The 72,089-nt window shown below is 39.2% G+C and overlaps 3 protein-coding genes across 3 annotated transcripts; all 3 read right to left on the bottom strand.

Moving 5' to 3' along the window:
- Window positions 1–10,553: 10,553 nt before the first annotated feature.
- Window positions 10,554–14,051, bottom strand: LOC119894807. The gene is made up of 6 exons (XM_038707480.1): window positions 14,001–14,051; window positions 13,624–13,682; window positions 12,883–13,200; window positions 11,928–12,251; window positions 11,513–11,644; window positions 10,554–11,129 (listed from the first exon to the last, which is right to left on the bottom strand). The coding sequence occupies exons 2-6, from the start codon at window positions 13,676–13,678 to the stop codon at window positions 11,035–11,037; spliced, it is 924 nt and encodes a 307-aa protein (XP_038563408.1). The 5' UTR covers window positions 13,679–13,682; window positions 14,001–14,051; the 3' UTR covers window positions 10,554–11,034.
- Window positions 14,052–41,192: 27,141 nt separating this feature from the next.
- Window positions 41,193–43,707, bottom strand: LOC119895849 (T-cell surface antigen CD2-like). The gene is made up of 6 exons (XM_038709218.1): window positions 43,624–43,707; window positions 43,286–43,346; window positions 42,705–43,028; window positions 42,069–42,383; window positions 41,677–41,799; window positions 41,193–41,429 (listed from the first exon to the last, which is right to left on the bottom strand). Exons 2-6 carry the CDS (start codon window positions 43,338–43,340, stop codon window positions 41,338–41,340), a joined length of 909 nt encoding a protein of 302 aa, XP_038565146.1. The 5' UTR covers window positions 43,341–43,346; window positions 43,624–43,707; the 3' UTR covers window positions 41,193–41,337.
- A 17,334-nt stretch (window positions 43,708–61,041) lies between these two features.
- On the bottom strand, window positions 61,042–65,375 carry LOC119894916. The gene is made up of 6 exons (XM_038707628.1): window positions 65,299–65,375; window positions 64,961–65,021; window positions 64,466–64,789; window positions 63,788–64,102; window positions 63,465–63,575; window positions 61,042–63,265 (listed from the first exon to the last, which is right to left on the bottom strand). The coding sequence occupies exons 2-6, from the start codon at window positions 65,013–65,015 to the stop codon at window positions 63,186–63,188; spliced, it is 885 nt and encodes a 294-aa protein (XP_038563556.1). The 5' UTR covers window positions 65,016–65,021; window positions 65,299–65,375; the 3' UTR covers window positions 61,042–63,185.
- Window positions 65,376–72,089: the final 6,714 nt, after the last annotated feature.

The raw sequence follows: 72,089 nt of genomic DNA, 5'->3' as shown, positions 1-72,089 counted from the left end.
CTCAACTCTGTTTAAATAAAAGTGGATGCAAAAACCAAACAGATGGCTCATATATTAGAGGTATGAGGGATGAGGTGCATTGAACTGAAAGTGATGACAGATTGATTTTGATAGAAAGTCAATACCAAATTAAACGAAAACAGGCACATTAAATAGGTAAAGCTGATAAGTCCACTTTGATGAAAAAACATTCTGTAACAACATTTAAAAGGAGATTATGGTACAAGGACTCAATACTCTCAGAGGAGTCAACACTGTTTCTAAGCATGGAGGTGATGGACAAAAACACATTGACAATATTCACCTGCTCAGTTGTTTGCTTGCTGCTGCTCTTTCTCAACACCCATTTGTCTTGATGATTTCACAACAGATATTGAAGATTGTCAAACTGCAGGTATACTGGGGATTGGAACCTTCGACAATGCCTCAAATTAAATTATGAATTAGGTTGACCTCTGCATCCCTCCAGTAAGTCAGAGACACTTACAAGAAACACAATCCTTGTCGGTGCACTTAATTTGCGACATTTAGGCAAAGTTAGAGAGATAGGGACTGGAAACAGGAAAGACCAATTAAACTGAACCGATCACAACAAGCCAACAAAAACAGTAGAATGTAAACAGATGTTGCAACTCCGCATCTGTCTTTCTCTTTTCTCTGACCTACTGGACATTCTCTGTGCTTCTCTTCATTTCTTCCTGTCTGTACTTTTTAAACACTCTTTTTAGTGACACAAGGGAAGCACACACATTCCCACACAGTTTTCTTTACATGAACTCTCTACCTCTCTACCCTTACAATACCCGAACAAGAAGTAGCTACGTGTTTCAGCAGATACCATAGTGACTGTCTGAAAACTTCCACAGTGGTTGGCACTATAGGACAAGCACTATTAGATACAAGTGCCAGCTCTCTCTCCCTTTCTCTTTATTCCTCTTTCTCCCTGCCTTTGTGTCCTCCACCCTTCCCAGACATCTTTAACTGAGTGAAAAAGGCCTTTATTTCCCTAAACAACTCATTCTGGACTTGAAGGAGACGGACTGGAGATACAATCGTCTGAGGGTCTAAGTATAGAGCAAGAATAGCCATAATTCTATCAGAGAGACAGAGAGAGTTGGGTCCAGCCTGTCTGCTGGAGTTATTTCTATTGCTGGCTTTAGCTCTACACTATGAATCACATAAACACTGACAGCCAGGACAGTATTCATCTCTTAACTTGAACAGCTGAAACTAAATAAATAGTACAACTCCTGCTTAAATGTTGTGTTGTTTAGGACACTTTTTTATGTTTTGACCAATTCCACTGCCATCTTACAGTGTCATTTTATTTCTCTTCACATCCCTCTGAGACATAAACAGCTTTCAGCGATCAAAATCAGGACAGCTAGAAGCCTGAGACCATTTGATTATGGATGTGTGTCTCCAACTAACATGCCACCCAAAATCAAACCAGGTTTTTGACTTTGACCAAATAAAACACAGTCATCTCATGAAAATATAAATATTCGTGCCAAATATAACTGAAATGTATCATAATGTACTTTGGTCCTTTTTGTTCTGCACTCCTTTCTACATCTTATGGATTCAGTAAAGCAGGAATTAAAGTTCAGGGGATATTAGCCCAGCTGGAAAGCTGATCCTGATAACTCATATATTAATCTGGACCAACATTTTATTTAGGTTTTAATTTGGTTCACTCTTACCGCTCTCATAGCGTCATTTTCAGCTGCAGGGGGCAGCTGTTTTCAGTGAAAAAGCTTTAAAACCTCAATGTACGTAACCTGCTCAGCACCAAAAGCCACTAGCTGGTGAACATATTGGGGCCTTTAGCAGCTAAAGAGCCAGATACTTCCCTCTGAAGTTGGTAGAGACCAAAAACAGAGCTAAAAGAAAGTGAGTATTGGACACATTTGCAGGTGGCCAGAAGCACAACTTCAAATGATTGATAATGTGGCTCTGTAACACCATTTCAACTAAAACAGTGATATCAATGTTGTGTTCACAACTTTTTATGGGTGTGTACGGGAGAAGGCTGGATCCAAAAGCACGACAGAGCCAAGCACCGATTACTAGTCATGGGAGTTTATTGAGACAGTCAACAATCAGTGGGGTGGAGAGTGATCCGAGCCCAGAATTAAGAATCCAGGCAAGACGGTGATTTGGGGCGGTGTAGGCGAAGCAGGTGGGCAGGCAGGTTCTGTGAAGGAGAGCACACAAGTGATAGGAATAGCAAGGGAATATTCTCGACAAACTAACACACAACTAGAGCTGGCCAAGGCTTGTACCACAGAAGATACACAGACAATCTGGTGAATACTGCCGTGCTAGACTGGGGTAGATAACTGGTGGCTGATTGCGAACGAGGTGCAGGTGTTTGAGAGCACAGAGCAGGAGCCAGGAAGACCACACCCACCTGCAGACAGAAAGACTCACAGGGAAAAACAGACAGACAGGGACAATAGGATGGGGAAACAACAGAGAACAAAAGGTAAACAGAGGAGGGGGACCGCTGGATACACAACTTGTGGCCAAAAAACGATTTATTGCAGGTTTTTAAACATTATGAATTACACAGTACATAAAAATATATCAGGTTTAATTGATTTAATTTCTACAGGATGGGTTTACACCAGTAAACCAGTAAAGTTGTGCAAAAGAAGTCCATAAAACCTGATAAAAAATGTGGTTTTTAAAGTCACAAACCACAATGTGAACAGTTCATAAAAAGAAGTACTCTGAGAACACCAAAACCATCCGCTCACACACACTGAGTTTACAGTAATCCACCCATGTGTAAATGACAGGGATTGTGTAATTATAGTTGTGTTAATATGACATAATGTTTGATCCATATACAGATGTGCGGGGGTTTTCTACAGACCGCCCAGATGAAACCACGCAGCTACACCGTGTCCCTAGCAAAACATGAGCTCATCTCCACATTCAGACTTATGACTCAAACTTGGAGCTTAAAAGCTGCTTCGTGTGCATTCTAGGGTGAAGATTTCATGTTCTTCTTCCAGTTCACCACATTAAATTGAGATTTGCAGCTGGGAAACGCCATTAGCCTACTTGGAGTAAAACGTAGGTCATGCTCACTGCACCATGAAGGCCCGGATTGTGTCACATAGGATGTCAAACATGAAGAAGTGTCCCAGATTAACTTAAGTGCTCTCTCATCATCTTATAATCTAAAACAAATACAAAGAGTGATTTGCAAATGGTTTTTCACTCATGTGTGCTACCTTTGGGTAAAGAGCCACAGGTTTTTTGAGTGAAACGATAAAGCTCACCTATTGGGTGAATGATCATTTGAGTTGCCATTGTTGGCCCTGCTCTGAGGAGATGGCAGCCACCCAGCCAACATAATTCCATTTATATTGATTAGTTTGAGGGCAGAGGTTTTATGTTACCTCATCTAAATGTTATTTCAGAGGCCATCCCACCCTAGCACAGCACTTGAAATTTGATTTTAATGTTGTCTCTTGCTTCTGTGGTGAAATTGCTCAAAGGTATGTGTGGGCTCAATGGTGAAATCTGGGTGAAAAGGAGATTCATAATGATGAGAATCGAATTCAAATGTCAAACTGTGGGTCTTGTAACAACTTAGATGAAGGATCACATAAAGAGCAGTATAACAGGTTAGGCCTCATGCAAGGACAATGACTGTAAAAGATGTTTATTGTCAAAAACAAAACATAAAATAGATACAAGATTGCATGTTTAGTGCATTGGACATATAATAACAATTTACATGATAATATTTCCATATTCACACAGTATAACACAGTATGCACAACACTGTGGTGTAAACTTTCACTTTCAGACAGTTAGTCAGATCCTTGGCAATACATGTAAATGAATGGGAGCAGGATCTGTAGTCCAGATGCACTGACTCACTGGGCTGCTGATTGATGCCCAGGAGAAGAAGAACAGAAAGTGTCAGTGTGTACCTGTCTTTCTGCCTTAAGTCATATTCACTTCAAAAGGTGATTTATCGGTAACCCCCACCCAGCACTTTACAATACCAATAGCATATGCTTGGGAGCTATTGTATTCATTTATCAGTTGAATAAAGTACTGTACTATCCATTAAAGTAAGCAGATGTGAAAAATTTGAGAAGTGGATGACAATTCATAGCAAAACAGTAATATAACCGTAGTTCATCCCTCTCTCTCTACATTCTCTAACACACACTCATGTAGTTACACACATGCAAATACTTCCAGTGCCACAGAAACTTTCCATGCATTTTTACATGCATGGACATAAACTGATTCAAGATTGGTGTTGGACCCGAAAGAGGCCTCCAGTCACCTGCTGGTGCAGGTGTTCAACTCTCTCTCAGTGGAGCTATTGATGGCTCAGGTTTATAAATTCTGCTTTTTGTCAGCACACTTCTCTACCACAAAGACATACTATCTCTTAACAATCTACATATTTCTCAGGACTGAGCCATATGCTGATGTGACTGTGACCTGTGTATTCCTGAAAGTAGCACTGGAAATGAATTTTCACAATATTTTCCCTTTAAACACTGAAACAAAGACCATGTGGCTTCTGCAGTGGCTTTTACAAACAAAGAAACAACAAAATAAATTTTGATCATCTACATGGACATCTTCAAAGCAGCTTCTGTAATGATATTCCAGGAGCCATAAAGTTCAGATCCCAAATTCTGGAGAGGTAAAATATAGAAGGTTTTTGTCTTACAGCTTTATCTGGCTCACCACAGAGAGCAAGCACCTCAATAAACCTATGCTTATAGAATTTAAATTCAGACGTATTCTGTAAAAGTGCAGAAAGTAAAAAGGTGTGAACTTTTATTGGTTGCTTTCAAATCAAGCCACTTAGAAGTTTCCATATGTAGCAGAGAGTCATCAAATAGAGAGAAGCACCAAAAGTATGAAGTCAAGACCATCTGAGACATCATTCAGTTTAGCCACTGACATTGGTACAATTACTGAAAATTAGAGTGCAATTGTTATACAATTACATTTTTCATCCTCAATCATCAAGTCAAGCTGCCTCAACTATGAGAACATAAGTCAAACAAGAAGATAAATATGGTCTTCTGTGTTGGTTTGGCTTTTGAAAGGCAGAGCATTTTCCACAGCTAAAACCAAACAATCAGAACAACAACTTAAGGCCCATAATGGGGCAGAAAAATGCTTCAAATAGTCCAAAACTTGATGCTACGATTGCTCAGCACAAGCCAAGTATCTTGGTGTGTGGTTTTATATAGTATCTGAGCATTGTTAGTTAAAATTAGACAACACAACATGAAGATAGCTCTATTAAAACCAGTTGGTGTTGGAAGCAACACAGTGGTGTGTGGAGTTACGTGAGAGATCAAATCCATCTAAAACAGAAATGTTGCTTTCCTCTAACACTAAGCCCAGCATTCCCATGTATCATCATTAGCAAGCATTTATAATGATTTTCTAGGAAAATGACGATGTTAAAAATATTATATTAAATAATATAATAATAATAATACATTTTATTTGTAATGCACTTACATTTAAGACAAATCTCAAAGTGCTACAGGTAAGATCATAAAAGCAAGATAAAAACATCAGTGTAAAATACAAATAAATAGTGCAACGACATTACTGTGCAATATATATTTGATATGTATTTATCGTCTGATCATGACCAAAATACTAAACTGCTTACACTGCTCAGCTCAAATGAAAGTACACATTTGTATCATATCCAAACACATACTGCTGGCACTTTAACTTGTGTGGCATTCACCTTCAAGTAAATCTAGGGCAAATATATCCATGTCAATTACCTCACCACCCTTACTTTTGTTCAGTGGTTGAGTCAGGCCTGTGTGTCCCCTCATAAGCCTGATGCAGAAACTTGGTACAGTAGCTCGCATAAACGGAAGCCAGCGAGCTGTCTGCCAAATGAGACCACTTGTTTGCTTGGCATTTCCATGGTTTCCATGGCCAGGGGTTTAAAAGAGGCGTGTGCGTATGGTTGTGTGTGCTGGTGAGAGAGAGTGATTGCATATAAGAGAACCTGCTTTTCCTCAAAACTCTGAGCATGCACATGTATCTGTTTCCTGAACATGTCACATATTTGGGCATGTGCACGTGTGTTTGTACCTTCTGTTGTCCAGTCTATGGCTTGTACATGCTTGTTTGTGTGTGCCTTGAACTTTCATATGCCAGTGGGCTTGTCTAAATGACTATCCCATTTGGCCTACCGAGTTGCATGATGTCTAATTCCTCTTGTGCCCCATGAGACCATTCGGGACATGAATTCATTCACTGGCTCGTTACTCTGAAATCCCAATGACGCAATACTTTCCGGCAGGTTCAGTTTGTGCATGAAAGTGGTTCCCTTTCTGGACAGACACTACACTGGACCCATTGTGTTCTACACTGACATGAATGCTTACTTGACCATTTTATTCATTTGCGATTCAGGCTGGGTAATGACCATGAACAGTTATAATGGGTGGCAAAGCTCTGAGGCTGGTGGTAGAAACATTCAAGATTCAAGAACAGTGTTTTTGACATACTGAATCAATGTTTTGTTTCGGAATTAATTTCTAAATCAAAGGGCAGTGGTGACTGTTTTTATCATTCATTTTTTATTAGTACTTTACCTTTTAAGTGCCTCTTAACTGGGCGTGTCAAGGCGTTCACCTACTTCACTGACCAAGGAGCCTTTGTTGGAAGATAAGAGCCTTCATTGTCTGAGTGACCCTGAGAATTTGACTTAGACCAAGCAGTGAATAACGCCACATTGATTACAACGTTCACAGACCTTGACCCTGCTTTATCTTATTTCCAGCTGAGAAGAAACTAACAGATACTGTGTTCCAAGTAGAGGGTTGGGAGAGGTTTAACCTGTTTTGATTGGTGGAGACGTTTCCGATAAAGAAGATACATGGCATGAGGAAGCTTTTTGCCACAACCTTTGCAAGTAGACATTGTTGGACGAGAGGTGTGCAGAAAGACTCCAATGGCAAATTCCTGCTCCTTGAACTCTGATGTCATTAACAGGAAAGGATTGTTGAGAGGTTGCTATGAAAACAAAACAACAAGGCTGACCCTGAGAAGTATCAACCTCTTTGCTATCATAGCACTGAAGGAAGGTTAACGAGTGCATCCCCTATTGTTTCAGCAGCAGCCTGAAAATATGTTGTTGGTGAACATTTCTCCCTCTATGATCTGGGCACTATGAGTTCAGTATAACAGATTTCATCTTTCCAGGATCATCATACTAGAAATATTATCACGTCATGTCTGAACAAGTGACAGGATGTGAATTATTTTATAATCCAGTTCATCAGGTTTCAGTGCAGAGCCACAGCTCAGATGCAGTTCACCTTGATCCTTTCTTCTTCAAATCGCTCCACCATCTCATTTAAATGAAGTGTTCATTACCACTTCTGGTCTTTTTAAAGATTTTAGGGGGGTTCCCTTTATTTATGCTTAAGCTTAAGACAGACAGGAAAAGCTAACTGTCACCCCCCAGCGCTAGACTCTCATCTAGTCTGGGTACCTCATCTAATAATGTTAAACGTGTTAAACCAGGTGTACATATTGACCCAGAATGGTCTTTGAATGCTCAAGTGACTAAAGTGATGCAGTCCTACTTTAAAACTGAGACATTTAACCAAAATTAAATTATTCCATTCATCTGCAGATCTAGAAAATGTCATGCATTTATCTTATCTAGACTCGACTATTGCAATGCGATTTATTCTCGTATCAGCAGGTGAAAAATCCAAAGACTACACAATACGCTGCTGCCAGGCTTTTAACCTAGCCTACATTAGGCTACTAAGAAAAGCAACCGTATTACACCAATGGAAGTGATTTTAAGATTTAACTCCTTGGTTTTTAAAGCCTTGAACGGTCAGGCTCCTTCCTACAATCGTGATCTGCTAACTCCCTATTCTGTGGCAGGGCCTTGCTAATAGCTCCAACATTTGTCACTAAAGGTGACCAGACCTCTGCTGCCTGTTCCTCAAAGAAGAAGCCTATAATAAGATCTAGCCTTGCTTCCAATTTTGCCCAGCGGCCACTTGTGGAAAAATTCCCCTGTTGCGGCCCAAAGCGATGTTGTGATGTCGGTCCTCTCACCTATCTCCAGGTAAGACATGTTTAAGTAACTGACCATTACTGGCATTAGTAACTGTAATGTGACTTCTGATTTTGATATTGTAATGCTATATACTTGTTGCTGCAAAAACGAATTATATGTTGCCAACCAAAGTAGCATGCAAACATTAGCTAGCCTACCTAACCTAATTTTTGAGTGTGGTGTTCATGCTGAAAAACTTTACTTTTAAATGGCCACATGTATACTAAAATGGCCAGAGTGTTGATGGATATTTTTGACACATTAATAAAGTCTTCTAGCCATTAAGGTAACGTTAGAGCCACGTGTCATGCGTTGTTCACTGGTTGCTGATTGCCATATCTGTGCGTTAAAAAGCTTTTAAAAGCAGTTTTGCCCCACAATGAAATGCACAAAATACACACTGAAAATTATTATTATTAGCTGAGAAAAGGAGTTTAAGGTTAGACTGTTGTGCTACAGCTGAGGAAAGTTTTCAGATTTCAAATGGTGTTCTAGAGTTGCAGCATGACTGATCAACATCACTGTACTTTCAAGTAATTCATCTTAGACAAGGTTGTTTTTACATTGCCCAAGGAGTTAACTGTTATTCCCATTAAAATCCACCAGTGCATTTTGTGCTCCCATATAAACACAATATACACAGTTAACAATATATACACACACACTGGCAATGTGTTACCACACATCAGCACTATCTTTCTTGTTAAAGTATTGGAGTTGTGGCACTGTGTTGTTTATATTATGGAATTGAGACACAGAATATGCCCAATGACAAAGTAAACACAATTTCAGTCTCCTCATAGTTAAAGGATAAAAGTTTTAAAAAATTCTAGATTTATCCTTGACATAGCCTAAATATTTAAACTGAGGAGTATCCTGCTATAAGAAAGGGACCAAAGTATTTTCTCATATTACCCACTGAATGTGGGTTAGTATATTAATGCTCGGATTGTGGTCCACTCCCTCATCTGGCTGGTCTGCAAGACCTATACAGTAAAATTCTGAGCCTGAATAGAGGATATAAGCTGCAGCTGTGGAAGCAGCAGGCTGTCAAACAAAAGTAAATGGAGTCATTCTCAAAATCAAGGCCAACTCATTGGACTGCTACAGTTGTAACCCAATTTTTCCCAGGCCACATGTTCTCAATGCAGGGCGTAACACAGAGGGGGAGAGGGGGAGAGAGGGAGGGTGACAGGGAGAGAAAGTTGGAAAAGTGTTATTCCACATGACCTAAGTGTAAAGTCAGTTTTAAATGTTGTGACTGTGGGTGAGGGTTGGCATGTATTGTAGGATGGTTCTTATGGAAGATTGTAGTGTGAAGTGGGAATCCCCCTTTGGAACCACGCAGCACGAAACCACAGGGAGCAAACCTTTTGAGAGATGGAGAGAAGGATGATGGGGTGTAAGGTAGCAAGAAAGATAATGGTCCAAGTTTACGGGTTTATGTTTTATTTTAGTATATTTTATTCCATGTAAGAATATAAATACTGTTACAAGAATTTCAGAACATTAGTTTTGAACACAGTTTTCTTTAAAGGTACAATGTGTAAGAATTGATAATACACTCCACCTGTCAAAATCATACTCAAACCCAAAAAGTAGCAGGGCAGCATATCACACGTCAGGCCATAATTGCAGCTAACTAGTGTTAGCAGTTAATTTAATTTTACTCAGGCATACTTTGTGTAAAAAGATGTTATCTGATAGCTATACTGACAGTTTACCATTTTCATCTTGGCCACAGTCCATATTTGAGCTTGTGTAATGGTCTTAGCTAAAAGTTTGCATAAGTTATCCAAATGTATTAATGACCATGCAACCCTTCCACTAAAGGTACCACATTCAAATCAGAAAAACTGGATTTTCAAGGTCTGCATGCAGATAACAGCAGTGTTTAGTTGCATGTTGCTGCCACCCTGTGGTCAAAATAGGGAATGTTTTTGGATTACTAGTGCATGCTTATTATGACATGAAATTGGAAAAATATATTTCTTAAAAAACATTCTTTACCATGATTTGACAGTTGGGGTGGAAACTATGCTCTGCCAGACTGAAATGAACAAGAAGTGATCAAAGATAGACTGATTATTGTGTTCTCCTTTCTTGACCAATATATGGTTAGGGCCTTTGGCTCCATCCTGTGGTCAATGATGGTCACTACATTACTTGCATGTCAAACTTGAGTAACTGAAAACACAGTCCCTTACCGAGATTCCAGATGTCATCCATGAGCTATGCTTTTCCATTACTAAATCACTGACCAACTTTTTAATTACAACCCAGTGTAGAGCAAAACCCTCAAATTCTCTTTCCCATTTACCTAAAACCAGTGTTTATATTTATTTATTTATTTATATTATATTTATATCTTTAAATTTGACCATGGTTTGATGGTTTGTATTATAAAATGCAGACAAGAAAGTCTTCATTATACAGTGTATTTATTTGAAAATCTTTCAAAATGCCACACACAATTACAAAACAAATCACTGAAAATAAAAGCATTAATAAAAGAGCTGTTGCATTTGAAAATGCATAAATGCAAGCAAACAAATTGTGCAAAATTAGTATTTAGCTCAAAAGTAGTATGTTCAGTTTACTGTGAATATTTGTCCCAGTATTGACATGATTTTTACAAGTGTGAAAAATATAAATGGGTATAGTTTACTGTTCATTATATATAAAATCTCTAAATAGGATTCATCCAGCATAGTACATTGCATATTTAAAATAGTATTCAATTATTAATATAAGTATACATATATGTTTAAAAAACCCAAATGCAATTAAAATTATGCAACACCATAATATACTGTTCAGTGGGAAGTGAAAACAAAATTCTCAAATATTTATGTTCCATTGTTAACTGTGTGTGTGTGTGTTATTATTCTGTCCTGTGTGTGTATATCATGAGCAACTATTCAGCAAATATTCATTGTTATAGATTCAGGTATGGTTGTCCTTGTATGCTTCATCACTCTAACATCTGAGTAGACAATTTCATCTTCAGCGTTATCTGAAAGAAGTGAGAAATAAAGTTAATATTGTGTGGTTAAGTTTTTGAGACTTGTCAAATCAGTCCACGTTCTTAACTGTCCTATCACAGAATGATAACACAACTTAAATAATCAAATTTGACACATTTTTCATTTTGATGGATATAAGCAATTTAGGTCTTTCCATATTGATTTTCATGGTGCACTAAATTTAAAGTAGGTATATCAAATGTAGAAAGATGTTATCAAATATCTATAAAACTACAGTAGCCTATCTTTGTAAAATTATTTTCAGGATGTCAAGTAATACTGTACATATACTAATTCTGCATAGATGTCAGTACGGCCCTCAGTGAGAGAGAGGATAGATGAAGTCATGGGAATTGGAAGAAAATATTCTTACCTTCACTAACAGTTATGGGACTTGTTTTGTTGTTTAAGTGTTTGATACCAAGAAACAGAGCCAAAAGTAGAAGCAGAGTGGCGCCACTTGCTATCACAGCCACAGTCACATGAGAAGAAAGAGAAATGGAACCTAAAAATACAAACATCAACTCACATTAGATATTGAAGTGATGAAGATTATGTCATAGATATCATTCTGTGGGCTACTGTAGGGCTACTGTATATATGCATTATGCTGTACATACAGTATCTAAAAGCCAACATGTCACATAAAGTTTGTTTTTGTTTTTTTCTTAAATAAAATGTGAACTGACAGTAAGGACATTAAATACAAAAGGAATCATACATTTTGTTATTGTAAGAAAATTAATAAATTAATAAAAATAGAATTTTATCATTCCTTGAAACACTACCGTCACAGCTTGTAAGGCGGATAACTGTTTCTTCTCTGCTGACATTATTTCGAACATTACACATCAAGTTTCCTGTCAGTTGACCGTGTAAGCTGATGGCAACATTTGAAACTATGGGTTTGTGTTGTTTAGCTGTACTCCCAGCCAGTGACAGTGTGTCCACTGTAGATCTGCTCAGGGACTGGCTGTGGCCTCCGGTCTGCATCAGTAAGAGACCGTCCAAACTCAAAATTAACTTTACTCCATCTCCCTCAGAGGAGCAGCTGATGTTCATCTGTTCTGGTGTCAAACACATCTGTGTCACAGCTGGCTTTGACACTGGAGCTGTAAAATAAACATATAGTCACACATATGTACATGCAGTACAAAATGCAATATAATAGCAAACTCCGCGTGTGTGTGTGTGTGTGTGTGTGTGTGTGTGTGTGTGTGTGTGTGTGTGTGTAAGTAAATGTATGCTGCTAATTTGGAGAAACCACTCAATAATTAATTGTATAAAGATAAAAATATATCTTTTCTGTGGCTGAAATGTTAATTGGTGATATAGTATGCTGAGGTGAATAGTATTTTGAAACACAATCAATTGTATGCCATTTACAGGAAAAATATGTCTGTTAACCGACATTCTATAACGTTCTAAACACATTACATTTGTGAGAACTTGTGAGAAAACTGTTAAGCATGTGTAAGAAATGAATTAATTTTATGTATGTGTACAACATTCCTAAAATCTTAATAATTGCAATAGATATTGTAACTTTTTGTATTTTACAATTGACTTTTTGAAACTCCATTAGACGTCATTGACCCTTTTACATTTTGCATTATTTGAAATCTCTGTTAGTCTTTTAAATACTTTTTTGGGGTCTAGGACATTTTTGTCTACAGTGGTAATGACCACATTTTGTATTTTAGAGAATCATTTTTACAATTTTAATGTTTTTGAAAATCCTACCTTGTATTTCTAGATGCATGTTGGTTTTATTCAACAATCTACCATCAGAGCCAAATGGTTCCAGCTGGTAATCCCCGGAGTCTGTCTTTCGTGCATTATCCAGCTTAAACGTTCCATTTGGGAAGTACGTAGAGCGACTGGTGTATTCCTCAGAAATAATAACTGTCATATTGGCTATATTTAAAATGGTAGATGCCCCTTTCCTTCTCAATATTAATTTTTTCATATTTGTAGGCAGATGGAAAAATAGTGACTCCGCAAGTGCTCCAAAACAGTTTGGAGCTCCTGTAGGTTCAGATAAATCGCATTCCATAGACTCTAATAGAAGCAAGAACAACAAAAAAATTTAAATAGCTTCTTTTAAAAATGCTACATACCAATTAGCATTGCATTTCAGTAGGTAAAAGGAAAACATATTTGACTATTGTAACTAAAATATCTTTTGTATATATACTGTATATCATGTTTCAAGCAGCAACAATTCAAAGTCATAGATTTACTGTGAATATATTTTTAACCTATTCTTAATTGCAATTAATGCGATTGTTCTACATTTTCATGTAAAAGCATAATTTGCATTAAATATTTGATAAAGGCTTCAGTTATTGGCAGATAAACAAAGCATTAGCAAATGGTTCACATAAACGTATAATGTGATAAACCTAAAATACTGCATGAATAAATATGTAGTTGTGTTGGTCAACACACCAATGCTATTACTACAGTTACCCTGAAGTGTACCTTTTGCCAGAGCCGTTTGCACCAGAGCCGTGAAAATCATGTAGATGGAAATCATTTTTCTGTTGTAACACAATCAAATTACCTTTTTTAAAACATGTTGAATTCACTTGTATGCAAAACTATCAACACAATATAAGACATTTAGTTTTGTTTTTTAGTTTAAATTGTAAAATTCACTTTAATAATGTTTGAACAATACAGATTCCATGCATATATATCTGCATAATTAGAAAATGGTTTAAGTCAGTTATAAGAATTCAGCTATTCCATCTTTTAGAAATTGTAAAAATAATGCAGATTAATGAATAAGTGATACATTATTAAACATTCAGCACACTTTAGCTCATCTGGCTTAAATTCAAACAAATTTCACTCACCACTTTGACAGTAGGTCTTCTTTGTAGCCTATTGACTAGACTGTAAATTTCGCACTGACAGGGGGTGGTTTTTTTTCTGGTCTTTAGTTCTGTGGGGAGAATTGAGGAAGAGGATATGTGCATTCAGCAAAGCACTATTGACACATAGCTGCTTATCATTTTTGTATTTACATGTACTCCGATTAATTACAAATTTACAGATGTATTAATATGTAGTATACAGAAAACAACTGCTGACAAAAACTAAAAATTCTCAAACTTAAACCATTTAATAGTGGCACTATTTGGTGCAGAAAGTTGGTATTCTCCACTATTTCATTTCACTTTTCTGAATTGTCATGCATTTTGTGAGCTGTTATGTAGATGGCACTTAGACTACCTCATTGACTTTCTGCAGTTACAACTTATGGCACAGAAGATGATCTTAATTGATAATATTGTTGGAAATTGAACATATTAATATGTAGTGAAGAGGGGTGCTTTATATCCATGGGGTCTCCTTATATTTTAGTTACCAGGATGTGCCAATATATCTCTAGGATAGATTAAGTCCTTTAGTAAAGACACTATACATAGACTGCATGTCAGAAAAGATGCCATACAATGGACACGAAACACACAGTTGAAGACAAAGTAAAAGGAAAGTTTTCCTCTTATTAGTTCTAGCTTTCTGAAATAAGGAAGCAGAATATATGGAGAAGGTGTGTACATTAGTGTAAATTAGTCTGTAATTTGGGACAGAGTTTGAAGTGAATCTGCGACGTAACTTCTACATTTTATAAGTTATCATTGACTGTAGATCAGGGAAACTTGCATGTAAATTCAAGTATTTGGTATTACAGAAGAGATTGTAGTTTTTCTCTGATTTACCTCGGACAATTGCATTATTCCCATTTTACATATGTGTAAATCTTTTCTAATGAAATTCTAGTGCTTCATGTGGGTGTGTTGGTGTCAGACAACAACTCAACAGCACATTTATATATATAGGTACAGGTATATAGGTTATAGGTACATGTGTTATCAACATCTCTACAGTTTCCTCTATAAACCCTACAGTACCTGCAGTGTGCTCACAGGAGATGATAGTAATGGGGAAAAAAACAGATTGTCCTGCTGATTCTGGAGTTGTCACTTCATGAATCTTTAAAAGATTTTGTGTGAATCATATTAAAACATACAATCAGGTATAAAACACTAGAAATTAAAACACTTGGTGTAACATTTTCGTTTCCAAACTGACTGACTTGTTGAGGGCAAGAATTTTCTCCTTTTTGTAATCAAATATCTGAATGGTTCTTACACCCATGTATATAAACCTTTTTATGTTTTTATTATTCACGTATTTTTGCAAATGATACTACAAACAAATAAGCACTTTCTGCCTCTGAACATTTAACCACATGGTAATTATTTATAAACCATGTACACAATTGTTTGCAATGTCAGTGTTTGTTAGAGGAAAGTAAAAGTAACACCTAGGCATGATAAACTTGTGACTAAGGTTGTCAACACAACAAGAACGGAAAAGGATGTGTAGACCACAACTTCTGTTCTCATCTTCTGCTTCAGTGGCATAACAGTGTTTGTATATTTTAATTGCAAATAGAGACTAAAAGATCAGAGAAAGAAAGCGTGAGTGAGATGTCCTATTAGCAATGTTATGTTAAATTTTAATAAACATTTAAATTTAAAGTATTTCCTTACGAAGACATAAGTGCAGCAACTGAAATAGAGGATGGTTATTCTGTATTTTCATTAGATCTGTGTCAGGATGAAAAAACCTTTGTACTACAAATAAGCATTAACATAACATTGCGAATAGGACATCTCACTCACGCTACAAATAACCTGCCTCTCAACATGTAATCACATGGTATTTATTTCCAAACCATGTACATGATTCACTACAGTTTGTTAGAGGAATCTTAAAGTAAACGTATGTCTAATGTTGTTGACACAATGAGAAAGGAAAAAGCTGTGGACCACAACTTCTATGTTCTCAGTCTCTGCTTCATATTGTGGTGTGGACCCAAATGCAACGCTCAAGATTAACAGGTTTTATTAGGGGAAAGAAGGGGTTGAGTGACTGGAGTTGAGGGAGAGGTAGATGCTGGGGAAACACAGGCACGGGGAACCAAGGAGACTGAGACCAGAGAGCCGGGGGACACTGGGGGCCGAGGAAGAGAAGAGGCATGGGAGAACAGATCAGGGGGTTGGTGGAGGAGTGTGGTGGCAGGCTGACTTGGGGGGCACGAGGGAGAGCCGGGAGGAAGCCGCGGGGGAAGTCCGAGAGGACAGGTGAGCGAGCCCAGCTGAATTGACAGAGGACGAGGGTGAGTGAACCTGGCGAGAGACAGACAGACAGGGTTAGTTACTCAGGGAAAACCAAGAACAGGGAAACCGATCATGCAGGTTTCACGAGAGCTTCAGTGATCAAGTGGCACCGGGTTAGGAGCAACAACGATCAAGCAGGGGTTGACTGGAGTAGAAGTACTGTTGGAGATGAGGCTGATTGCTGGCAGGTGTGGCAGGCAGAAGAGGTGGCTGATGAGGTGCAGGTTGGCTGGGCCCAGGAGTGGAGGGGGAGAGCACACGCAGGGGAGGAGACACAGGGAGGCAGGCAGGGCACAGGGAAAAAAAACAGAACACCAGGGGAAAACAGAATCCCCAGCAAAAAGGGACAAATAAACAGGACACTCACCGTCAGCTGGGCTGCCACCACAACACTTCAGCCACAATGACAGACCAGTGTGTGTGTATGTTTAAGTACAAAAAAGAGTAAAAGATCAAACAGTGAGAGAGACTCACCTTGCCTCTGGTCTTAACATTAAAAGACAAATTTCTTTTAGGTGTGTGTGTGTGTGTGTGTGTGCGCGCATCTATATATATATTATTACAGAGACAAGGCTACACCAGGATATACTTGACCACAACGTTTCCATTGTCGACTGTTCAGGCAGACAGGGACTGCACCAAGAGTGGTAAGCGTCAAGTGCTTGGTGTTCTAATTAATAACAGATAGTGTAATCCTGGTAACATGACCATAAAATAACTTATCTGTATTCTCAGACATTGAACTGCTTCCTGTGGGACTCTGACCATACTATCTGCAACGGGAAATTTCACATGCCATTGTTGTAGCTGTTTACATTCCACCTTCTGCCAACCAGATATCAGCATGTAACGTCATTCACACCTTACGTCATTCACTAGTGTTGTGTTTATATTTTTAAGAAAGCAAGCAAAGTTTGAACTCAGTACCTTTTGCAGCTTTATAGGTGAATAACTGTTTCATCTCTGCTGACATTGTTCCAAACATTACACAGTTTCCAGTCAGCTGACCGTGTAAGCTGAAGACAACATTTGTAACATTGGGTTTGTCCAGCCACTGACTGCATGTTTGCTGTCCAGCTGCTTGGGGACTGGCTGTTTTTTGTATCAGTAAGAGACCGTCCAAAGTCAAAATGAACTCTACTCCATCTCCCTCAGAGGAGGAGGTGATCATCTGTTCTTGTGACAAACACAACTGAGACACAGCTGGCTTTGACACTGGAACTAGAAGACAGAGTAACTCACATAGTATACAGTACAACATGCAAAGTAAAATCTACTACCAGTTCTGTAATGTATCTCTCTCCCTGTTTTTACTGTCACTTTCTACTGCCAAAACTATAATGAACATAAATTTATCATTAAGTTGGATCTCTCAATACAGTAAAGGCTTATTAATAACAGACACCTTAATAAAATACACACGTACACACTTATTTTACATTGAAAAGTCTAAGATGAAGGCGTAAAGTGTTGTTTTTCAAATAAAAAAATTCAGTTTCATTTTATCTGAGCTGCCAGCTTGTATTCTCATTTTATTTCTTCTTTTAACCTGCTTATTTTAATATTTATTATTACTATATTTTAATTTTATTTCCATCATGTATTCCATCATTCACTGTGTATTTTCAGAATCAGCTTTAGTTGCCAGGTATGTGTAAACATAAGAGGAATTTTTAGGATTGTACATTGCTCACGCTGTGCTTACTCATACAATGATACAATAACACAATAATAAAATCAGACACAGGCTACAGTATAGAGAACACAAATATATACACACTATAAACAAAAACAATACAGATTGATAATAGTGCAGAGAGGAGAGTGCAAAGGATGCAGGAGTAAAATCATTGCTGGAATAAATGAATATTATGTGCAGGTATTATGTACTTGAGGTTAGGTGGATTTGGTATACAGTATATACAATATAGAAAATGACAATATGAACATGAACATAGAAAATGATGAAAAAATAAGAAACCAGTAAACAGGTGGCTGATTACAGACAGAGTTACTGGGTTATTGCACAGGAATTGTTCCTGACACTTTAGGTCCTGTTATATAATGGATCCCAGAAACCTGAAGGATTATACAGCAGACACAGGGCTGTTGAGTACTGTAGCGACAAGTGGCGGGAAGCAGCACGAACATGTGAAAAATAATCTATATGTACAGCCCTACAACAGAAAGACGTGTGTAGTAACCTAAGGTAAGCATATTGTGGCGATGGGCGCCTGTGTCACACACACACAGCCACCAGTCAGCTCAGAAAATATCTGTGAAACGGCGTTTCAAACTAAACGCACAAGTCTGAAAGAGGCCTGTTATGACCTGCGTCATATTGGTTTGGATGTGAGTCTCAATGATGTGTATTTCTGCCTGCTGTTACCCTCCCTACTTTAGGGAGGAGCTGTTCTGTTTGTCTGTGTTACAGATGGTGGACAGGGGATTGGGCTGGAGGATTTGCTGTATAAAGGGACCTGTGTGGAGGCCGCGCGCTCTCTGCTTCCTTTCCCCTACCTCCCCAGCCAGACGGGGTGTTCTGGTAAAACCTCCTGGTGTATTATAGCTTACCCTTTGTTGTATTTCACCTATGTGCTGGAAGTTAGCGATGTAATGTTGGAAAACAGTAGGGGAGAGGGGAGATTTATTTTGAATATTGTTTTCTCCTGTTTTCTGGCCAGGGAGTCAGGTTAAGTATTTGTTCTTTCCTTTTGTATTTTACTTTGTTGTAGGATTAATTATTGGGATGGGAAAAGGTGGTTTTGTTTGTTGTTTTTGGCCTAGCTCTCCCTGATGTCTTGGTTTTCTATAACATTTGTGAATAAATCTAACATTAACCGTCAGAATATCCCGTAGCCCTTTGATGATTTATGGGGAGTGGGGAAAAGAGAGGAGACATCATGTTGCGCTCAGGCTTCCCCTAGGCCGGGCGTAACATATTTGGGGGCTCGTGTGTTTTCCAGGTACTACTTTATGGCGTTGCTTATGTTGGTGAGTATATTTTGCATACTTCTGGTTGATTGTATCGTAATGAGCACAATGGAATTCGACTTGGATAGTTTTGCAAGGAATCCCACACTACAACAATTAAATAAATGTAAGAAAGTAGATTTAATGTTGATCGCTAATCTGTTAAATGTCAAAGCACCATTGAATACGAGAAAAGAGGAGCTGAGGCAGCTCTTGGAAGAAAAACTGGGGGAGATGAGTTTGTTTGCAAGTCAAACCACTGAGGGGGTCGGGAAATGTGATGTGGAGCTCGGTGATTCAGCACAATCCGTCACACCCGTTGCCACAGATCCTCCTATTTCCCCGGGAATGTCTGCTGAGGAGCTCCCGGCTGACACTCTCTATTAGGGAAATGGAGATGAAAAATTGGCGGTTAGAGGTGGAGGCTATGCATCATAGGGTGAGAGCGTTAGAGCTGGAACGCCAGCCAAGTGTTACTCTCCAATCACCTACACAACAGACTTCATACTCCCCCAAAGTGCTTTTGATGTGAGCAGACAGATTGCATTTGTGCCACCTTTCAGGGAATCTGAGGTGGATGCATACATTGCAACTACTCTAAATTGGCCGAAGGATGTGTGGACGTTACTGCTTCAGTGTAAGTTTGAAGGGAAGGCTCAGGAGGTGTGTGTGCCACCCTCACAGTTGAACAGAGTCTGGATTACGAGGTTGTAAAGGCTACGGTGTTACGTGCCTATGAATTGGTACCTGAAGCGTATAGACAGAAATTTAGAGGGTGTGAAAAAGAAGTCAACCAGACATATGTAGAATTTGCTCGCAAGAAGGGTGTATTTTTTGATAAATGATGTCAGGCAAGCAAAGTTTTTCAAATTTCAAAACATGTCTACCTGAGCGCATTGTGACATATTTAAATGAAAAGAAAGTTGTGTCACTTGCCGAGGCTGCTGTCCTGGCAGACGAGTTTGCGTTAACACACAAGGGAACATTTTTTTTACCCACACGTCGTGAATTTCCTGTATACCCTGACAATAAGACAAGGTGGTCTCCTAAGGTACCCAGGCGTGTTTCTGCCGAGATGGGGGGAAAACCGTGAGTGTTTTTATTGTCATGAACTTGGCCACCTTATTGCTGCCTGTCCGGTGTTAAGGAAAAAGGATCAACCTAAGTATGAAAGCCCCTCCGCTATCGGGTTAATTCAGGGGGAGCCGATAAGTGGCTGTAGGCCTACTGGTTTGGAGGGGAAAGTAGAGATTGACGATCACTTTAAACCTTTCATTTCTCAGGGATTTTTTTCCCTGACGGGCAGTGAGGTGGACAAGGTCCCAGTAACAATCTTGCGAGATACAGGTGCGAAGCACGCGCTGGCTAGACGTAGGGTTGTGCCGTTTTCTGACCAGTCATACTGTGGTTCTGACCTTTTGGTATGGGGTGTAAAATTAAGTGTGTTAAGCGTGCCAATTCACGCGGTTACCCTTTCCTGCTCGTTGGTGTCCGGTACGGGTGGGTGTATGGGATCAGCTGTCAATTGCTGGAGTAGATCTCATTCTTGGGAACAATTTGGCGGGTGGGAAGGTATTTTCTGCCACTCCGGAGGTGATTGAAAATCCCATGATGGATGTGACTGTGTCTGCAAATGGTGCTCTTTCCCTTTTTCAGGTGTGTGCCGTGACACGTGCCCAGACGCGTAAGCTGGGTGAGTTAGTGGATCTGGCTGACACTTTTGTGAGTGGGTCTGATAATTCAGACCCAATCAGTCCCTCGTTACATCCAAAATGTGTATCATATTCTGCTGAGATAGTGCCAGATGAGCTAAAGCTGTGTTTGGCGGTGGATAAAAAACAACTAGTCCAGGCTCAGCAATCTGATAGCACACTGGCTGGTTGTTTGTCAGCTGCACGAGAACCAGTAAATGCTGTGCGGCCTGTGACTTACCTGTTTGAAGAGGGTGTGTTGTTACGTAATTGGTCGCCGGTGACTGGGATGGAGTGGGGTGTAGTTATAAAGGTAGTTGTGCCAAAACAGTTTCTTCTGCATGTCGGGTCACTTAGGAATCAGAAAGACAGTTACTAAGTTTTGTCGATCTTGTCAACTTTGCCAAATTGCTGGAAAACCTAATCGGTTGATTCTGCCCGCCCCATTGCATCCGATTCCAGTGAGGGGGAACCTTTTGAACATGTCATTATAGACTGCGTTGGTCCTTTACCAAAAACCAAATCAGGACCAGCACAGAGAGACAAGGTAACCAGCACCAGTATTTATTAACGATGATGTGTGTGGCCACTTGTTTCCCGGAAGCGGTCCCGTTGCGCAATTTAAGGGCAACGGTTGTAGTGAAATCTCTAGTAAAATTCTTTTCAACTTTTGGTCTGCCCAAACGCATTCAAACTGATCAGGGTTCTAATTTCATGTTGAGGGTTTTTGCACAAGTCATGTCGGAGTTGTCGGTTAAACATCAGGTTGCCAGTGCGTACCACCCCGAGAGTAAGGGCATGCTGGAGTCCAATAGAGAGTGGGACGAGGGTTTGCCATTATTACTGTTTGCTATCCGTGAGACCGCGCAGGAATCTCTTGGGTTTAGTCCAGCAGAACTGGTCTTTGGGCACACTGTGCGGGGCCCTCTGCGGTTGTTGCAGGAGAGATTGCTGGCAGACAAACCCAGTCCGACACACCATCTCCTTGACTATGTGAGTTCAGCGCTTGCACACAGCCTGTGAGGTGGCTCGCAACTCTCTTTCCACTGTCCAGTCTACGATGAAGAAACGGTTTGATCAGAAATCTCTGTCGTGTTTTTCAGCCTGGTGATCATGTGTTGATCTTGTTACCTGTTGTTGGTTCTAGTCTTCAGACGAAGTTCTGTGGTCCGTATGATGTGGACAAAAAATTGAGTGACACAGATTATGTGATCAAAATGCCGGATAAATAAAAAAAAAAGGGTTTCGTGTGTGTCATGTAAATATGATGAAGCAGGGTATTGTGCGATACATTAGCCGTGACGATGTTGGCCTATGTGTCAGCCCCATGGCGAGCGTAGTCTCGCCGTCATACAGTCCCACAGACGATGGGTTGCGGGAACAACCTGTGTTAGTTCCGGGTGCTCGATTAGAGAATTCCAAAGTGTTGGGGGACCTAGAGGGGCATTTGGCTTATTTAGCGGATCGGGAAAAGGATGATATTTGTCACCTTATTCGTTATCATGCTTCTCTGTTCCGTGATAAGCCCATACAAACCACACTTTTGCAGCACGATGTAGACGTTGGTGAGCATGAACCTATTAAACAGTATGCATATCGCGTCAACCTGGTAAAGCGAGTTGCGATGCAAAGGGAGGTTGTATACCTCTTGGAAAATGGCTTTGCGGTCCCTAGCTCCAGTCCGTGGAGCTCACAGTCGCTTCTTGTTCCAAAGTCTGACCAAACCCCACGTTTTTGTAATGATTACCGAAGGGTGAATGCTATTACTAAACCTGATTCTTTCCCTCTGCCTCCAATGGATGACTGTGTAGATCGTGTGGGATCAGCAAAGTATGTCACAAAGTTGGATATGTTGAAAGGTTATTGGCATGTGCCTCTTTCACCGCGTGCAAGTGATATTTCAGCTTTTGTCACCCCTGACAATTTCCTTCAATATACAGTCATGCTTTTTGGGTTAAAAAAATGCCCCTGCCACCTTCCAACCGCTGATGGGTATAGTTCTGTCAGGTGTCAACAATTGTGAAGCATATCTGGACTTTTCTTCCACTTGGTCTAATCACCTAGACACTCTGCAGGAAGTATTTCGTCACCTGGAGAGGGCTTCCTTGACCCTTAATCTGGCAAAATGTAAGTTTGGAAAGGCGGTGGTCACCTATCTAGGGAAACAAGTGGGGCAGGGGCAGGTGCACCCCCTGGTGGTTAAAGTTCAGGCCATTCTGGATTTTCCCGTTCCAGAAACGCGGAGGCAGCTCCGTCGGTCCTTGGGAATGTGTGGTTATTATTGTGGATTCTGCAAAAAACTCATTTGTTTCTGCAAAGGCTCTCTTGTGCAGTACCCCTGTATTGGCTGCCCCAGATTTTAAACGTCCTTTTAAGTTGGAGGTGGATGCCAGTGCATACGGTGCAGGAGCAGTGCTTTTGCAGGAGGATGACTGTGGTGTTGATCATCCTGTGTGCTATTTTTCTAAGAAATTTGACAAATTTCAGGTGAATTATAGCACAATTGAGAAGGAAGCACTTGCACTACTGTGAGCGTTGCAGCATTTTGAAGTTTATGTTGGTTCGACTGCAAGCCCCATTCTGGTCTTTACGGACCACAATCCCCTAGTGTTTCTATCCCGTATGCACAATAATCACCGTCTGATGCGTTGGTCATTGTTGTTGCAGGATTTTAATATTGAGATTCACCACATAAAGGGGTCAGACAATGTTGTGGCTGATACGTTATCTCGGGTGGGAGTCTTTAGGGGGAAGAAATGTTCGATCTTAAGTGAGGGGGTGTTATGACCTGAGTCATATTGGTTTGGATGTGAGTCTCAATGATGTGTATTTAATAATAATAATAATCTTTATTTGTAGAGCACTTTTCAAAAACAAGTTACAAAGTGCTTTAACAAGTGTAAAGACAATAATACAAAAACAATACAAGATAAAAGCATAAAAACATTGAAAAGTAAAATACAATAAAATAAAAGGGATAAAATAAAGTCAGATAAGATCGGGAAAGGCTCTCCTATAAAAGTATGTTTTAAGAAGGGACTTAAAAGAGTTCACTGACTCAGCCAACCTGATTTCCTCGGGCAGGCTGTTCCAGAGCCTCGGGGCCCTGACAGCAAACGCTCTGTCCCCTTTAGTTTTCAGTCAAGACTCTGGAACAGACAACAGACCTCTGCCCAAGGATCTCAAGGTGCGTGCTGGTGTGTATGGGACTGAAAGGTCAGAAATATAACAAGGCGAGAGGCCATGAAGAGCTTTAAAAGTGATCAATAGAATTTTAAAGTCAATTCAAAAACATACTGGGAGCCAGTGTAATGAAGCTAATATAGGAGTAATGTGGTCATATTTCTTTGTTCTGGTTAAAAGCCTGGCAGCTGAGTTCTGGACAGTCTGGAGTCGATCAATAGATTTTTGGGTTAAACAGGTGAAAAGGCTGTTGCAATAATCCAGGCGTGATGAGATGAAGGCGTGTAAAATGGTTTCGGTGTCCTTAAAAGTTAACATAGATCGAATTTTTTCTATATTTCTAAGTTGATAAAAACATGATTGAACAAGCTTTGTGGTGTGCTGCTCGAAATTTTAATTACTATCAAACCAAACACCAAGGTTCTTTGCCACAGGCTTAATGTGATTTACTAGGGAACCAGCAGATGGCATCTGCTGGGACCCGATGACCAGGATTTCTGTTTTGTCTGAGTTCAGCTGGAGGAAATTATTTGACATCCATTTTTTAACTTCACAAAGGCAGTTGTTAAGTGAACTCAGAATTCCAGGGTCTGTGGATCTGACGGGCAAGTATATTTGTGTGTCATCAGCATAAATATGAAAAGAAATGCCATGTTTATGGATAATATGTCCAAGGGGAAGCAGATACAAGGAAAACAAAATGGGTCCTAAGACCGACCCCTGAGGCACACCATATTTAACTGGACAGAATGAGGAGACATAGTTGTTTACAGACATGCAAAACTTCCTATTTGACAGGTAGGATGAAAACCATTCTAGGGCAGTACCAGAGATCGCCACCCAGTGCCTCAGTCTGTCTAACATGATGTTGTGATCATTGGTGTCAAAAGCAGCGCTAAGGTCCAGGAGTACCAGGACTGAGCACATGCCTTCATCAGCAGACATTAAAAGGTCATTGGTGACTTTAAGCGGGGCAGTCTCAGTGCTGTGGTACTTCCTAAAACCAGACTGAAACTTTCCAGTACAGTGAGCAGCTGTTTGGACACAATTCTTTCTAGAATCTTTGCAATAAAAGGCAGTTTTGAAATTGGTCTAAAATTATGTGGGAGGGAGGGATCTAAACCAGGTTTCTTTAAAAGTGGGTTCACGCAAGCCGTTTTAAAATAATCAGGGACACAACCAGTAGATAGGGAGCTGTTGAAAACAGAGATCAAATGGGGCCTGCTGTTATCCTCCCTACCTTAGGGAGGAACTGTTTTGTTTGTCTGTGTTACAGATGGTGTGTGTTACAGATGGTGGACAGCGGATTGGGCTGGAGGATTTGCTGTATAAAGGGACCTGTGTGGAGGCCGCTCGCTCTCTGCTCCCTTTCCCCTACCTCCCCAGCCAGACGGGGTGTTCTGGTAAAACCTCCTGGTGTATTATAGCTTACCCTTTGTTGTATTTCACCTATGTGCTGGAAGTTAGCGGGGTAATGTTGGAAAACAGTAGTGGAGAGCTGCCATTTATTTTATATTATTATTATTATTGTATATTGTTTTCTCCTGTTTTCTGGCCAGGGAGTCAGGTTAAGTATTCTTAAGTTCTTTCCTTTTGTATTTTACTTTGTTGTAGGATTAATTATTGGGATGGGAAAAGGTGGTTTTGTTTGTTGTTTTGGCCTAGCTCTCCCTGATGTCTTGGTTTTCTATACCATTTGTGAATAAATCTAACATTAACCGTTATATCCCGTAGCCCTTTGATTTATGGGGAGTGGGGAAAAGGGAGGAGACATCATGTTGCGCTCAGGCCGGGCGTAACAGGCCCAGTCTGTCCTGAGTTACAGCCTGGTTACAGCCAGTGTGCTGCTTACCACCATCGGAGGCTGCGGGGGAACTCCAGTGTTGTCAGAGAATTAATAAGCTTGTCTATTTGTTATGAGGCTGCAGTTCTCCTCCCCGACCCCTTGTGTGTGTTCTCTTCCCTCCCTGTGTTTCCTGTCTGTCTGTCTGTCTGTGTTGTCTGGGCGTGGCTTCTCACTCTGGGCCTGGCTCTCCACCTCCACCTGCACACCTGATCCACATTCCACTAATTAAGACTCTGCAGTATATCAACCCGGTTCTTCACCTCACCAGATCGTCAGCTTACCTCAGTGGTATTTGCCCTGCGGCCTAAAAATCTCGAGTCATATATTTTGTTGTTTTTCTCTTGTGAGATCACTTACCTTGTCTCTCTGTGCACAGGATCACTGCCTGCCTGGAAATCCTGCCCCTGCCTCGCACAGCTCACTGCCTGCCTGGAAATCCACTCACTGGTCCCCATTCCCTAGTCTGCCCTCTGCTCCACTCTCACACCCCTTTTCAATAAACTTTAAATTACTGGATTTAAACCTGCCCTGAGTCTGCTCTTGAGTCCGTTCACCTAGTCTGCCATAACACTATTAAACATGAGAGGCGTTTTATTTTTGTTCAACTTTTGAACTAAACCTCAAACTGAGTATTTTTTTGCTTACTGGGAAATAGAAAGATGGACTCTTTGTGGAGATTTGAACTGAGATAAGGACTCATTAATTGCTGGTTGAACTGTGGGTTTTGTATTGAGCGCTTACTGTATAATACACTGTGGTGAACTGTGTTTTTTCTTGTGGTCTGTAGGTAGGCCGCTGATGATATTATATCATATTATTTAATGCCATGACTAGGGCTGTCGTGATAACCGCAAAATTGAAATACCGCGCTATTGGTCAAGCCTACCGCGGAGGATGGTAAGCACCGCAACTACCGCAATGTTCATACTTTACACTTCAGGGCTTGTTAAAGAGGCATTATGGAGTTTCCGGCGGCCACTAGCGGTACGGTGAGACTCAGCAATGTCTGCACAGCTACATGTATTGAATGATAATGAAACGGTTAGTGAGCTGGACTGAATATTATGAGATTGTGTCACACTTTATAACAGTCAGACCGCAGGAAGTAACTTTACTGTAACTAGTGATAGTGGATGGCTCTTTCTCTGTGTTGTTGTGACCGTTTTGTTGCAGTGTTTTATGTTATGTGGGTCACGTTATTTACAGCAACCGAGAGGTGGAGAAGCTATGTATCTGAGTATTGGTAAATCCACAATAAACATAAACGTAGCGTTAGCTCGCTGCTCCTCGCTGCATCACTATAGGCTAACGTTAGTAAACAAATCGCTCCACATTTGCTTTTTCCCGTTACATCCTTTCTTGCGGGCTAAATCAACAATGGCACACAGGATAGTAACATGGGTCGTGTTAGTTGGTGAAGTAATGTGGAAAGCGATATAACTTTGCACATAACATTAGCAACTGCTCGACGTCAGCCGGCAAGCTAATGTTACTTTCTCTGTGTTTCTCCAGCTTTGCTAATACTCACTTTGTTCTTACTCAACAACATCTGAACCTGTTTGGTCTGATGGGCTTCAGCACATAAACCTTTATTGTTGTTTTGTATCCTTACGTGGAGCCTCGGGAGCGCGCACAGGGCTGAATCCGAAAAGCAGAATAGTGACTGATGCAAGCAACAGAGAAAACAGGAGTGTGCTTCATTTCTGAGTGAGTTTTGAGGCCATTGACAATAAGGCAATGAAAATTAGATTTATTAAAATCAAAAACTTACATATAGCCCCTTTAATTAATGATTGCTTCAAAAGTTCCACAATGAGTTCCACTTAACGAGTTCTGTAACAGTTCAAGGACGGACCATTGTGGGCTGTATGTGTCCTGACTTCAAACTTGGAAGCTGTAAGTGTTGCCGTGTTTTGTGTTGTTTTCATGTTTATTTTAAAGGTTAGCTAACTTGGCGTTAGCATATTGCGCAGCTAATGTGGGTACTCAGCAATGCTGTCATACTGAGGGACAGTGAAGAGAAACTGTGAACGGTAAACCTAATTTGAAGCCGGATTCCTAAATCAATTCATGTCGACACTCATTCTATTCTTCTCATCTCTTTCTGACTTCAAAAGGAGAGAAAGGCCTCCCCTGCTCCTATAGTCACAAAATGAAGGTGCTTTTACCAACTGTTGATGTCACATTAGCAAATAGTGCCTTCTTTGCTGATCAAAACAATTATTCAAACATCATCAGGGTATACATATAAAATATGTTATCTCAAAAAAAGTTTTAAAATGTATTAATGAATATTATAAACTCAAAAATAACATAGATTTTAAAAATGAACACTCTTGACCCTCTTCTTATTTTCACACCTCCACTCGTGCGCGAGATACACACATCTGTCATATTTCTCTAAAGGGTCGAGTTGCCAGCAAGAGCGGACTTTCACTTCCTCTATACAGGACATCAACGTCTAATCTGAAATATGATCATGTACAACCATAGGTCTCTGGAGGCCGAGCAAAGGTCAGCGCACAAGAGACTGCAGACACATTAAAATATAAAACAATATATCAATGAAAACATCCTTCTTATTTTAATTTTGTACTTTTGCAATCTGAGCTAAGTAATCAACAATTATCAGTCTTATCTATGGAGAAAGTGTCAAATGCCAAATCACAAACTGTTTAAAAGCTGTTTGTCATGATACCAGTGCTTCCTCTTTTGTAACTGCAGAGCACTTGAAAAAGCCTCTGGCTGTGATTGCATTTTCAAACGGGCACTGTAAGATGTATTTCTCTTACTCTATATACATAATAGATACTTGTGTTGCTCTTGTGCACAGGGTAATAATTTACCATGAAAAGAGAAATACTGTCACAGGATGCAGCTTATTGCACTGTTTCATCAAGTATTTATATGCACAGTATTGGTTTATCAAGGCACGGATACATAAAACTACAATTGATGGGAGAGGTTGCCGTCCACATTTTAAAAAAACGAAACGGTTCCAACACCCACGCATGAAAACCTGACATTTTTTATTTAACCATGTTGCAAATGCATCATAAACCTGCCTGAGAATGACAGTGTTTCTATGAAGAAACATGAAGAAATAAACACTACCTGCTTCTCAGTGTACTGAAAATTTTTTTTTAAAATGTATGCATGTAACATCTCATCACAAACTTTCTCATAGGCAACTCAGATAATGCAAAATTAAACTTTGTGTGAGGCTGACAGTGCCTCATTAAACTCTCACAGGAGACATTCACCTCATCTCAGATAAACTAGCAGGAATGAATTTTTAGTTAAACTTTAATGGTGACAGAATTTGCAGTTGAAAATCTGACTTAAGCATTGTGATCATATATCATATCATATCATAGTGCCTCCAGTGATTCAAGCTCCTACTTTTTTGTACTTGTGTATACAGGCTGAGCAAAACTGAGCTGGGCTAGTCTTTTTGTTTTGGTCTTGTTCAATGATTGGTAGACTATTGATAGCTGTTTGCAGAGGCATACTTAGACATGGCTTCTACGGGGCTTCTGGAGTGTCACCTAGATGATTTTCAATTCTAGTTATTCTTCTGTGTGTACGTTTTAGTCTGTTAGTTGTTATGACATTCTGGACAAATTTGCGTCTACCTACACCTTTCCATTAACTTTGTATGCTATCGATCCATCATGTTTAAAATGCACTTCATGTTCTGTCTAGACACTACATTTGATAGTGTTGACTTAATCAGCACCATGGACAGAGACCCAAAAAGAATGTATATAAATCCAGCTCTGTATGGTGGTGAGTTGAAATAAATTCTTACTCCACTACTACTTAATCCAGCTACATACAATGTTATTATATTTTACAATACATTGTATTACTACCTAATCTTTAGAAAGGTTAGAAAGGTTACACATTACATATAGGGGTCAAATGTTTTGTCTGACTTTGTAGTGTAAATGTAGTAAAATTTATGAAAACGTATGAAAACTGATCATCTTTTTTGTGAGAGAACATTTTTTATTTCATGTTTGTGATGTGCAGACTGCATTTATTCTAGCTTTTCATGTTTTTCTATTTAAAAATGGAGGATTTAATGTTTGTCTCAACCTTGAACTTTAAACAAAACAGGAGAGCAGACAGTAGCTCTAGCAAAGGCCGCTGCAAACATACCATAGGTAGACATGAAGGTGCTCTGGGATAACACATTATCCCCACCACCAGCCCTACCACTGGGTTAGGGTAAGGGTGACATAATTTTTGGAAGAGGGGAACTGGTTTTATATTCAAAATATAGCTTCAAGTAAAACGAGAGGCAATTAACTGTTTCTGCATGTTACTACTGTTTGTCTCATTGGGAATGTGAATGGAATAGTGATTTATTAATATAATTAATAGTGACATATAGTAGTCTTGATGGTGCTTGTATTTATATAGTATTAGTCATCTGCAGTAATGGTAACTCGAGTAGTTGTAATAATGGTGTAAACATCTGGTGTAATTATCATTATTTTATTTAATGTTTACTTGACAGGGACAAATGCATAGAACATTGCTTTATAAAGAATACAAAGTAGATGCTATGCATACAGGTTTCTAGCCATTTGCAACCCCTGTCCCTGGTTAGGCTTATAAAATTAAAACAGAAATTGTATTAAGTTTAAAATTTACAACCATTAAAATACATACAATAAATATGTACATGAAATAAGGTATGGGCTTAAATAGATGTAGAAATCACTATAAAAAAGAGTCTAGAAACATTTAACAATACAATAACACAAAATAAGAAGTGTGCATATGTCTGCTAACATATGCAACCTTATATTTGTATGCATTGTATCCTGTACCTGTACCATAATATGGCAAACCAAACCCACCGCATCACCAACATCACAACCCACAGCCAACACAACACTGGCCCCTGATACCCAGCCAGAGAGCCCCCCAGCCTGGTGGTCTTATACCACCCCTCATCCCAATGGCACAACCAAGACAAAAAGGGCACCACCGGAGTTGTTATTATCCTAGAGTCTCTGAACCTCTAGGTAGCTTTTAATAATTACACAATTATTACTAGTGATCAGTTAGTTAATAATTGCTAAATTATCTTAAATCAATCAGTCAGTCTCATATGTAATGGGTCAGTTCTCTTGGCAGGGACGTGGAAATAGTCAACACACACAGTTCTTGATTACAGTCAATTTATTAACTAACTAAAGTGATATAAAAGGGTGGTTAATTACAGGGAAAATAAACAATGGCTAAACAATGAGGAATGGCGGTTCGATTGTGGGAAGCATTTGACTCATACTGCAACTAACGAATGCAATTAGATGATAACTTGGTTAAATTTGTCTAGGGGTATAAATATTCCATATGCTGGACTAAAGAAAAATTGATTGACTATTGGATGTCTGGTTTTGGTCTTACTGCTTGTCAACGGCCTGCTTTGGCCTGTTCCACGGGTCCCACACTAGCTGCCCGATCCTAGCTTTCGCTAGGGATTCTCCGGGGTTCTCTGTGTCTGAAGAAAAACCTCAAGGGTTGGCCGTCCTCCGTCTGGCAATTCGGCTGTTTTCAGGTTTCCTTCGTTGCTGCTGGCGAGACCACGGTGAAGTTGGCTCGACGAAAAAGCTTAAAAAGGGAACTTGGTCGTTCCTGAATTAGACCAGTGTAATTTAACGTTCTGATAACTTTAACAAAACAAAAGAAAAAAAAAACAAAATAAGTACAGTTGCTGGAACTGAGGGGAAAATCGATGTCGCGGCGCTTTGCATGTGTAGCTTCAAGCGAACAAAGGCCTTGTTGCGCTGGTCGAACTCTTAGGGACGATGGTATGTAATACTTATTTCGTCTACTTGGGGGAGCTCAGGCCACATGAGGAAAGCTTAGATTAATCCATAAACAATCTTTCCTTAGGAACTGGGAAATTTAGTTATTTGGCCTTAAATTCAAGCTGGCAACTAATAGAGTATAGTATGACATTTATCATCATTTTTAAAGTAATTGTGTGAGAAAGTATTGTGAACAAGCATTGGTTACACATAGAATAAAGGAGTGTCCTTAATCTTGCTGTAAATTAAAACACTGCAAAAGTAACTTTAGATTCTTTTCAGCAATAATCAACAGCTGATAGCATCAACATGGTAGCACAACTACTCAAATCAAGGCAAACATTATCAAGTAACTGAAAGATTATTTAATTAAACAGTTAATGCTTTGAGTCTTTGGAGACTGCAGTCTTTGTTTACACAAATTTAGAGCTGTCCCTGGTGTTCTGGATTTTGTCACACCTGGGTGTGAGAAGCCACGGTTACATGTGTGGGGGGGCAGTTTAGGGTTTCCTGCCCCGCTCCAGGGAGAGTTCCGATTGGCTGTTTGTAATCTCTGGTTAGTTTCTTTGTCATTTTAACAATTCAGGCACCGAGAGACTTATCTCGGCTGTTGCCAAAGGTGGCCAGTTTTACGATCAACTGACCTTTCCACCCCCCTTCCGTTGGGGTCTCTTCAGCCGTCTGTTGAAAGCTGATCTCAACCCCTCCTCCTTCTGTCAGGGAGAGGGGAATAGTTTTGAGTAGTTCAAATTTATTTAATATAAAATGAGAGTTATTGAGTTCCACACTGACTTGAGTTGTTGAGGGCAAGCATTTTACCCATTTTGTAATCAAATCTCTGAGTGGACCTACATCCATGTAACGATGTGGTATTTCTTTCTAAACAATGTACTGGAGAGTATGCACAGTAGTTTATATTGTCAAAGTTTGTTAGAGGAAACTAAATAACACCTATACAAAACTTCTAAGGTTGCCAACACAACAAGAAAGTAGAAGGGTATGTGACCACAACCCTTTTCCGTTCTCAGGCTCTGCTTCAGCCACATTGACAACCAGTGTATGTTTAATTGCAAAGAGACTAAAAGATCAAAAAGATACCAAGAGAGATATGATCACGTGAAGGGGAACTAAAGGATGTGGTAGCACATGGTGAAGACTAAAGAAGAATTAATTGTTTCAGCTATGACTTAATGCTCAATTAAAAAGTATTAAAAAGTCTTAATCGCCATTTAACAAGGTATTAAATTTTTAAGATATTTTTTTCAATGTGAAAATCCTGTTTGCCCAAAAGTTTGTTTGCTGAAAGTGTAGGAAACAAATTCAACTTCGTCAGTGTCACTTTTTGTGAACAGATCAGTCACAGCCTAGATGGAGTGGGATTTAAAAAAAAGCTTGATGTGCTGCAACAAACTTTATAAATGTTGAACTCAGTGTTCTGCATAAACAGTTATGATTATTGACGAGTTAGTAGCCTGCCCAAAATCAAGGTTGGACTATCATGCATTTTTCCTGCACAAAGTTAATGAATAAAAAACAACCCCAAACTGAAGCAGCTGTAATTTGAATTAATATTATACTAGTGGTAAGTTATATACTATTATATGAAATTATATTGAATATAGTAGCATAATGAATATATTAATATCCAACTTACAGTTTACTATTAAATTAACAACATACTTTCATTTTGACCAGTTCCTCCTCCAGGTTGTGCCTGTGCTACACCGCCTACACTACTTACATTATTCAGCACTCATCTGACCAGTCCTTCACATAGAAAACTGTTGGCCCATACAGGCTGCTTTAGGCAACTGAGAAAGTTGGTGAATGCCTAAATTTTTAGGTGGCATTACAACCTGATGACATATAGGCAATAAATATGTTATAAATGTATTTAAATTCCTTTTAAAACCTCAAAAATGTCCCTTTTAAAGGTGTGTGGCTGATTTAATCGGTTACAGCTCAAAGTGGCGCGGCAGTCTTAAAATATGTTGAAAAGGTCTTAAAAAGGTATTGAATTTTACTTCAGGATTCCTGTATATACTGACACTGGGGTGGCACTGTCGCATCTTTAGTGGCACAGGTATTTGAAGGAGTAATTTCGCCCGATGTCAGGTGGGATTGGCTCCAGCCCCCAGTGGCCCTGTACGCAGGATCAGCGGTTGACAGATGGATGGATGGATGGATACCCTTATTCAGACTGCTTAATGATCTGATTCTTTATCGATACTTTACTATTATTTAGTGATGGTTATTTGGTAAGACCAGACCCAACAGGCATGAGGTAGGCCTGCACGGTATGAGGAAAATATGCAATGTGCGATAACGTTATATATTGAGATGACATATCAGTTGCGATAAATAAACATATTGAAGTGTACATATTAACTTTGTGGTTTTTTAATTTAACATTTTAAATACAGCTAAATAATGTTGCTGCTCTAGAAACGTTTACAACAGCAAAGTAACTTAACTTTATCTGACATCACAAGTAGTGAGTGACGTTCAGAAAAACTATCAGTATCAGTATCAGTCTCTCCTCCTCTCTCGCTGGCTGCAGGTAACGTTACCAGGTAGAAGGAGGAGCGGCTGGTTTGACTCAGCCAGCAGCTGAGTTTTTAAGATTACAGACCAGTCTAGTCTATTTAGCTTGTTTTCAACATTTGGCTAATGCCAATCTAGCGTAAGCTGTGCTTGTGTAAAACATACAGGATGAGAGCCTGAGGACAAAGATGATTAAATTAACCATTTCTACATGTTTAACGTTACTTTACAGACAGGTGCATTCATAAAGTATGTATGTATGTATGAGCCGACAGAGCAGGCAGAGACTGCAGCCTGATGATTTTCTTATTCATTGCGTTTCAAATTAAATCAGATTTGACGCTCGAGACATAACGCTACGTCTTAGGACCCGCTAGTCTTGATAGCAGTATCAATAAGCTCGAACCTTATTGATTTTCGGGTTTTGAGAAATTTTGGAACTGGGTCCTTTTGGAACCGGATCTCAATCCCCATGCCTTCTTGTAGGCTACTTGTACTTGAGTATGAGTTGTGGACTCCATGGCCACCTCTGATCACCATGGAGTGAGGGCGAATGAGTACACTGATTCACTTGCACTTGTACACTTATCTATGGCACATACCATTCAACAGGTTTGGAGGAATATTACAGTAAGCACACGTTATATGGAAGGACAAGGGGTGTCCGACTGATTTTGGTGGGCCACCTAGGCAAAAAAAAAGTGAGAGACGGGTTTTTTTGTGCCAATCCAGCCCTGTTAGTGACCACACATGGAGGACACACCAGACAACTTATACATTTTAACCACATGATCAAACGCAATGACATTTTTTCCCGAGTACAGAAACATGATTGCTGCCTAGCTCACGTTATCCAACAATGTTTTTTCCAGTGCAGGAACTGCTACCTTTATCTACCATATGGACTGTGTAGGCAGGATTTTAAACCACGAAGACCAGGATTCACATCCTGAGTTAAGGGTTTGGTTAGGTTTTGGCAACAAAAGTACTTTGGTGAAGGTGTGGTGTTAATATTAATAAAGTAATCATGTTGTTTCTGTCGCACTTCAAGTCACCTTAACCTTATTCTTAACCCAACCTTAACCGGGTATTTTTATTGTACCTTAACATAGCCATAAAGGTTTAATCATGCGTTTGTTGCTTGGAGTGAATATTGTAGGAAAACAAATGAAATGTGTTTTGCGGATTTGTTCAGTATCAACATTTTGCAACTTGGAAAATATTTTAATTAAATAACAAGATATCCTCCTTGTATTAATAGAACACATTATGTGTGCAGCATTGTGTTCCCGTCAATATTCATCATATTAGTTTCAAATTAGTAGGATATATAAACACTGACAACAACAAAAACACACTCACATCATTTGGTAGTGTGTCAGTTAAAAACCACAACTTATTTCCTTTCAGTGTTTCTGCGTCAGGCACAGAATTAGACCGGTGTTTGTGTTTGGCTTCAAAGAAACGGTAAGAGCTCACAGAAGAGAACAGCGATGTGGTCCTTCTGTGGTTGACTAATGTGTCTAGAAGGGGAATGACTACAAGTTCCATCACCTAATGCTTAATGTATTAATGGATGTTATTACCAATAATGTTTCATATAAAACTGCTCAGACTTCCTTGCCTCGTTTGAAACTATCAAATGAGAGAGGTAGCTCAGCTCTGGGCTGAAAACTGAAGGTTGAAAGTGTTTGGAGCTCATACAAAATCTGATTGTGGAAATGAATCACTAATTGTGTTCTCATATGTATCCCATGTTTAGAGTAAGTATATGTTTAGACTGAAAATAGTACTGCATTACAAATAACATGGCCTGTGTTGGCACTTGTGAGAAGATGAAATATGTTCCAGGAAGACTAGTTTGATTCATGACTCAACACATACCAAAACACTGCACAGCGATGGATGGCCAGTTTTAGCAATAGTGTATGCCAACACACTGATCAGTAGTGTGTAATACTAAAGTTTAAACTCTTGGGTATAAACATAATAATCTACACCAATGCAGCACATTGCCCAATGATGTTGCACTGTTGAGAAAGCTAAACAAGATCCAATCTGCTAAAGTACAAACTTGATTTTATTTGGTATCCCTGCTACTTCAAAGCAATGGTCTTACTGAAACTACTAAGGGAGATGCATTATGAGTTTAGTGCCTCCGACATGATGTCTAGTATTTATAGTGAACAGCCATGCTACCATGGTATTGTTTCATGACTATTATGTGAATAACATGTTTTTGTGGCTCTATCTTGTGGTAAAAAATGATCACTACATTGCTTGCAGCGCTTCCTTCATACTGTTAGAAACTACAAGAACAGTGTGTATCCTCCAAATGTAACTCATGAGTTAAACTTTATATTGTTAAATTACTAAATAATTACAAACCAAAGATCCTTATAAAGCCAAATACTCTACTTGTTTTCATCAGTTGCAACCTTAATGAACAAAACCCCAGAGGAAATCATCAATATTATCAATATGTTAACTTGAAAAATACAAGGTAAAGTCAAAACACTGTTTAATATAGGGCTGAAACGATTCATCGATTAAATTGATTGCTAAAATGCGTTGACACAAATTCTTTGCATCGATGCTTCGTTTAATTCAATTAACGGTTTCGCAAGGACATTTATTACTGTTGCACAATGCGCGTAAGCATGAGGAGAAGAAGACGTAATTCGATGGCGCTAACTGCACAATGGACATAGACAGAGAAAAGAGCGGAGGACAAAGACACGAGACAGGCCCGAGAAAGATGCAGAAAGTATCCAAAGTTTGAGATCATTTCAAGTTACAAACAGACAAACAACATGTACAGTGTGTGACCCGAAACAAGGTAATGGTAATGTAAGCATTTGACAAAAACCATGATTGCTAGTGGAGATAAAGGCTAGAAGGAAATGTACGTTAATTATGGCTATATTTAATGGCTAGTTAAGAACGTAAACCAATATGGTGGCTAGTTAGGATGTTCGTATATTAGATATGTTTTGCTCAAGAAGATAAAATGTTACAGTGAATTTGAGCTACATTCATGCCAGCTGGTGTAGAGCTAACCATCAACAAAGTAAATAAATGTACATGCTGTGAATATTCTGTCAATTCCTGGGAGAGAATGTCGCTGTTGCCACCTGCTTGTGTAGCTAGTAAATTAATCTGTTTACAGATCTCCGCAGTACACATTGGACATAATTACACAGATGTGTAAAAAGGAAGTTACAAATTCACAAATGACCCACAAATTCACATGAAGTAATCTGCAAATGCGTACAACAAAGTTTTGTGTGTACACATCGCCCTGTATTTTTGTGGATATGATTTTACACATCACAAATGTATAAATACACATTTGCAGATAGTGAAATATTTACGCATCATTGTACACATTTGTAGATTGTCTTCTGTGGGTTACAAATATTAAAGTCCAATTAAATCTTCCATACTGGTTAAACCTCTGTTGTTGCAGTTGATCTCTAAAGAGCAGTGTCTCTGTTGCCTATAATTATGGTGCTAAGAGAATGGCTAATATATCTTTGCATACTGCTTGGGCTTCTACAGCTCCCATAGGGGAGAAGTCATAGGGCAGCTGGGAAGAATCCAAGATGGCGGCAAGGTATTGGCGACCTGGATAATGGCATGTAAATATGATTATTACAGTGATTTAGGACTAAAAATAGCAACGGTAAGGCACAATTAGTTCAGTGTACTTCGACTGGTTAGTCCATGAGTTTGGGTTGTGCAGTGATAGGAGTCATAGCTGACCCCGGCAATCTTACAGGGGTGCCGAACAAAAGTTGTTTTTTTTATCTGATGAATCGATGGAATAATCGATAGATTAATCGATTACTAAAAAAATTGATAGCTGCAGCCCTAGTTTAATAAATTATCTGCAATATCACACATCTACAAGTCAAATAACAGAAAATAAAACTATATAAAAGCATGGTTATTTTGTAGGAGAAAATGTGTGATTGTTTAAAAAAACAACGCAATTTTAATATGATTTAAAATTTAATTAACTGTGAAAATATTACATAGTAACAAGTGTCCTAATTACAAACAAGCACCAACTTCATTTTAAAAGTGGTAATTAGTTTTTACTTTTTTCTAGCCTCTAATAAAATGATCTTAATGTTGCAGTGTGTAAGATTTAGTGACATCTAGTGGTGAGGATTGTGCATTGCAACCGACTGTCCAGTCTACCTCTGCCCCCTAACCTTTCAAAGAGCATAGGACAGCTTCGGTGTCTGACACATCACAAAAGGTGTCTCTACTGAGACAGCAGAGAGTGGCCAGTCAAGAAATGAGGTTTCTTTAGGTATATTTATTAAGAAATTATATTTGCTTATAATTATTCAGTGTAACCATATGTTATTGTGACTTGGCCACTGACAGACAACATGGAAAATGTAAGCCAAGAGTGTGTAACATTGTCACTGTTTCTGCACCACAGTCCATTATAAACCATACATTAGATAAAGTTTATTCAAACACTGACAAGGGAAACTCGCATAAATTCTCTCTGTCATTATGGACCATCGCCAAAACTGCCCACCAACTGCTGCCAGATTACGTTGTTTTGATAGCGGCAAAAAATATAAATAAATAAATGCTTTGATAGCAGTGCTGAAATAGATTTCAGTCATGACAGCAACAGTTACTCACACAATCACTTCTACTTTAGTGGTTTTGCCTATAAACAAAAAGCGCAAGAAGTTTGTTTACTGTTGTTGGGGTCACGTAGGATCAGAGATATTCTACAAATATTAATGAAACTATTAATATCAAAATGTATTAATTGTCATTAATAAATGCGGGGCACCACCCTGGAATCAGGGACCAATAACCAAATATGAAATCAGTCTAAAAAGGATTTATTCACCTATAAATTGTCAATAATCAAACATTATCATTCAATGATAGGTAAGTTTGAAGAGTGAGTCCGTACACTGGCAGTCATAACCAACTGATGTCACAATATTCAATACAATAACCACAAACGACTTCTTAAACGTATAACAGGATTTATTCTCTATAGCAAATAAACACTATTTATGCCGTCTATTCTCATTAATGGCGTCTATTCTCTTTGTAGGCTATGCAAAACTACAAAAATTGCAGCGTGCCGGTCACGTGGTGAGTGAGTGTGTGGAGTGATTAGTTTAAGGAAAGCAGGGAAAACAGTGATATTATACAAGATAACGTCTGTGAGTTTAATAATCACGGTGACTTACAACGTAACTACACCCTGCCATACAGCATGCACAATGAGTTGTCCTCAATGGGCGGACGCTGGCTTTACTTTGGGCAGAGCCTAGCGATTGTGTACACACGTGAAAATAAAACACAGCAGTATCACAAGCAGAAATTCAGGCTGTGTAATAATGTCGTAACTACCAATTATCGAAGAGACCCGCTAGTGCACGGAGCATTCACTAGCACAGGCTAGGCCTTTGACTCTGATAAAGGATATTTAGCTATCACTTTCACAGACGGCTGAAATCTGTAAAACCCCAGGTAGTTAAGTAGCCGGGATGATGTTAACACAGCGTGCTTGAGCATGTAAAAACAATATGGATGCGACGGCCCATAAATCCACAATCACCATAAAGCTCAGCACATAACCAATACAATTACGTCTATATTTCTGCCCAGACACTTTAGTTAAGCCTCTTGGTCGCTCTTGGTAGCGACGATGATAACACTAGTTCTCAGTGGGAATGTGTCCGTCGGAGGTATTTCTTGGATCAGATCCTGGTGAGGCCGGGATACCGCTTGGTAGCGGGTTCACGGTGACTGTTCCAGCGGTAGCAATGGGTGGAAACAGTCCAGTCGACTAAAATTTTGGGAAGGGAGGACGCTTGGTTGTCTTCTTCCCTATTAAGCACAGAGTTTTAGCTGTCCGACTTCTTCTGCAGGTAATGGTCCCTCGTTAAACAGCAAAGAACCTCGGGATCCAAAAAGGCGAATGTGTGTTTGCGCACACAGAAAGAGAACAACAACAACAACAAAAAAACGAGAAACAGGGTAACAGAGTAGCGCTCGACCAGTGAGTTTGAGTCTGTATTCAGGAACAAAAGAGAGAAAAATCATCAACGTTGAGAGTATTTCGCCTCCTATCACTGTTCACACAGTTGTGGAAAGACGATGTGCTGGCTGCGCTCAGGCCTACTTATACCTGAGGGGGGCGACCTGCAGGATTACAAACACAGCCAATAGTGGCTCTGCTTTTAGGTCTGCCTGGAGATACTGGGGAATTGCAAAAGCGTCCATAGGTTGATGGATGCGGTTCAAACACTGAAACAAAACACTACAGCACATGTCGTGATCTGAGAAACATTCGCTGCAGAATCCATTTGAAGAGAGAAGAAAAAAAAGTTCCAAGGTAGAAGCAAACCCTCAGCCCCTGGGTTGTGAGTCTTGCACCTTACCAACTGAGCTAACTGAACAATGTGCTGATGGAAATCAATATTATAATATTCTCATCAATGATCTAATGGTTGGAAATATTGCTCTGATGCACAATTTATTTGCAGACTCCTGCAGTATATTATTACTACTTCTTCTTCTAATGTACGTATTCAACATAGTGATATATATATATATAGTCTGCACTGCCTGAATTCTACCAGAAGTAGAAAAAGAACAACTTAGTGTCGAAACGCGCTCTGTAGGCTGTTTGTCCATTTTCAGCTACTGTAAAAAACATGACAATGCAATGTGGCGACATCCACGGAAGTGGGTGCCCACGGTTATGGAGATATAAATGGCTCATTGTAAGGTAATAAAAACATAACGGTTTATTATGTAAGGTCTTTACACACCACTGAAAACATAGTTATGGTTCATAAATTGCATTTCTGTTGATAGATCCTCAGAAATATTATGCGCTGAACCTTTAATAATGCTTAATAATGTTTTAGGGATAAAAATTATCTTGCATTCAGGTGTGAGTTGGATCTGGTTTTCCTTGTATTTTTTATCACTCTAACTTCTGTGTAGACAACCTCATCTTCAGAGTTACCTGGGAAAATTAAAACAGATTAAGTGAAATGTGAAATGTGTTTTGGAGTTGTAGCCTCTCACAGAGGACATCTTGTTGTTGTTTTTTTCAACATAAAAATTGTCATGGTATTAAATTAATTTAATGCATAAGCTATCTGTAAAGAAGATAAAATTATTTAAAGATCTATAAAACTGGTAAACTAACTAAATGTCATTATGGTCCTCATTGAGACAGATGAAGACATGGGAGAAAATTTTTTACCTACCCTCATTAATTACAGTTGTGGGTCTTGGTTTGTTATGCATTTTACAAAGACACAGAGCCACAAGGAGAAGGAGAGTGACAGCACCAGCTACCACAGCCAACATCACAGAGGAAGAAACAAAATCTAGGAAACACAAATATCAAACCAAATTAGATGACAGAAGAAGTATCTCAAATATTTCTTGTCCGTTATTGTCCCCCATCAGGTATTCTTCATGTGTTAGATGAAAAATCTCGGACCAGTACTTCTAAAACCTAAGCAGTATTATGCAGTCAGAAAATAAGAGAGTTAATTTAATTGATTTAGGTTTTTACAATTTTGGAACAAAGAATGTCAAATAGTTGTGAAGAACTGATATTTAGCAAAACAAGCAAGGCTCTTAAACTCTGTACCTTTGCAGCTTTGTAGGTGAATAACTGTTTCATCTCGGCTGACATTGTTCCAAACAATACACCGCAAGAGTCCTGTCAGCTGACCTTGCAAGCTCATGGTAACATTTGAAACTCTGAGTTCAGTTTTATTCCCAGCTACTGACTGCATGTTTGCTGTCCAGTTGCTTGGGGAATGGCTGTGGCCTCTGCTCTGTATCAGTGAGTGACCATCCAAAGTCAAAATGAACTCTACTCCATCTCCCTCAGAGGAGCAGCTGATGTTCATCTCTTCTTGTGACAAACACATCTGAGACACAGCTGGCTTTAAAACTGGAGCTGGAAGACATTCAGAGTTACTTAGATAGTATACAGCACAACATGAAAAGTAAAATCCACTACCAGCTCTGTTCATTGTAGATTCAAAGATTTTTGTGACAAATAATTTTGCAACTATTCAAACTTTTTCATCAGATAGGAAGCTGTAAGCCTGTATTTAGCATGTGATTTCAGTGACATTTTTTAAAATAAAATGTACAATACATATTTTACACATATATTACCCAGGTTAACAATATATTATTTAATCCCTGTTTTAGACATTGAGAATTAGAATTCAACAAATTTTTTTGGTTAAGAAAAACCTTTTTTGTAACCTACCTTGTATTTCCAGATGGACTTTCACTTTTTTCAGTGAAACACCGTTAGATCCAAATTCTTCCAACAGGTAATCTCCAGAGTCTCTCTTCATTGCTTTACCTAGTTTGATTGTTCCATTGGTGAAGCGTTCAAACTGATTTGCATATTCCTCGTGCAGAGTCACTGTCTGATTTTTGACTATTTTTAAAATAAGATATTTATCATCCTTTGTCAATTTAACCTCTGTATTTGTTGCATTTGGCAAATGAAAAATCAACAGCTGTCCAACGGCTCCAAAACACTGCTGAGCTCCAGAGCGTTCAGAGAAATTGCATTCAATCGACCCTAAAAAACAAAACAAAAAACAATCAAATGCTTAATGTAAAATACTGATGAGAACAATGTAATGGCATTATATTTCTGCTGCCAAAGTCATACTTAGTTTGTAAATAAATATTTAATCTATTTATCTACAATTGTAAAGTCAGTGATTGTCTTTGTAAATTTGCCTGATTTAAAATACTGAATCATTTTTTTTACTGAATAATTGTCTATACACCATACTGTTAACTGCAGTAAGATAGTTTTACGTTGCAGTGTACCTTTTCCCAGAGCTGTTGTTGTCAGAGCCGTGAAGATCACGTACAGGGAAATCATTGTTTTCTGTTGTAACACATAAGACAAATGTAATGTATAATGTATGATTTATTTTATTGCATCATTAATACACTGTAAAATTAGTAAATGTAAGATTAGTTTTTAGTTTGAAGTAAATTTGAAAATAAAAGGAAGCATGCTCAATAAGAACAGCATGTATGTAGTAGCTACTTTTTTTAAAACGTTTCAGAAAACTGATTAAAAGCCATACTCTGTTTAGCAATAAAATCATTAAAAAGTACTCCAATGTTTCTCCTTACAACAATTTTAAACTCTCACTCACCGCTGTTGCGATGTCTTCTTTGTGTCTGAACAGTGATCTGTAAATTTTCCACTGACAGAAGTTGGTTTCTGCTCGTCTTGTCTTTTTGTCTTGTTGTGTGATGAGAATCAAGGAAGCGCTTACTGTGTTGTCACCCACAACTTGCAGTACTCCGATAAAGACTGCTGTCCAACTATGGTTTCTCAAATTTAAAATAATGTCCAATGTACTGTAAATCTTTGGTATAGATTTTCTATGGTCTTCAATTTTAACATTTCTAAGTCATCTGCTGTGTGAGATGTTCCAGTCATTGTGTGAATTACATTTACCTGAAACAGTTTCTAAATACAGTTACAACATAAAAATGTCGGCTGCTATAAAACAAATTTAACTTATGGGTCACTACCTGTGCTTTTGGTATTTGTCACACACATAATAACAAATTGCATGTTTTACACACACACACACACACACACACACACACACACACACACACACACAGGTAGCCCCTTGGTGTGCCCGGTTAGCTGATTGACACTCGGTGGTGAAAAGTTAAAAGAAGGCATAGTTGAAATACACATAATATGGATATTTTGTACTTTGAATGTAGAGTTTGGTCTCGAGATATTTCATGAAATGGTTGTGATGGAATGCTACATCAGGTTCTCAGCATCATATTTGTTTTACAAAAACTACTGACTTCTAATGCTGATTACTGTATTTAAATCTCTTGTATTAGTTTTTGCATTAAAAAAGTATATTAATTCAACTACTGCAGGACTCATGTAAACACTGCTGAGAATAAATTGGTGCACTTAAACAGTCACAATAGCATACTTCAGATATTTTACTTAATGTCAGAGATAATTACAACTTGTATTTTTGTATTTTACATTTCTTCAAGGGTTATAGATGTACTGTTAGTGACCTTATTCTGAACTGGCAGTCAAAACTCTCTCAAACTATTTAACATGCAAAATTTATAGAATCATGCTAATTGATTAATTTCATTGTTGTCCCAATGGTTGCCTTCATAGACTGACTTCCTGCTCATAATATTTAAAAGAGTTGTATTTTGTTCTTTAATACATCGAAGACCATTAAAATATTTTAATTACAGTGCCAAATCACATAGTATTTAAAAGTTTGGAAATAGCTACAGTTGCTTCCTCTTTTATAAGTGCAGAGCCCTTGAAGCTAATTAAAGAACACAAAGTACTCAGATGACAGAGGTCTTTATACTGAGGTGTGAGTTGAGTTTCCACTTCAGCTGCAAATACAGCTGCACAAAAAGCCTCTAGCTTACCTTTACTCAAAGGGCACTATAAGATGTATTTTCCTTACTACTATATGTACATTTGAGGGGGTCACCTTTATGCATATAGTACAAGTTTCTCTAACAAATACTTTTAAAGGACACATCCAGCACCATTTCTAATGTCATAGCGCATATTTAAATGCAGAGCATTTGGTTATAAAGGCATTGGTGCAACATTTAAAAAAAACAAATGGATTAAGAAATAAACACTTCCTGTCTCATTATATTTTATAGCGAAGTTTTTTTCAATTAAATCCATCCATACACTACATATTACATCTGCAACACAAACTTTCTCATAGGCAACTCAGGTAATGCAAAACTGTGAGACAGACAGTTAAAAACCACAGCCTTTTCTTTCTCTGTCACTTCCTCAGCCACAGTGCCTCATTTAAACTCTCACCTCCTTTCTGCCATAATCACAGATAAACCAAGGTATACAATCAACACAGTACAGCAGACAGGACAGGCTGCAACTTGATTTTATTCGCTCATAAAGAACATCAGGTGCACTAGAAATGCCCTACTTGTTTTACATTTTCAGCATTTTCATATATCTTTTTATCTGTAGTGTGAATCTGTTAACCAGAGGAAGCTACAATGTGGTATCTGGCAACAGCACAAATAATGAGCAAATGTCTGGCAGACTTTTTCCACATCTTAATAAAAATAAAAAAAATAGACATTCTCTCATTTCTCTCCCTCCAAAGGGATCAAAAGCAGAATGAGAAGCAGAATGAGTTTTATTTCACACAACACCAACATCCCGGAGCCACTTGCTAGGTCACTATTTTCTCAGCTTCCTCCGTCAATGTCCTTTTCGCTCTCTTTGCATCTGCTGTTGGCTAACTTTATCTTCGTAAAGGCTGCTAAGTCCAGTTATGTTGCCGCCTTGCCCAGCTCCAGCTAGACACCACTGCCACTTTTGACCAGCTGCAACATAATGTTGCTTGAACCGCCAATTCTGGTCATTAATTTCGACCCGGACATGTAGAGGGCAAACACGAGGGATGGGAGTAGCAAGAAGCAGAGGAGGAGGTACAAAACATCAAACCAGCAGTACCTGTGTGATGTAAGTTATGTTCCTTTCTTTAATTCATTGTGGATTTGTAGTCAATGTTAAAAATAGATTATTTAGATTTCCCTTGATGGTTCAGCTGCCATCTTTAGACATTTTGTTTGTTTGTGATTAAAAACAAACTATTGATCATAGTTAAGCGTGTGGCTGGTATGGGATACCACAGCAGGATACCAAGCAGGATAAAGAAAAAATGACACACAACAACCTGAAACAAAAGGGGGGTTAATAAAAAAAAGATGCCAGCATAAACCTGAGACAAAGAGAAAACTACAGAAAAGTGAGTCAAACAGGGCCCGATGACAACAAGATGTAGAACCTATATGACAGAAATGAGAGATGTTCAGTCATATCATTGTCTCTTTACTTTCACAAGTTACAGTGAAAACCACAGAAAGCAAGCACATGCTGAGTCGATTAAATGGGAAAAATGTCCTATTGTACTTTCTTTTTTTTTAAGAGCCCAAGGTGATGTGTTGTTGTCAAATGTCTGTTATCTGACAAACAGTAAAGAACCCAAATATATTTAATTTACAATTATTATTATTATTATTTTAAGTCTAAATATTTAGTGTGCTTGCCAATTAAGCAAAATCTACTTGGTTGTCAGCACCATGGAGAGAGACAGGTAGACTACATTTGATCTTTTGCCCTCCGGTGGCCAGATGTATTATGACAAAGGCAAGATATCTTTTTCCTTTTACTCCCCCTGTGTATCTATATGTGTGTAGACTCTTTCAATACTGACCACACCAATGCCTGATTATTCATAGTATAATTAACAACATGTACAATCACTCAACATATAGTAGTTGACAAAATCTAGATTGTAGTTAATTCAATTTAAAACACAGAACACTAAATATAAGATAAATAAAACAGTGGTTCATGCTTAAAAAACATCTAGTCTCTCAATGAATGTCAGTTACCAAATAATAGGTGCTATTTGTTTTCAGTAATCACTCCTAAAGCCATTGCAGCAAGCTCTTAAGTAACTATATGGGTGCAATCATTCATTTACATATATGTATATATGTGATCATTTCTTCTGGAAATGGATTAAAAAGTATTTTTTTTAAAAACTGTATTGTTGGCAGGGTCTGAAATTAGCACCTGCCCCTTACCAATTGCAGGTGAAATCATCAGGCCATCTGCCACATTGGCAGACAGGGAAAGCTCACAACAGAAAGACGCATGTAGTAAGGTTAGCATATTGTGGCAATTGGCGCACACACATCAAACACACCCCTCAGTCCACTCAGGGGTTATCTATGGTGGCGTTTTTAAACAACAAAAAGTGGAAGAGACTCATTCGGTGCTGAGTGGCAGCTGGTTAGCTTGCTGATGTTATTTAATGTAGTTTATTTTGGTGATGAATGTACTCAGCATTCCAAGGCTGTAAGAATCAGTAGCCAATCAGGACTGTTTTTGTGGAGTGCACAGACATTGATGCATTTTTTTTAAATAACATAAAAACATTGCCTGGTCTGACTCCATCGATCAATTTCAGCTGCAACATTCAGATGGGAGGGTCAGAATTTGGCGTAAACAACATGAAAGCATGGATCCATCCTGCCTTGTATGAAGGGTTCAGGCTGGTGGGGGTGGTGTAATGGTGTGGGAGATATTTTCTAGGCACACTTTGGGCCCCTTGGTACCAATTGAGCATTAAACACGTCAGCCTGAGTTTTGTTACTGACTATGTCCATCCCTTTATGATCGCAGTGTACCATCTTCTGATGGCTACTACCAGCAGGATAATGCACCATGTCACAAAGCTTAAATCATCTCAAACTGGTTTCTTGAACATGACAATGAGTTCACTGTACTCCAGTGGCCTCCACATTCACCAGATCTCAGTCTAATAGAGCACTTTTGGGATGTGGTGGAACAGGAGATTCGCATCATGGATGTGCAGCTGACAAATGTGCAGCATGATGTTATCATGTCAATATGTACCAAAGTCTCAGTTCTGAAAGTAAAAGGGGGTCCAACCCAATACTAGCAAGGTGTACCTAAGGTGTGCCAGTGAGTGTGCATACAAGTGCATCTCAGAAAATTAGTCTATCGTGAAATAGTTCATTTGTTTCTACAATTTAATTTTAAAAAAAGTGAAACTCTTCTAGAATCTACAGTAGATTCATTACAGATAAAGTAAAATATCTGAGGCCTTTTTTTATTTTAATCTTGTTTATGACTTACAGCTCATGGGGAAAAAAATCCCCAAAATATTGCACACACAGCATCTTTGGAGTCAAATTCAATTCAATTCAATTCAATTCAGTTTTATTTATATAGCGCCAAATCACAACAACAGTTATCTCACAGCGCTTTTCATAAAAGAGCAGGTCTAGACCGTACTCTGTGATGATATTTACAGAAGCCCAACAGTTCCCACCAAGAGCAAGCACTAGGCGACAGAGGCAAGGAAAAACTTCCTTTTAAGAGGCAGAAACCTCGAGCAGAACCATGACTCAGGGTGGGCGGCCATCTGCCTCGACCAGTTAGGGTGAAGGAGAGAGAGAGAGAGAGAGAGAGAGAAAAAGAGAGGGATGTAAGGAGAGAGAGAGGGGAGGGAGGCAGCCTACACAATATACACACAGAGGTACAGACAGTGAAGGTAATGTTGCTATAGACTAAATGAAAAATGGTACAGATATTTATAATAGTGTTAATGGTAACCATCGTAATGTTAATGATTATAATAACAATAATAACAATAAGACTAGCAACAATAGTCGTTGCAGCAGAGGGTGTCGAGCAGGAACACGGGGGCAGCAGGTGACCCGCAACCACAGATCCAGACTCCACAGCTCCAGAGCCAGAAAACCTGCAGGAAGTGATAGGAGGAGAGAGGAGAGGGACGAGAAAGCACAAGACTACCAGAAAGGGGAGAAGTTGTGTTAGTAACATGCAATAATGGGATGAGGTTGCATACAGAGGGAGAGAAAGTAGAGGAGAGAGGAGCTCAGTGCATCATGGGAAATCCCCCGGCAGTCTAGGCCTATAGCAGCATAACTAAGGGATGGTTCAGGACTCACCTGAGCCAGCCCTAACTATAAGCTTTATCAAAGAGTAAAGTCTTAAGCCTACTCTTAAATGTGGAGATGGTGTCTGCCTCCTGAACCCAAACTGGAACCTGGTTCCACAGGAGAGGAGCTTGATAACTCACTGCCTTTACAGTAGGATGTTGTCTTTGTGGTTTGACGACTGGCCTTTGAATTTTCGACTGACAGCAAGCTGGTTTATTTCTGGTCTTCGTATCTTGTGTACAGAGAATTGAGTAAGCGGTTATTTGCCGTCAGCAACTGTTAGTACTAAGGCAATGAAGTATTTGAAAACCATCGTTCTCTCTGTGAGCTATTCCTGTCAATATGTGAATGCAGTTTATATTGTGTATATATGTATGTATTTAAGCTATGTGTATGTACAGGTAATTACAAGCGATAACTTGAAACACAAGAAAACTTTTGGATCTTAACCACTTCAACTGTTCACACACAATAATAAATAGCTCCTTTTCAGTTGATCATATTGTTGAAAAATTGCTTTATATGCATGAAGTCAGCATGGATACAATGCTTTTACTGTAGTTTCCAGAGTGTCCTAATAAATAAATTCAAAAGATTTGTAAGAAGTCCATTTGCTAAGATGATGTCAGATGTCTACAAGAAAAGATGCCATACTGTACAGTAGACATGTGACGTGCAGTGTGAGACAAATTGAATATAAATGTGCAGTCTGTGGCTGTTGGTCCTTGCTAAAGAAGAAGAATGAAGGGAGAAGATGGGTGTTTGTTTACAAGTCTATACTGCGTAGTAGTTTGGACAGAGTTTTAACAAATGTGCTATGTAGCTATGTCGGGTCAGAAATAAGGACCGGCCGGGCCAGTAAAAGACCTGGTCCCTACCCTAACCAATGTAATAAACTCAATAAAATTACTCTATTAGATTTCTTCTTTAGTCAAAAAACGGCGTAGTCAAAAACTTCACTGGAGACGGTCAAGAGTCGGTGCAAAAGGGTTTATTCCAATAAAGGACAGATAAACCCGAGCAACATCCCTGCAGGTCTCAGGATGGAACCGAGTTGGTGGTCAGCGAACATCGCCTTATATTCACCTTAAGCTCCACCTTGTCCCTCCCTTCAGGTGGGCGTTACATCTTAACTCCTCCTTATCTCCTCCTCGTAGGTGGGCGTTACACCTTAACTCCACCTATGGTGTTCGCTGACCACTCCTCCCCTTTGGTGGATCTCCTATCCTCTACTGCCATCTAGTGGCCTTTTTCTTGTACTGTTTTACCAAATTAACCCTTTCATTAATGTTACAGTTTCCACTTTTTAACTATTATTACATGTAATTATTGTTACCATTTATCTCTCTTTATATTTTTTACATTACTGGATTAGAAATCCACCAATATGTTTCAAGTTATACAGGCATAGTTTGACACCATTAAAACTTAAACACTTACAGTTGTATTTTTTAAAAGAATTAATAAGGAATAACATATTTCATACATGTATAACGTGATTCAGTGAACAATTACATGATTTAACAATGCCAACCATGAGAGTGCTTTGTCTCATACAAGTTTACTTTCGGCAGCGCAAAGCTTGGTTTCATGCAGTACCTAGCCGTACCAGGCGCCATAAATCACAACATGTCATGATCTCATTCTTGGCTTCAGTTCGCGATGATCTCAGCCCTGGCGTACGTGACTTACTGCAGGTGCCTTGCTTCTATTGAGTGGGTTACGGTTGGCTAGGTTTTGCCTGCGCGGCCTGAGCAGCTTCTCTGCTCATGTAGGCTCATTAAAAAGCACACGTTCATGAATACACAGAGTATAGGAATAATATATATGATAAACACACAGAGTATAAGAATAAAATATGAGTTTAAACTCACTCCTTAAACACTCAGTAGTTATACACTCAGTAGTTAAACACTCAGTAGTCAAACTTCACACTAAAAGAATACTCAGTAGTGAAATACTCAGTAGTTATAACATATTGCAAACCATTAATAAGGTGTATAAATATAGAAAAAGAACCTAACAATCAATCTAGGAATTAGGCATTATTCAACAGCTACTAGGCTAGGAAGATCAATGGCTGCAGGCCAGGGACATTTACCTGTAAATCCATTTATGTTCTCTATGATTTGCTGTGGACCATGACCATTTGCTCATCTTGCATATATAGTCTTTTTTTTAAATTAAGTGTAGTGTGCACTTCATGTAGTTGTAGTGGTGTCACACCACAATTAAGCAGTTCAGTGATACTAAGTTATTGTTCATATGGTGTTCTTTTGGCTCCATCTTGTGTTTTAAAAATGAGTTATGACATTGTTTAAAGCCTGTGGTTCAAGCTCCCTGTTAGTAAATGGAAGAATACCCACTATAAAGTGAAGTCCCATGTAAAGCAAAGGACTCTCCACTTGCTTTAACTACTTGTGTGGAAACTGAAAGTAAAAAAACACATTAGTAATGAATACATGAGTAGTATAAAGAGTAGCTTTATAAAAATAAAGTCAAAAACACATAAACAATAATCCCTTCACCTTTCAGAATCAGTGATTTTTAAGATATAGATATGAAGTCTCAATCTAGATTAAGACTGAGGCTGGATCATAATTGACTAGGAGAAAATCATGTTTTCTAAAATTTCAAAATGCTGTAAAAAATGAAACTATTAGTAGCCTACAGTTTATATTGATTTGTATAGTCTGCAAGACTGTCAGTATGGTTCACAGTTGTGAGTCTTCCCAGCAAGCAATAGCCATCATTTCATCGTCTAGGTTAACTTTAGAACCAATTTAGTACACCTATGAGTAACCCACTTCTAGCCACAATAACCTTAAATTTGGTTGCATGACGGTTTTGCCAAAATATGTTCCATCATGTAAGCAAAGTCAGCGATATCAAGGTTTCTGGTTTAATTTCTTTCACATGTTCTATGCGTAGCCTTACGGAGGACTGATCCTGACAGATTAAGAAATAAATACATGCTCAATAAATAAATAAGCATCCTATTAAATGCACAAAAAATAAAGTTAATAAATAAATGTAGTAGTTAAATTATACAAAGATATATATAAAGGTTACAACGAACAATAAATTAATAAGGTAATAAATACAAAAGTGAATAAATGAAGAAGCTAAAAGATTCTATCTCTCTCTCTATGTATGTATGTGTGTATATATATATCCTCATTATGCAAATGAGGAGGGGCTGTGTCTCAAGGGGACAACCTCTCCCCTATTGGTGGACCAGTCAGACCACAGAGGTTGATTCTATGCATACATCGACAAACTTGTTCCTCACACAGTCAGATGGCTTCCTTCAGTGAACTAAGGTGTTTAGCAGCTCTGTTTGAAGACAATACTACCAGCCATATCTTCTTTCCTTTTTGTGTGGACACTCTGAAAGACAGTGTTTCAGTTTGCGGCATACACTGACACAGAACTGCGGGAGATGTGTAGATTATTTGCATGTCTCTGAAGATTGTCTTTCATTCAGGTCATAGTTATCTTGAATATACCTTAAACCATATCCAGTTGCCCTTGATTTTAACCCACCATGGATTATCTACATGATTAAAAGACAGTTTTAGTCATAAGAATACGGCTATTCAGTCTTTTTAAAAATGAGGAAAAAATCATGCTGAGAAATAAATGACTTATACTTTCTTACACACATTCAATACACTTTAACTCATAACTGGCTCAAATTCAAACACATTTCACTCACCGCTTTTTAAAAGGTCTTCTTTGTGGCTTATTGACTGAACTGTGGATTTCACACTGACAGGAGGTTGTTTTTTCTCGTCTGGAGAGAATTGGGGAAGAGGTGATTTGCACTCACCCAAGTACTACTAAAAACACTTCTTATCTTTTGTGCATTTACACTAGTTTAATTACAAAGTTAAAGTTAAAATAATTTTCCAACTGAACATTGAACAATAGCTGTATTTGGTGCATTCCTGCTATTTAATTTAAATTTCCTTCACTGAATTATCATGCATTTTGTGAGCTCTTATGTGTATGGCTCTTGGACTTTCTGAATGCAGTTACAATTAATTATTTAGGATATTATGGCACATAAGATGATCTTAATTGATAATATTGTTTGAAATGAAAAACAATTATGTGTAGTGGAGAGTGGTGTGCTTTATATGCATGAGATCTCCTTTTATTTTAGTTACCAGGATGTACCAGTATACTACACACATCACACAGAATGCATGTCAGATGGTGGTTTCACACTACAACTCAACAGCTCAGGGATACTGGGTTATAGTGTATGTGTGTTTTATATTATCTCTTTACAGTTTCCTCTATAAAGCCTACAGTGCCTGCAGTGTGCTCACATTGAATAATAAGTCAATGACAAGGGAAACGATTGTTCTGATGACTCTGAAATTGCCACTTCTTTTTATTATCAGAGTCAGGTATTTGAGTTTCCACACTGACTTGAGTTGTTGAGGGCAAGCATTTTACCCATTTTGTAATCTAATCTCTGAGTGGACCTACATCCATGTAACTATGTGGTATTTCTTTCTAAACAATGTACTGGAGAGTATGCACAATAGTTTGCATTATCAAAGTTTCTTAGAAGAAACTAAATGTAACACCTAGATATACAAAACATGAAAAGGTAGCCAAAACAACAAGAAAGTAGAAGGGTATGTGACCAAAACCCTTTCCGTTCTCAGGCTCTGCTTCAGCCACATTGACAACCAGTGTATGTTTAATTGCAAAGAGACTAAAAGATCAAAAAGATACCAAGAGAGATATGATCACGTGAAGGGGAACTAAAGGATGTGGTAGCACACGGTGAAGACTAAAGAAGAATTAATTGTTACAGCTATGACTTAATGCTCAATGCTTTTCTCAAACTATCAAAATATGCAAAATTATTCTTTCACTAGTAACAGTAGGACATATGGCCAGGCTTGAAACTCACATTGCGCAACAGCTAACAGGGTGTTACACTTTTCCTGCACACTGTAATAGATGTCAGTATCAGTGGATTCAAATGAAAATCTATCACCACTTTCTCTCTGGTCTTTGTGGCTTATTGCCCTGCATCTGAATGTTCCACTGGTCTTCTTGTCTTGTTGTGTGCATAGAATCAAGGAAGTGGCACTGTCGCATCTTTAGTACAGGCACATGCATTTGAAGGAGTAAAGGAGAGCTGTGGTCCCTAACCCGGCAGAGGAAGAGGCGTGTGTTAGTGAAGCAAAGGGACAGTCACTATGACAGGGTCGAGGGACACATATTGAGCAGGAGGAGAGTGGAGGTGAAGCTGTAAGCAAGGAATAGCTCAACCTGTAGGGAAGGAGCATGGAGTGTCATAGGTGTCATTTTTGAAATGGCAGGTTTTGTCGTCATCACGTTTTGAAAGCATTTGTTAAAAATGTTCTAAAAAAACTTGCACCAAGAAATGTTAATTAACAAATGAAAATGTTTTTTAAAAAAACGTTTATTTGCACATTAAGCGAAAACGTACAATGGAATGTAGGCTAAATATAGGAAAAGTATCTGCATGGTCCAAAAAAGTAACTTCCGATTACAGCATTATAATTTTATATTCTGAATTCTTACCTGCCACCTGAATTTCAAAGATAACTCCACGATTCCTCACAGTTGTGTTGGAGGCCAGGGCGATGCCATCCAAGGAAACTATATCTTTAGATAATGCGTCACGGAGGTGCTTGGGCCCCAGAACAATAACTTCAGTTTTATCTGAGTTTAACATTAGAAAATTACAGGTCATCCAGGTTTTAACATCCTGAAGGCACATTTGGAGTTTACCTAACTGATGGCATGATCGATAGATATAATTGAGTATCACCTGCATAACAATGAAAATTTAAGTGGGTGTTTCCTGATTATATTGCCTAAAGGAAGCATATATAAAGTGTATATAAACAATACTTTTTTTGATACCAATTTTATTGTCAACTGAAAACTGAGAAACATTGTTGTTTGTATAAAGTAACTTAATTATTACATTATTATCGTTAATATTGTTTGTTATTTTAAGAATTGTTCCTTTGAAAAAAGTTTAGTTTTTATAATGTTGTTTTTTTATGTCATTGTTTATTAATTGTATACTTTTTATTGTTTATATGTGAATTTGTGCTCTGGCAACATCGCAACCTAAACAACCTAAACATTCATGGCAATAGGCCTGAGAGAAAGAGAGAGAGAGAAAAATCTCTCATCTCATCTCATGGAAATAGGTTTCTGCCACAACCTATCAAAGTTTCCTCCTCACTAGAGGAAGAGGGGGCCAGGCAACAACTGAAAAGTGTTTCAACTTCTTTGATTAAGGAATGGTTGAAAAAGTTTACTGCTGCTCTTGGCATCCTCCACTGATATGCATATATCAACTTCCTTTGACTCACTTTAACAAACTGTGATGCCATATAAGGAACTCACAACAATTCCCTCAGGAGTGGAAAACACAAAAAATCTTTTAGAGCAGTTTGAAATTCTTGAGTTCTAATGAGTGAAATCTAATATCTTTCCCTGCCACAATTATTGTGTGTTCAGGCATGCGTTTATATGCGCCTGCTTCAGTGTCAGCATGTGTCTGTGTGGGTGCTCTCATGTGATTTACGTGTAGGTTTTCTGTCATCTCAGCTCCTGTGTCCAAACCATTCTGTTCCTTCTCTGTCCCCGGTTTCCCCCCCTCCAGTCAATCAGCCATTGATCATTTTCATTCTCAGGACAATCTCTAGCCCAGTGTCCAGTTTGTTTTTAAAGTGACTATATGTAAGTTTTTCAATGAAATTAATCAAATTTTCATTGCCTTATTCTCAATGGGCTCAAAACTCATTTAGAAATGAAGCACACACCTGTTTTCTCCATTGCTTGCATCATCCACTATTCTGCTTTTAATGTGGGGACTCCGTGTCGGATTCAGCCCTGTGCGCGCTCCAGAGCCTCTGACAACACTGCAGCTAAGGACATGCAGTCCACTAACACCATAAAACAACTGGCTCACAGCAAAACACAGGCTACAACAACAATAAAGTTTTATGTGCTGAAGAGCCTTGCACTAACACTACAGTAAAGTTACTTACTTACTGCGGTCTTATTATAAAGTGTGACACAATCTCGTTATAATATTCAGTCCAGCTCACTACCTGTTTCGTTATCATCCAATACATTTGGCTGTGCTGACATTGCTGAGCCTCCAGTGAAAGATTCACAGATAGTAAAGATAGTTACTGACGGCAGCAGGCGAACTAACGCTGTAGCATGTCAGCTAAATTTAGTAAATATACCGTGATCATGTAACCAGGACCAGAAGTATTGTGCCGATATGCCGCTTGCTGCGCTGAATGAAGGAATGTTACGGAGCCGGTGTTGAGCTGCCTCTGAGACAGGAACGTTGAAGTAACAGAGCCTGAACATGTCTGAGTGAAAAGCCACAGCCTGCATGCTGGTGTTCCTGCATTTATTGCAGGATTTCTGTGTGAAAGTGGTTGTGTTTTGGATTATACTCGCGCATGAGGTCAAGCGACCGAGCACATGCCTGGTTGCAATCTTAAAACCGCACCGCTACTGGCCACTGAAAACTACATAATGCCCCTCTGTGTGAAAGCATGTTTCTCAACAGTCTCAAGATTTACGAAATTCCCAGGTCACACAGTTGCGTTTCAACACGTCACTGACTTCTGGCTTGGTGCCATTGATGAAACAGTCTCTCAGGTGGGCTTCTCACGGGGTGTCGGGGTTGGTTTCTCTCCTGGTTCTTGTGAGCCCATGTGTGCTGTGGATTTCTATGAGTCTGGTTTAGATATTCTGCTACATTGCCTCATTGCCCTGCTGTTTACTGGCTGATATTGTCAAAAGTCAATTCTCAAGGAAAAATCTGCTTTTATTCTCTGTAGCAGTGTGGCAAAATTGTGTCGCTAGTACGGCTGACGTACTGTAAACGGTTTGTGATGGTTCCGTCTGGCTGGATATTACGCATGATCCATGCAGTACTGCAGCTGGGGGCTCTCAGCAGCGCCACACAACTTTTTAAAATTCTTCCCACTCATGGAGAAAAGGAAGGACAGGTCGCAAACAGCTGTTGTGTGAAGCGTAATTGTAGCAAAATAGCTACATATAATAATATTACTAATTATATTTTTCTTATTATAATAATCAGACAAACATGCCTGATACTTTCACAGTCAGCCCAGGCCTACATGGTTGCAGCTATTAATGATTCTGCAGAAAGAATCCCCCCCCCCGAGAGTGAAAAAAAAAATAGTGAGCTCCCCCAAAAGCCATGGGATAGTTCACAAACTGGACACAAATGCATCAGAGTATCGTCCGAGTGAGCTGCAGTGTCTCAGCACATGCCGCTTTTATCCTAATCTCAGGGTCAGAGTACTATCTCACCACGGGAACATGATGTCTTTCACTGTTTCCCAAGGGACAAGTAGCGAAGAACTTGGTCAGCGGTTTTACAACACGAGCAGTAATAGCACTCAGGGGAAAGGCTTCAGGGAACCCTGTAGCTGCGCACATTACTGTCAGCAAATACTAGTTAATGCTCTTAGTGCGCGGTAAAGGTCCTTCACAGTCAATTAGGACATGGTCGAATGGTTCATCAATCACTGGGATTGGACACAGGCATGGGGAGAATTACTGATTTGGCTTACCTGACAACTGGCATATGTGACAATTGCGGGATAATCGGGCCACATCTGAATTCATACCCGGCCAAAAGAAATGTTTAAGAATGTTCTGGTATGTCTTGGTAACGCCTGTTACGCCAGCTGCTAACAGAGGTGACTATTGGCGTGCTGGCATGAGCACACTGTCACACAAACGTCAGGACTTTTGTTTCCAATCATACGGGCTTGTGCACGTGGAGGGACCATGTTAGCAAAATTGACATTACCCGGCGGCGAATCCAGGACCTCTAGTGTGGGGGTAACCTTGCCTCCCGCAATGTCATTACCCATCAGGAGTACTACACCCTGGACAGGCAGCTCAGGACACACTGCTACTGGGAAGAAACCAGTAATTAAGTCAGACATGATATGTATATGGTGCACTGGCCGTGGAACATACAGTATCCCATTTCGATGCCCCGCAGTACAGAGTCAAAACCACAGGCAGTCTAATCAGTGAAAGACAACGCTGAGGCTAAAATCACTGGCTGTGAACAAGCAGTATCTCGCAACACTTTTACCAAGCGCTGGTCAGCAGGCAACCCGGTAAGTGAAATACACGCATCACAAACAAAGGGCTTAAAGAAGGCATCTACATCTGTACACTCATTACTTTCACTAAGCGTGTGGAACTGATTTAATTAAGCCAACACCCTTAGGCTGGGAAGCTCTTGGAGATTGCTCCTTATGTTTCAACGTGTAACAGTTCATCTTTCTTTACTTGTGATGCTTTAGGCAAGCTAGACGGCGGTGAGGGTGGATTGCGGAGGATACTGCGTGGTTTACTACCAGTTACTGTGGAGAAAGCAGTCTTATGTACCAGAACATACTCATCGGCTAAAGTAGTGGCTGCTGCCCGTGTCTGCACTTGCTGCTCATTCAGATACATCACGACACTGTTAAGGAGACCCTTCTTAAAGTCCTCCAAAAGCATTAACTCTGACTGAATTAAGGTCAGTTACCTGACTGGCAGCAGTCCATTTATCAAACAATATGTCCTTCTCTCTAGCGAACTCAACATACGTATGGCTCAAGTAGGCATGATGGGAGGGAGGAAAAAAATTCTGAAAGAAAAGAAAATCTGAAAAAAAAAAAAAAAATCATGAAAATTCCCGCCTGTTGAAATGCAAGTGGTTGGACTATTATAACACACAAACAAATCATCCTCCTGGCGACTTTTTTTTTTGTCAAAAGTCTAGAGACTTTTACTGGTGTTATTGGAGACTTTTGTGGTGTTTGGAGACTCGAAAGCACACATCACTCTGCAGTAACTGTGCTCAACGAGCAGCGGGTTCTGCCGTGAGCCCCTCCCCCGTCCAAAAGCACTCACAGGCGGTCAGTCTCTCAGTAGCCTCGTGCAGCAGTCCCAACCTGCAGTCAGAGCAGAGAGGAGACACACACCACTCCGCGTCCAGGCTGCAAATGAATCGCGCATGCGCATGGCCGCTGCTGTTTCCGCCCTGGCTTACAGAGCGGGGTGTAAATGTAAATGTTTCTTCACTCACTCTCACAAAAAATAAATCACTGGATTTGACTGACATAGCTCCATTCACTCTAGTCTCTTACCAAGTTGTGCCTCGTGTTAGCTTTCGCTATCTGTTATCAATCTCGATTTACTGAGGCCTATACTTCAAAACCCAAACAGTCTTTTTAAAGACTAATCCCACAAACAGTCTTTTTTTTTTTTAAGATTATCCCCATCTCAGCCCTATCCAGTAATTTTTTAACTGCAGGCAGTGCACTTAGCTAACTACCCTTTTTCACTGTGTTGCAACACCCACGCGACAAAGACAAGTCCTGACTGATTAGCCCCCGATACTAGTCTCTCAACATAGCCACACACACACACACATCGTTACATCATAGCCTAAACTTTGATTTCTAGTGAGGACCAACGAGGCAACCGACGCACCACCAGCTGCAAAAAAGCTTAGAAGGTACGATAAAGCATACCTGCAGTTTGGGTTTACAGTCACAGCTGATCTGAGACCTCAGTGTATCGTGTGTGCCGAGGTGCTGGCAAACGACAGCATGAAGCCCTGCAAACTAAAAAGGCACCTCGAAACAAAGCATGCTGGCATTAAGGATAAACTGAATATTTTAAAAGAAAGCTTGATGGCCTCCATCAGCAACAGGCGACCATTTCAGTGCACAGCACTGTGTCTAAACAGTGTTTGGAGGCATCGTATGTTGTGGCCAAAAGAATAGATGAACTGGGTAAACCACATACAATTCCCGAAACTCATTTTGCCGGCTGCGCAAGATATGTGCAGAATAACGATACAAACTTGGTGTAGTACCACTGTCCAATGACACAGTCGCTAGGAGAATTTCAGACATGTCTAATGATATCAGAGAGCAACTGATAGAGTTCATTAAAAAGAGTCCTTACTACGCGCTGCAGCTGGACGAATCCACTGATGTTGCTGGGCAGGCACAGCTCCTCACCTATGTCAGGTATATGCGGGACAGGGCGATTGAGGAGGATGTCCTGTTTTGCCGGCCTCTTCAGTCGCACACTACAGGAGAAGCCATCTTCAATGTCCTTGATATTTTTATCCGGGAAAATGGTTTGGCTTGGGACAGATACGTTGGGCTATGCACGGATGGTGTGCGGGCAATGACGGGCAGTGAGCGTGGCCTAGCTGCTCGCATTCAGCAAGTAGCTCCACTTGTGAAATAGACACATTGCATGGTCCATCGTGAAGCACTAGCTGCTAAAAAATTGCCGGTTCTCTTTGACTCATCAAATCACAGGCGCTAAACTCTCGCATGTTTGGGGTCCTCTGCTAGGAGATGGGGTCAGGGCACGAACAGCTGCTTCTGCACACTGAAGTTCGCTGGCTCTCCAGGGGGTAGGTGTTACAGCGTTTGTATGAGCTGCGAGAGGAGGTGAAGTGGTTTTTGACAGAAATCAAATCCGATCTGGTGAAACATCTGGATGACACTATGTGGCTTGCGTCTCTGTCCTATTTGGTCGATATATTTGATCACTTGAATGGCCTCAACCTGTCTTTGCAAGGCCGCGAAACTCATATTTTGCTTCTTGCAGACAGAGTGGACGCCTTCACACAAAAACTTGAACTCTGGCATGACCGCATCAGTCGAGGGAACTGCGACATTTTCTCCAGCCTTGCAGACTTTATCACTGATGCAGGCATGTCACACGATTTCTCCTCTCTATTCCAATCAGCGTCTGAGCACCTGTCAGCAATCAGAAAACAATTTGAGACGTACTTTAAAGAGGATTATCGCTCTTTTGCATGGGTTCGAGATCCTTGTAATGATGATAAGCCTACTGATGATGATGATGATGACAATAATAATAATAATAATAACAACAACAATAAAGCATGTAACCTCATATAATTATATAGCAATAACCTAGTAATGATAATAGGCCTACTACTACTCATAATAATAATAATGATATGCTTACCTTCATCCAAATTCATTTGGGAAGGTAAGCTGGATCAGAGGAGGGAGAGGGTTGTGGCATACCTAAGGCAGACGGTTTTCCAGCTCAAGCTTCCGCAGTCTCACAGCCTTGTCACACTCTACTTCATCCGCTCACCTGCCTCGCCAGCCAACCCCGAGTCAGGCTGGGCTTTGCGGCTGGACACATCGTCCACCTGTGTATGGATGTCTGCTGGAAGTGCCACTCCCACAGGTTGCTGTGTCTGCTCAGGTAATCTGTCCCTGCTCTACCAAGCCATCAATAATCCGGGTCCGAAGATCCTTTTTCAACAAAGATTTGGCAACTGTGATTCCAAAATGGCAGGCTATACAAATTAAGACATCTTCACGACAAGCGAAAGAATCCAAATCAAAACGGACCGCCATAGCTCAGTTAGCCAGCTGCATTCCCCGAAGCTCAGTTGTGTCCACTCAAAACTCTGAGTAACAAATAACTTTCCACCAGATCCAATTCAAATCCCGGATGAGCCCCCAATTATGTTACATCCCCACCTGCTAGGGGTAAATATAAATATAAACCAGATGTACTTGGTGAAGTGAAAATGTTATTTATTAAACAGAGGGGAAACAAACAAAAATCAGAACAGAAACTGGACAATTGGGTGCTGCATAAACCAAAGAACAAAATATAACAAAAAGAGATCCCTTCTATACAAGGGATTAATAACCTCTAAAGCTAGTGAATCTAATACAACAAATGACTAAAAGTATAAAGGTGTATCAGTGGTAAGCTGATCCCTAGCCCAAATCTGCACACCAAACAAAAAACAAATCATTTAGTTTGAGACAGGAGTGTTACTGACTCTCAGTAAACACTAACTGGCAACACACAAGAATTTAGCTCACAGCTAACAGCAAGATGCCGTGAGACCAGTCTCACAACACAAAACTATCATTAACGTGATAGCTACTAATTGGCAATAAAAGACACACAGGACTCAACAAAGTGATCAGCACAAGTGCAAACTACATGGTGAGTGGTAGCTGCAAGGGCTGGGCGATATGCCAAAAAGTCATATCCCAGTACTGTTAGGTAGAATTCCGGTATAAAATATATATTTTACACAATGGAAAACCTAAAGAAGGTGAGTAGAGTCGAGGCGAGGCGAGCTGAGAAAAGGGACCGTCTCTCTCTCCCTGTATGTCCGCTTTGGTGACTTTCTTCGGTGATAGGCTGTATAAAGTCACAGAAAAAAAAAAAACAGAACTTGTCTTCAGGACTTTTTCTCCTGTGATTCCCTTCACAGCAGCAGCTGAGCTGCATGTTGAGGAGGCCTGTTGACCACGTAGCCTATCACTGTCGCTTTACCTGGTCTGCTCTTCTAAAATATCCACAATGTCGCGACTTGTAACGGAATCACTGTTTCTCTGATAAATGCTACTGTCTGTTGCCTAACCTGGGCGGCCCGCCGCTGTAAAGTGTATGTGTGGGAAACAATGAACCGTGCTTTTCTTTTTACAAGCCAGCTATTTAACAGTGTCGACCAGCACTGTGTCTCCCTCCATCTTGTACAGATGCAGAGGGAGGGGCGGGGCTGCGCGATGAGGGAGAGAGAGAGGAGCAAACGCTGGCAGGACTTTACGGAAACATATTAATTAACTCAACATCAAACTATATCGGTATAAACGGTATTGTCTAATTTCTCTCTTTCTCTTTTGAAATTATATCGGTATACATTATATACCGCCCAGCCCTAGTAGCTGCCTTGACACAGCAGCAGGTCAGCTTATTTGAACCCAAGGAGCTTGAAGGCGGCAAGAGTGAAATACATAGACTGCAGCCCTCGGTAGTGTAACACACAACTACAAGGCAATTGACAGAAAAAAACCCATATAAAAGCAGGAGCTCAAAAAAATATAGAGAAAATAAAACAATTCTGTTTACTGTGAAAATAATCAATAGTAACAAGTATCCTATTTACAAATAAGCACAAACTTCATTCTACACGTGGTAATTAGTTTTTACTTATAATAAAGTTACATTAATAATGCTTAATAATGTTTTAGGGAAAACAATTATCTTGCATTCAGGTGTGAGTTGGGTCTGGTTTCCTTGTATTTTTCATCACTCTAACATTTGTGTAGACAGCTTCATCTTCAGAGTTACCTGGGAAAATCAAAACAGATGAAGTGAAATGTGTTTTGGAGTTGCAGCCTGTCACAGAGGACATCTTTGTCTTTTTCAACTTTTTCATCATTATAATTGTCATGGTATTAAATGAATGTAATGCATTAGCTATAATTTAAAGATCTATAAAACTGGTAAACTAACATAATGTCAGCATGGCATATTGAGACAGACTTACCCTGTTTGTTATGCAGATGTATTTTACAAAGACACAGAGACACAAGGAGAAGGAGAGTGACAACACCAGCTACCACAGCCACAGTCACGATCACAAAGGAAGAAACAAAATCTAGGAAACACAAATAAATATCAAACCAAATTAGTTGACAGAAGAAGTTTCTCAAATATTGCTTGTCCGTCATTGTCCTCCATCAGGTATTCTGAATTAATTAATTAATGAATTTAATTGATTAAGGTTTTTACAATTTTGGAAAAAAGAATGTCAAATAGTTGTGAAGAACTGATATTTAGCAAAACAAGCAAGGCTCTTAAACTCTGTACCTTTGCAGCTTTGTAGGTGAATAACTGTTTCATCTCTGCTGACATTGTTCCAAACATTACACTGCAAGTTTCCTGTCAGCTGACCTTGCAAGCTGATGGTAACATTTGAAACTCTGAGTTCAGTTTTATTCCCAGCTACTGACTGCATGTTTGCTGTCCAGTTGCTTGGGGAATGGCTGTGGCCTCTGCTCTGTATCAGTGAGTGACCATCCAAAGTCAAAATGAACTCTACTCCATCTCCCTCAGAGGAGCAGCTGATGTTCATCTCTTCTTGTGACAAACACATCTGAGACACAGCTGGCTTTAAAACTGGAGCTGGAAGATATTCAGAGTTACTTAGATAGTATACAGCACAACATGAAAAGTAAAATCCACTACCAGCTCTGTTCATTGTAGATTCAAAGATTTTTGTGACAGATACTTTTGCAGCTACTCAACACAACAACACAATATTCAAACTTGTTCATCAGATAGGAAGCTGTAAGCCTGTATTTAGCATGGGATTTCAGTGACATTTTTTAAAATAAAATGTACAATAAATATTTTACACGTATATTACCCAGGTTAACAATATATTATTTAATCCCTGTTTTAGACATTGAGAATTAGAATTCAACACAGTTTTTTGGTTTAGAAAAATATTTTAAAAATCTCTTTAAAATCTTTTTTGTAACCTACCTTGTATTTCTAGATGGACTTTCACTTTTTTCAGTGAAACACCATTAGATCCAAATTCTTCCAACAGGTAATCTCCAGAGTGTCTCTTCATTGCTTTACCTAGTTTGATTGTTCCATTGGTGAAGCGTTCAAACTGATTTGCATATTCCTCATGCAGAGTCACTGTCTGATTTTTGACTATTTTTAAAATAAGATATTTATCATCCTTTGTCAATTTAACCTCTGTATTTGTTGCATTTGGCAAATGAAAAATCAACAGCTGTCCAACGGCTCCAAAACACTGCTGAGCTCCAGAGCGTTCAGAGAAATTGCATTCAATCGACCCTAAAAAACAAAACGAAAAACAATCAGTCGGATAGAATCAACAATTCTCAATTTCAGTGATTTTCTTTGTAAATTTGCCTGACTTAAAATACTGAATCATTTTTTTTACTGAATAATTGTCTATACACCATACTGTTAACTGCAGTAAGATAGTGTTACGTTGCAGTGTACCTTTTCCCAGAGCTGTTTTTGTCAGAGCCGTGAAGATCACATACAGGAAAATCATTGTTTTCTGTTGTAACACATAAGACAAATGTAATGTATGATTTATTTTATTGCATCATTAATACACTGTAAAATTTGTACATGTAAGATTAGTTTTTAGTTTGAAGGTAAAAGTAAATTTGAAAATAAAAGGAAGCATGCTCAATAAGAACAACATGTATGTAGTAGCTACTTTTTTTAAAACGTTTCAGAAAACTGATTAAAAGCCATACTCTGTTTAGCAATAAAATCATTAAAAAGTACTCCAATGTTTCTCCTTACAACAATTTTAAACTCTCACTCACCGCTGTTGCGATGTCTTCTTTGTGTCTGAACAGTGATCTGTAAATTTTCCACTGACAGAAGTTGGTTTCTGCTCGTCTTGTCTTTTTGTCTTGTTGTGTGATGAGAATCAAGGAAGGGCTTATTGTGTTGTCACCCACAACTTGCAGTACTCCGATAAAGACTGCTGTCCAACTATGGTTTCTCAAATTTAAAATAATGTCCAATGTGCTGTAAATCTTTGGTATAGATTTTCTATGGTCTTCAGTTTTAACATTTCTAAGTCATCTGCTGTGTGAGATGTTCCAGTCATTGTGTGAATTACATTTACCTGAAACAGTTTCTAAATACAGTTACAACATAAAAATGTCGGCTGCTATAAAACAAATTTAACTTATGGGCCACTACCTGTGCTTTTGGTATTTGTCTACAGAGGGGCACAATATAAAGAAGAATGACTTTAAATTCTAAACACCAGTAAAAGTCACACACATAATAACAAATTGCATGTTTTACACACACACACACACACACACACACACACACACACACACACACACACACACACACACAGGTAGCCACTTGGTGTGTCTGATGAGCTGATTGACACTCATTGGTGAAAAGTACTTCATGAAATGTATGATTAGGATAAGGATAAAGGATTATCCTACTGGCTTCTAAATCTGATTACTGTATTTAAATCTCTTGTATTAGTTTTTGCATAATTTTTTTTTACTTTTATTAATTCAACTACTGCAGGACTCATGTAAACACTGCTGAGATTAAATTGGTGCAGTTAAACAGTCACAACAGCATATTTCAGATATTTTACTTAATGTCAGAGATAATTACAACTTGTATTTTTGTATTTTACATTTCTTCAAGGGTTATGGATGTACTGTTAGTGACCTTCTTATTCTAAACTGGCAATCAAAACTCTATTAAACTATTTAACATGTAAAATGAGGCGTGAGTTGAGTTTCTATTTCAGCTGCAAATACAGATGCACAAAAAGCCTTTGGCTGTGAATGCACCATCCTTTACCTTATACCTTTATCTTACCCTATAAGATGTATTTTCCTTACTACTCTATATACATTTCAGGGGATCACCTTTTGTTGTTCTTGTGTATACAGTACAAGTTTCTCTAACAAATACCAAAGAAACATCTAGCACCATTTCTAATGTCATAACACGTATTTAAATGCAGAGCATTTAGTTATTAAGGCATGGGTGCAACATTTTTTTAAAGTGGCTCCAACACCCACGCATGAAGACCTATTGTTTTATTTGTTTTATATATTTAGGCTCCTTGTAAACCTCCTTGGCGTTGAGGTGTTGTATTTCTGTAAAGGACATGTGAAGAAATAAACACTTCCTGCCTCTCAGTGTACTGTTTAGCGAAGGTTTTTCAATTATATCCATCCATAACTACATATTACATCTGCATCACAAACCTTCTCATAGGCAACTCAGGTAATGCAAAACTGTGAGACAGACAGTTAAAAACCACAGCCTTTTGCAGCCACTGCCTCTTTCTCTGTCACTTCCTCAGCCACAGTGCCTCATTTAAACTCTCACCTCCTTTCTGCCATAATCACAGATAAACCAAGGTATACAATCAACACAGTACAGCAGACAGGACAGGCAGCAACTTTATTTGCTCAAAGAACATCAGGTGCAAAAAAAAATGCATCAGAGATTGTTTCACATTTTCAGCATTTTCAGATATCTTTTGATCTGTAGTGTGAATCTGTTAACCAGAGGCAGCTACAATGTGGTATCTGACGTTAATTAATAGCACAAATAATGAGCAAATGATTGGCAGACTTTTTCCACATCTTAATTTTATATATTTAAAATGAAGAAACTCATTCTCATTCTGGGATAGAAACGCATGCCTTTTATTTCACACAACACCAACGTCCTGGAGCCTCTTGCTAGGTCACTGTTTTCTTTTCTTAGCTTCTTCCATCAATGTCTTTTTCGGTCTCTTTGCAGGGGGTGACAATAACAGATGCCAGCATAAACCTGAGACAAAGAGAAAACTACAGAAAAGTTAGTCAAATAGGGCCTGATGACTACAAGATGTAGAAGCTGCAGGAGCCTCATGTTCAGTCATATCATTGTCTCTTTACTTTCACAAGTTACAGTAAAAACCACAGAAAGCAAACACATGCTGAGTCGAATATATGGGAAAAATGTCCTATTGTATATTCTTTTTTTTTTAAGAGCCCAAGGTGATGTGTTGTGGTGAAATGTCTGTTATCTGACCAACCGTAGAGAACCCAAATATATTTAATTTACAATTATATAAAACAAAAATGCTGTAAAATCTCTCTTTTTAGAAACTGGGAATTCTTTCTGTTGACAAATTGAATAATTGTTTCAGCTTTAGTTTCAATTATATTGACATTTTTAAAATATTTAGTGTGCATGGATCCATCCTGCCTTATATCAATGGTTCAGGCTGGTGGTGGTGGTGCATTGGTGTGGGGGATATTTTCTTGGCACACTTTGGGCCCCTTAGTGTTATGAGTTGTAGTTTTCCCTGAATTACTTGGGACCACTGGGATTAGTTTGAGTTTTTGCCATCGTTTCATATGTCTATCTATTTGCCTGTTTCTCTCGTTCCTTGTCCTTAGTAGTTTATGTCTCGTCTCTCATCTTAGTTCTTGGTCCTGTGCTTTAGTTCATGTTTAGTGTTTTCTTTATCGTTGTACTTCTGTATTTTCTCATTATGGTCTGTCTTAGTCCTTAGTCTTTTATCTCCATGTTTTAGGGTAGTCCTATCTCCTGTTTGGTCCCGTCTCTGTCTGTGTCCTGATTTTGCTGTCTTTCCATGTTTTTGTGTTTTACTTTGGTAGATCTGTCCTTGTGTGTTCCTGTGAACTTTACTACTTGTTTATTTTGGTAATCTTCTGTACCTGGTGTCCTTGTCTAGCTTTGTCTGATTACCTGATGTATCTCAGCTGTGCTTCCCTCCCTGCTCGTTTACGTGTGTGTGTATATATTGTCCTCAGTTTTCTTCAGTCTTTGTCATGTCCTTGTATTGTCTACGTCGAAGTTGAGTGTCCTGCCTTGTACCCTGTTTCCTGGTATTCTGGATTATTCCCTGAGTTTTGTGGATTTGTGCCTTGGATTCCCTTTTGTTCTTGTTTTTGGATTTCTTTCCCCCTGGATGTCTGTTTGAACTTTAGCCACTGAGCTCCCAGCGTTAGCCTGTTTGTCTTTTTGTAAATAAATCTTTGTTTAAACTGCATCCTCCTCGCTTACGTCTGCATTTGGGTCCACACTTCCGCCTTCACTCCGCCAATCCTGACACTACTACCAATTGAGCATCGTTTAAACGTGACAGCCTGAGTTTTGTTGCTGACCATGTCCATCCCTTTATGACTACAGTGTACCCATCTTCTGATGGCTACTACCAGCAGGATAATGCACTGAAGTATTCTCCGCTGCCTTTAGTTGATGTTTTGAAATGAGCTCTGTGAGCTCTTCCTTTCAATATGTGAATGCAGTTTATATTGTATATATGTATTTAATCTGTGTGAATTGTACAGATAATTACAGGTGATAACTTTTGTGTTGGGTGCCCAAACACACAAGAAAACAGGAGAGAGAGAGATCACACAATAATAAATACAATGCTTTTACTGTGTCCTAATATATAACTTCAACAGATTTGTTAGAAGTCCATTTGCTAAGATGGTGTCAGCTGTCTATGAGAGTGTACAGTGAACATATGATACGCAGTGTTAGACAAATTAAAAATATATGAGCAGTCTGCAGGCTTTAGTCCTTGCTACAAGCAAGGAAAATGGAGGGAGAAAATGGGTGTTTGTTTAGTCTCTTCTGCGTAGTAGTTTGGACAGAGTTTTAACAAATGTGCTATGTAGCTACTAGCCTAGTAAGTTATTATTGGCTGTAGGCCAGGGACATTAACCTGTAAATCCATTTATGTTCTCTGTGATTTGCTGTGGAGCATTACATTATGCTCAACATGCATATATAGTCTTTTTTTAAATAAAATGTAGTATGCTCTTGTAGTTGCAGTGGTGTCACGCCACAATTCAGTAGCTCATTGATTCTGAGTTATAGTTCACATGGTATTATCAACACCATTACGTTTTCAGTTTCCTCTATAAAGCCTACAGTACCTATAGTATTCTCAAAGTGGATAATCAATGAGAGGGGAAGGAAACCTCAGCGGAAACCAAAAAGCAGGCTACATACAGACAAAATTAATGACAGTTCTGCCTACAATTAGCTGATCACATTATACAAAATAATAATAAGCCAAGTCCAGAAAGGACATTTAAAAAAAAACAATTCATATGCATCTTATCATCCTATTTGCAATGTTACAATATTTAAATAGAAAATATTTACTCACAAAGACATAGGTGCAGCAACTGAAATGGAGGACGAGCATCTCTCTCTGTATTTTAATCAGATCTCTGTATGAGGATTTGTATTTCTGTAAAGTGTACTACAAATAAGCATTTCCTGCCTCTCAACATGTAATCACATGGTATTTATTTCCAAACCAAGTACATGTACATACAGGTTGTATCACCAAAGTTTATTAGAGGAAACTAAAAGTAAACTCATGTCTAAGGTTGTTCGCAACAACAAGAACCGAAAACCCAGTGAACCACAACTCTGTTCTCAGTCTCTGCTTCAGCCACAGTGACGGGGGGCGGGGTTTGCAGACGGTAGCTCCGCTTTAATCTTCACAAGCTGCAGAGCTGCAGTCTCTATTCATTCAACTTACACTGTAAATTTCCAGCTAAACTGAGGCTTTTTGAAGACCCTTCTCTCTCTCTCTCTCTCTCTCTCTCTCTCTCTCTCTCTCTCTCTCTCTCTCTCGCCTGTCATTCTCTTTCCGCGACCCTGTACGCAGGATAAGCGGTTGACGATGGATTTGTGCTTCACATTGTTTTAGGTTTAGATTTTAATATAACTGCTTTCCAATCATATTTGCTTTCAGGGTGCTAGGGACGTGTTGTTTGTGGCTAAGGGCGGCCTACACTATCTTCCAATTTCTTAGCTGTCCATCAATTGTAGTTTGCCTCTATTTTTTGTATTTCACCTATTTAACCAAGAATGATAGCACTCGAGACTGATGTAATGAATTACTTGGGACCACTGGGATTAGGTTATTTTGCTCTTAGGGTTTTAAGTATGTAGGTTAGAAATTAAACTGTAGATTTCATGTGCTTCATTTATTTGTAGTATTTATGTAGACAATGTGTTAGTACTGGTGTCCTTAAAAGTTAACATAGATCGAATTTTTGCTATATTTCTAAGTTGATAAAAACATGATTGAACAAGCTTTGTGGTGTGCTGCTCGAAATTTTAATTACTATCAAACCAGACACCAAGGTTCTTTGCAACAGGCTTAATGTGATTTACTAGGGAACAAAACAGAAATCCTGTTCATTGGGTCCCAGCAGATGGCAAAACAAATACTGCCATCTGCTGGGACCCGATGAACAGGATTTCTGTTTTGTCTGAGTTCAGCTGGAGGAAATTTTTTGACATACATTTTTTTACTTCACAAAGGCAGTCAGTAAGTGAACTCTGCATTCCAGGATCTGTGGATCTGACGGGCAAGTACATTTGTGTGTCATCAGCATACATATGAAAATAAATACCATGTTTATGGATAATATGTCCAAGGGGAAGCAAATACAAGGAAAACAAAATGGGTCCTAAGACCGACCCCTGAGGCACACCTTATTTAACTGGACAGAACAAAGAGACATAGTTGTTTACAGATACGTAAAACTTCCTATTTGACAGGTAGGATGAAAACCATTCTAGGGCAGTACCAGAGATTCCCACCCAGTACCTCAGTCTGTCTAACATGATGTGTGATCAATGGTGTCAAAAGCAGCGCTAAGGTCCAGGAGTACCAGGACTGAGCACATGCCATCATCAGCAGACATTAAAAGGTCATTGGTGACTCTGAAATGCAGTTTAATGTATAAATGTCACTCGGTATTTATCATGTCCAATAATCTGACAACTGTTTCCCTTATCAAGTGCTTAAAACTAAGAACAGTACAACCGTTTGACAATTGAGGTTTGATTGTGGGAAGATTAAACTTCGCCATTACACCACAGCAACTACCTATAGTAGACCTCATCACAGCCACAGAATCGGCCATTAGGAAAAACAAATGAACAGAAACAGAAGCGGAACAGCTCAGACTAAAGGTATCTGCAGCCCTTTCTAATGCGAAGGCCTCCCTTCCAACCTCACCATCCAAGAAAGGAAGGCTGTGACATATCTGAGCAAGGTTCACAACATCACTATCCTACCTGCTGACAAAGGAAGATGCACGGTAGTCCTTAACACTACGGCTGTGGGGCGGCTGTGGCTCAGGAGGTAGAGCGGGTTGGCCGTTAATCGGAAGGTCGGCGGTTCAATCCCTGGCTCCCCCTAGTTGCGTGTCGAAGTGTCCTTGGGCAAGATACTGAACCCTGAATTGTCCCTGGCGGCTATTCCGCCAGTGTATGAATGAGTGTGAATGTTAGTTTCCGTTTGAGCACTTAGGCTTAGTATGAATGTGTGTGACTGGTGGATGTAGTGTAAAAGCGCTTTTACTAGAAGACTAGAAAGGCGCTATACAAGTACGGAGGATTTACATTTACCAGGCTAGAACAAGTCTTGTAGCGACCAAGCGGACTACCAGAACAAAGTCAACACGCTACTAATGGACACAAACACATATGAGACACTGAGACGAGACCCAACCAGCGGATACAAGAAAAAAGCCATAGAATGTCTACATCAGTTACAGAA

This window comes from Micropterus salmoides, unplaced genomic scaffold, assembly GCF_014851395.1.
Source record: "Micropterus salmoides isolate LMB-PRFRI ecotype aquatic unplaced genomic scaffold, ASM1485139v1 Ms_hic_scaffold_9, whole genome shotgun sequence".
Taxonomy (NCBI): domain Eukaryota; kingdom Metazoa; phylum Chordata; class Actinopteri; order Centrarchiformes; family Centrarchidae; genus Micropterus; species Micropterus salmoides.
The sequence above is the reverse complement of the archived record's forward strand: the minus strand, read 5'-3'. Positions and strand labels throughout refer to the sequence as shown.

Bases quoted from the DNA above. Each gene is read 5' to 3' on its own strand.
- LOC119894807 (XM_038707480.1), bottom strand. From the start codon at position 13,678: ATGATTTCCATCTACATGATTTTCACGGCTCTGGTGCAAACGGCTCTG. The intron at 13,201-13,623 runs GTACACTTCAGG...TGCTTCTATTAG, and splicing joins GCAAACGGCTCTGGCAAAAG to AGTCTATGGAATGCGATTTA. The intron at 11,645-11,927 runs GTAGTGTTTCAA...TTGTATTTTTAG, and splicing joins CCGCCTTACAAGCTGTGACG to GTTCCATTTCTCTTTCTTCT.
- LOC119895849 (XM_038709218.1), bottom strand. From the start codon at position 43,340: ATGATTTCCCTGTACGTGATCTTCACGGCTCTGACAACAACAGCTCTG. The intron at 43,029-43,285 runs GTACACTGCAAC...TTTGTTTTTTAG, and splicing joins AACAACAGCTCTGGGAAAAG to GGTCGATTGAATGCAATTTC. The intron at 41,430-41,676 runs GTAGGTAAAAAA...TAATTTTCCCAG, and splicing joins CACAACTGTAATTAATGAGG to GTAACTCTGAAGATGAGGTT.
- LOC119894916 (XM_038707628.1), bottom strand. From the start codon at position 65,015: ATGATTTTCCTGTATGTGATCTTCACGGCTCTGACAAAAACAGCTCTG. The intron at 64,103-64,465 runs GTAGGTTACAAA...AATATCTTCCAG, and splicing joins AGTCCATCTAGAAATACAAG to CTCCAGTTTTAAAGCCAGCT. The intron at 63,576-63,787 runs GTACAGAGTTTA...TGTGTTTCCTAG, and splicing joins TCACCTACAAAGCTGCAAAG to ATTTTGTTTCTTCCTTTGTG.